The sequence below is a fragment of the Arachis hypogaea genome, chromosome 1 (assembly GCF_003086295.3).
Source record: "Arachis hypogaea cultivar Tifrunner chromosome 1, arahy.Tifrunner.gnm2.J5K5, whole genome shotgun sequence".
Taxonomy (NCBI): Eukaryota; Viridiplantae; Streptophyta; class Magnoliopsida; order Fabales; family Fabaceae; genus Arachis; species Arachis hypogaea.
The window spans coordinates 35,902,439-35,974,527 of record NC_092036.1 but is presented as its reverse complement, the minus strand read 5'-3'; the positions used below and the strand labels follow the sequence as shown (position 1 = coordinate 35,974,527).

The following is a 72,089-nucleotide window of genomic DNA, read 5'->3' as shown; positions in this document are numbered from 1 at the left end:
GTAGTTGTGCGTACGCACAAGTCATGATTCAGCATGTGTGCGGACGCACACATCTGTGCGTCCGCACATGTCCCTGCACGTGACCTCATTAATTGGAAACCAATGAGGGCGATTTTTGGGCCCCCAAAACCTAATTCAACTCATTTCTGAAGCTATTTCAAGCCATATTGAAGAGAAATGAAGGGGGGAGCACTTAGGTTTAGGTTTTTACATGTTTTTGTTAGTTTTCTAGAGAGAGAAGCTCCCTTCTCTCTAGAACCTAGGGCTTTTAGTTTAATTGCTTTGTAATTTCTTGTTTTAATTCTTGTTTTAATCTAGTTTTTTCTATCTTTCCTTATTCTGTTGTCTTAATTTCTTTGCTTTATCTTGTCATTTTCTCCATTTTTGCCACTTTTATGTATTTGCACTCTTGATACCTTAATTTACATTTAATGCAATTTTATGTTTCATGCCTCTTTTATTGCTTTATTGAGTTGCCATCTTTGTTTTTCTTACTTGGTGGTTGTAGCATTTATTATTCCTTGTCATTTACCATGCTTTCTTTTCATACCCACCAAGTGTTTGATAAAATGCTTAGTTGGATTTTTACATAGTTTTTCTCACTCTTGGTTGAGAAATTGAGTGGTTTGGGTGAACTTGAGTGGTGGATGTCCATTCCACATTGTGCGAGGGTTGTTAATTAACTTGGTTTCCACTAACGCTAGCCTTTCACTAAGTTAAGTAGTGAGTTAGCTAGGATTTGTGGATTGAGGTTAATTATGCTCTTTTGACTTATTCTCGATGTAGGGTTGACTAATTGGGATTAATCCACACACAATTATCATGTTTGTGATCCACAAATAGGATATGAATCTCTAATTACCTAATTCTCACCAAGAGCTCTTTTTGGCATTTAAATTCTATTTGCATTGCTTTTACTTGCATGTTAAGTTACTTTCTTGTTATTTACTTTTCTTGCCATTACTAAACTCTAATTCCTTAGACCTTTTTAGTCTCCTCTAAAATTCATCAACCGTCAATTCCTTGGTCAATTAATTCCAATTAGAGGATGAAGTTTAATTCTAGTTATTATGCCACAAAAATCTTAATTATCCAAATATAAGAGGATTATATGTTACGTATCCCGTTAAGTCCAGATAATTAGAATTTAGGAGAAATTATTTTCAAGTTGTTGTTCAAGTAAAGAGCTTTTCCAAGTTATACCAGAACTCAATTAAAAAGAGGGTCATACTTCCGTTCTACCCAATTTTATAAAATAAAGAACGAAAACAATTCTTGAAATATAAATCAGTACATAAATTAAAATAGAAAAAATAAGGAACAGAATCAATTCATACAATAGACAGAGCTCCTAACCTTAACAGTGGAGGTTTAGTTGCTCATGGAAAAGAGTGAAAACTAGGATTCTGGTAAACTGTGAATTTTTGGGATGAGATGGAATCCCCCCAGAAGAGAAGTCTCTTTTCCCTTTTATATCTAATCCTAATAAATTTAAATTATACTTTTTTTAAAACTAAATAATATATTTTTTTATTTTTAAATAAAAATAAAGTTTAAATTAGAATTAATTAAAGTAATCCGCGCCTCTTCAATTGATGAATAGGGATCACTTGCTTCGTAGGGAGGCACACCTAACTTGGCATCAAGCCACGCCTTACTTGAGGTATGCAGTGATTGGAGCTACAAGGCTTTTTTTTTCTACGCCCTACTTGAGTGAAGAAAAATCAATGTGGCGTGCTTTTGTTGTGGCATGTGCCCAACTCAAGCTTTAGGGCGCCTTACTTTGAGTCACGCTCATTGTTGCGTGTTGTTGATGCTGTCTTGCACCTAACTTGAGAAATCTCAAGTTAGGCGCAGCCTTGGCCAAATTGGAGGGAGAGAAGTGTGAACTATTATATATCTTTGGAAAGCTCTAGAAGTTAGCTTTCCAACGCCACTAGAATCATGTCCATTGGACCTCTATAGCTCGAGTTATTCAGGTTTGAGTGCAGAGAGGTCAGGGTTGACAGCATCATTCGCCTTCTTCTCTTTTTCTGCGAAAACTCCATCAAATCCAGCCAAATGCTACCTAAAATAAATAGAATTGCACACGACTCAAAGTAACATCTATAGTGGCTAAAAGATAATTAATTCTTGATTAAACTCAATAAATTAAATACAAATTCACTAGGAAAAGATAGGGAAGATGCTCACGCATCAACTATCTCTAGATTATTCTTGCTTGCTAATGAGTCCTTTGTGGCCTTGATTGAGTGTCAATTGTGGGATTTGCTTGCATGATGTTGGAGTGGACTTGGATAAAGGTTTTGGACCAAATTTTGGAAGCACTAGGGAGTGGCGTGTTTGCAGAAGCATTATTCCTTAATGTGGCATGTTACACACCACTTTTTGACTATTGACTATTGACTATTATATATCGTTGAAAAGTTCTAGAGGTTATTATAGAGTTAGTGTCCACTATTGACTATTATATATCGTTGAAAAGTTCTAGAGGTTATCTTTCTAATGTCACTAGAATTACCTCATTTAGAGCTATGTAGCTCATGTTATCCTTGTTAGAATAGAAAAACGTCAGGGTTGCAAATTCTCTTTGAACTTCACTTAGACTTGTTTTCAACTTTTGCTTCCTAGGAGGCTTCTTCCTCTTGTATGCCACCTTCCTTGCTTCTCGAAAGACTTCTTTGATTTTCCATCTCCTCCTTTGTTCTTATCTAACATCTTTCAATAATTTTCTACACTTACCAAAGCACAAAGCCACTCTAAGAGGTATTGATTAATGCATCAAAATTCTTAATTAAATACAAGAAAATTACTAACTTTGTTCAAAGAAAGAAACTTCAAGAAACATTGATTAAAAGAATGAAAATCTTAATAAAAACAAGAGATTACTACCTTTATTCAAAGAAATAATAACTAAAAATAACTAAAGATGCTCATGCATCACACTCTTGTCACTAGACCCAGACAGAAACTCCAAGACACTCCCATGCCAAGTTAGGTGCCACCTAGATACCCATAAATCATGCGAGAAACTCCATAGGGAAGACGAAAAGACTCCCACCTATTTTCTGCAAAAATTGTTGGTGAGATCATCCTACTGACATGGATGCCTATGATAACAACTCAAACCTAGAACACCACCTAGATTCTTATTAAAACAGAATGGTCCTAGAAGGAGTTTTAAATGCCCTATGTTGCAAAATTTTTTCTTTGCCATTAAAGAAATCTACCCTAACTTGGTTCAAATTTCTCCCACCCAAATGCATCTTTACATTCTGAGAGATGTTCAAACATTTTTTGAATAACTTTACCACCCAAAGAAGCCTATCGAAAACTTAGCTCAACCAGTACTTGACTGTCCAAAAGATGAAAGAATCATTAAAGGACTTCCTAGATCGCTTCATTACTAAATGCACCTGAAATCAAGATATTCAATGTCAGGTAGCACTCATGACTTTAGTTAAGGTTGCAAGAACCGAATCGGTCAATAAACTAGTAAGGTCACTGGTTCAATAATTTACTGGTTCGACCGGAGTTCAATTTAAATTCAACCGGTTTAATTAAATATTATATAAAATTATCAAAAAATCTATATATAACTTTAAATACATAAATTTTATAATTTCTAACTTAATAAAATTTAAAATTTTACAATTTTACATAATAATTTATCCATAATTTAATATTAGAAATTCACAATTTCATAATTTTAAATGTTGTTCTTTAAATAATATATTATTATGATTATGACCATTAGAGAATAATACATATTACTATAAAATGTATATTAGTATATTAAAAATTTTAAGATATAATAAAATTAAAGATGAAAAGTTTATTAATAGTATTCAGATCAAGTTAAATTGAAAACCAAATGGCTTAATTTTTACTAAATTTATTGATGACTTTAAAACAACTAAACGAGGCAGAGAATTTTCACTCAAATTGCTAAAAATTAAAGATCTTGTAGACAACATTGTCAAGTCAAGGCTAATTATTCAATGTCAACTCTCTTAATATGCAATTCAATTATCCTTTTTGGGGTTGCTAATATACAATTCAATTGAATAATACATTGATAAAATCTCTTATGGTGAAAAAAAGCATATCTGGAAGAAAATCTACTGCATGAAGGAAGCTATGCGTGGGTCAGCACGATATGGAAGACCACCGCATGCTCTTAAATCTCGACACTTGGCATCTGCCTGAAATCACCCTTAGAATGCAACAAGCCTCTTATAACTAACCAAACCCTAATTAGGTTCAACAAATTCAATTCTTTCAAAAATAAAAACTCAGAATATAGACAACTCAACCTCCAAATCCAGAAAATCCAAAAATAAAAAAAGTAAGTGAAACAATCTAAACTATATTCAGAATCATATTAAGCAACAACCCAACTCAGAACACAATCCTAACTCAGAATCCAGTACAAAAAATTAACTCAGAAGCCAGAATCTTAAAAATCGAAACTAAAAAAGCAACGGCTTACTAGAGACACGGTGAGGGAGAAATGGCGGTGACAGTGAGCTTAAAAGAGGATCAGTTTGCAATGGCGAGGCCTCGAGCAGAGATTCCACGACAAGTAGAGATTCACGGAGGAGAGGACGCGCTTGAAGAGGATTTATCAACCGTTCGTGATGTAAAGGAGAAGAGGATCGAGGACGACAACGACAACAAACCCGCTGTCACACAGACGGGCTTCACGACGAGCACAGAAACGGTGAGGAGGAGAAGAGTGGCGGTGACTGGGGGTGACGGTAGTTGGTGGGGCTTCGTGACGAGCACAGAGACGGTAAGGAATAGAAGAGTGGCAGTGGCTGGGGGCTGACAGTGGCGTCGGTGTTTGCTCTGATAGGGTTAGTTGGGTGAAATTAGGAATTCATTTTGGTGAATGTGAGAGTGAGAGAGAAGAGAGAGGGGTAGGGTCTAGGGTGTTATGTTGTTTGGGGGTGGGTTTTATTTTATTTTTTTTCTTCATCAAAACGTAATGTTTTCATGCTGAAGGGGAGAACTGGATCTTTAAAAAATCTGATCAATTCATCCTATTCATTGGTTAACTGTCAATTTGACTGATTTTTTAACTAATTTTTTGCTAAACGGTTTTAAGAGTCAATCGGATTGACCAAATAATCAGTTCTCGATTAATCTAGTTAAACTGGCCAATCCAGTCTGATTTTTAGGACCTTAACTTTAGTAAAAGGGTTATGAGAGGACATTCCTTTCTTGAGGAGCCTCAGTGAAAGAGCCTCCTACTCCATAAGTGAACTACAAGAGTGAGCTTATGACTACCTATATCGAGAGAAAGGATAGAGAGAACTAAAAATGGACTTGGATCGCCAAAATTATACTTAAAAATATTCTTCAATGGTCAATTGATGAATTCGCAACCATGTCGAAGGGACAATCAAAACACCTCTTATACACCGCTGAACGTGTCATTGACCTAACTTTATAGTGAAATTCGTCAAGTTGAACAAATTCTAACTCGTCTTGCAAGATTTTGCTGCAGGTAACATAGGGCCAAATAAAATGACATCAAGGACTGTATAAACACCTGAGATTAGGTCAAACAGTGGTAGAAAAACAAAAGTTTTGAGAGTATATATGAAAAACTCAGAAAATAAGGTGACACAGAGTGCAACATAAGACAAAAACAAATTGATCCGGATGACCTTTTCTCCAAAGAAAAAGAGGAGTCGAAGGTGCAAATTAATCGAAGAAGGAGCCTATCATCCTCGACCAACTCCCTTTAAATTAAGGGGACGATCCTCAACCAAGGAAAGGAGGAGCACAACCACCCCTTTCTCAATCAGATTGAGATCCCCCGGACGATGGGTATGTGAAATGGCATTCCAATAAAGGCAAGAACAAGTGCTTTGAGTGAAAGGCATATTCACATTCCATCTTGATTATATTCTATGACATCAGATAATTTTTATCGACATGTATGTTAGAGCAACTGCATTGTTAACTTCTGTTTCAATTTTATTTTGAATCTTACAAAATGTTATATCAGTATTTATAAAATCCTACGTTATAAATAGTAATTTAAATTAAATATAAAATTTGTCACTTTAATATTTATTTTTAATTCAATTTAAATTTTATATTATTTATAATTATTCTATTAATATAATTATATAAATAATAAAATTTTATTAATTTTTTATTAAGATAATATCATTTTTTAAAATAAAATTAATATTAATTTATTTGTCAATTTTAATATAAATTTTAATTCTAAATTATTTTTTAATAAATATAAAAAATGATACTCTAAAATATTTAATTTGAGTTACCCTTATCTCAAAATGCCTTTGTTGATTGGTTGGCTATCATCAAAAACCTTTCTTGTTAATGAAGTTCAAGTAATTAAGGATATTTAATTCGAATGATGGCACCATCATATGGCTTACAATAAAAAATAATAATTAACACAGTATATAAGTGATTAATTATATCATGCAACATCTAACTAATATGTATTCAAGAAACGTGTCATATACTTTCGTGTACGGATTTTACCAATTATTCATCGCTGAGTGATTATGACTCGTGATATCTATTTTCCGCATTTTTTGCTTCTTCCAATTCTTTGACGTGCAAAACCTACTCACTTCCCTTTCTTAATTTATTATTATTATTATTATTATTATTATTATTATTATTATTATTATTATTATTATTATTATAAAATCAAATATATTTAGCGTACGCTTTTAAAGCGTGCCGAAAAGTACTAAAAAGAGTACCGACAGCTTTTTACCACACTTTTTGAGCTATCGACACGCTTTTGAAAGGGTCACATCCGCCAGCGTGCCGGTTGCTCTATCGCCACGCTTTTGTAGATTCATCGGCACGCTTTTTCCATTGACACACTTTCATCTTTTGCCACGCTTAAAAAGTGTGGCCATAGATCTTAACCTATCGACAAGCTTTAAAAGCGTACCGTAAAGTGAAAGATATGGCTATGCTTTTAAAGCGTGCCAATAGTAAAGATATGGTGTCGCTTTTGAAGCGTGCCCATAGTCGAAGAAACATGGCCCTATTGCCATGCTTTTAAAGCGTGGGTACATCCCTATCAAATTAAAAAAAAAAAAATCTGACATGTGCTTTTACACGTACTCTAATAACACTCCAAAAACAAGAAAAAACATTAACAAAAATATGTAAATATTATTTAAAAAAATAAATTAATGAAAATTAGTATTACATTAATAAAATTCAAACCAAATTAGCTATATCGATCTCTTATAACCCAAGTAGTTATAAAGTACTAGTTCCATTGGGAAAAAAAATATCAATCTCTCCCTCTTCATTGTAGCTTCATGTTGCTTCATCTCATGACTTAACTGGATTCTGCGAGCCTTTACTCTTGCTTGAACTCGACCATAGCCAAGGTTGCTTGAACTCGACCTAGCCAAGGCAGTGAAGGCACGTAACACGCTTCCATTTTTTCCCTCACAAGTTTATGGACATTAGACACACTGCATTGAACCAACATACAAATGTGTTAACATTTGAAGACACTTATTTGGGAATGAAACTATGTAGATTATACAGAAATCAAGAAAATTTTGAACTTGAAGAAAACATACTTGCCAAAAACTGTTGGTCCAACACCAAATACCATAAGCAAAGTTAAAGCAGCTTTGTATGTTGGTATCTTTGAAATACAGTAAAAATCAAACAACTAATTATTAAGAAAGAACCTATTCAATAAAAATACAAGATTCTACCATCTTTCAATAATCAACACTGCCCCAAATTTATCTAATGCAATCTTTCATAATCCTATATAATCTTCTGTAATCACCCATCCATGTAATTATCCTAATCTTTGCAATATAAAGTTCATGTCCATGTGGGATTTTACCACCCAGAATTCAGTCCCACACATAGCAACAGTTTCAAAATTATAATACAAATGCTACTAAAGTACTAGTTCCATTTGCTTGAATGCGCTTATTTGCCTCTTCCAGTATTTTATTTACAGATTCAACTGACTCCATACGAACCTAAAAGGAAATCATAGAAGAATGTCATGAAACATCATTCCTTTCAGTTATAATAAATAGTTAAAACAAGCCAGCAATATCAAATTATTTGAAAGATATTGTCAATCAAACTTTCCACTCAGGACTTTCCAAGCTCTTCAAGAGAGTAGGAGTAATCTTTCCACTAATGTCTTCACGAGGCAAGCTATCCAAACCACCAGCAGCAACTAAGGAAGATGAGTCTGATGTTTTGACTGATCTCTTGGGAGCTGTAGATGCTCCCTGAAGTAAATAAATGAAAAAATAAAAAAATCGGACAATTGGAAAGTTAAGAAACAAAAAAGATTTAACAGAAAATACATCATGAACAACATACCTCATGGATTCTTTTCATACTCAGTATCAAGAGCCCTGAGCAATGCAGGCTTAACATCAGTAGGGAACCTTTTAATATCTGCACAGGGAAAACTTTAGAACCTTGTAACAAATAAATAATGAGGGAAGGACATTCAAAAGTTAATGTAGTAACCTGGACCAACAAATTTATGCAGAACACCCAAAAGCTTAGTTGAAGCATTTCTAGTGGCAGCTGCACTTGACTACAGCCCAGTTTCTTTCAGAAAATCAATTAACTCCTGCAAAACAGGATTGCATAAGAACATACAAACTATAACCAAGACTCGAAGAGTATCCGTAAGACAATAATACAAATTTCAAAGAAAAATCAATAAGCCACTTGGTACTAATACATGGCATGGACATAATACAATATTGCTGCAAAGATATAGCAATATTTACAAACTCGAAGAAGTAATAAAGCTAAGTATAATATATATTTAAAGAATGATGACCTACAGTGCCCTTAAAGTTGCTCGATTTTCTAGCAAGAATAAATCATTCATGGTCAAAAATCTAGGGAGGACAAGTAAGAAGATAAGGATATTGAAGAATAAGTGTGAGAAACTGAAGACAATCTCATGAATATATAAGCCTTGCTGATGATCCATAGAATTTTGCTGATGATGATCATGTAAGCCCTGCTTCAAGCAAAATGGCTCGATCATCTTCCTAAATGCTTTCTTTCCCTAACTAATCAAGATTAGTGTCTGAATTTTTGCAATCCTCAAAGACAAATTACTAAGAATCAGGTAATTTTCTAAGAGATTTTTTTATGCTTTTCATATCTCAAAATCTTAGGAGAGGTTAAAACCATCAAATAGAAGTCAGTAAAAAAGAGTATTATATCTAGTTTAATTGGAGAACGTGCAGGTTCAATTTTTGTGTGTTTATTTGTGAATTATTATTCTCTCTGAAGAAGAACAAGTTAAAAAATGGAATACATAAGATAATTAAGGAGTAGAATCTAATAGCTACCTGCAAGTGACTCTTGACATGAACCATGCTTAGGCCTCTGACATTCCTTAGCTGAAGCACCAATTTAGGTGTTGCTCCTGCAGCAATTCAATATAGCTAGCAACTATAACATACAATTATAGTATATGTTAATTAATTAGGGCAAAAGCTAATTGGTTCCTTGACTTACTTTCTTGACCTCCAAGCCTCTGAACAGCATGGACAAAGGAGAGATGAAGATTAGGAGTCCAACAAAGCCTTGGCATCTTTGATCTCACATATTGTCTCACACCACTCCCTCTCTTCCTTTCTCTTGATGTTGTGCTGTTGCTACTTGGGTTTGTTGAATTCCCTTCTTCTTCATTGTTATCCTCCTCCTCCTCCTCCTTTGCTTCATTATTATTCTTTTCTTCCAATTCCTCATCATCACTCATAGCCACTCATTCATTCAAGTCAAATGAATTTTCCTCACCCTCATTATCATTACTACTCTTGCCGCCACTTCCTTCATTATTCTCTTGATGAATCTCAAATCCCTCTGACATATTTATTTATTTTAGCAGACGCGATGCTCAGTATAAATGCTACAATAATTTCTTGAATTCTTCCTTGACAAATTACCTCTGAAAACCAAAACAAGGATGCAAACATTTAAATATACACACAACTAATAACAAATAATTAAACAAGAACATACAGGCTGTAGTAGTGACCACTCTCTATCTATATATATAGTAGTAATTAATTACTAGCTATCCTTTAAAACCTATATTCACTTAAGCAATTAGCCGAGGCTATGGTAAACTAATTTATATAGTGGAAAACATTGATTTTAATTTAATATCATTGTATGTATGTTACGGTAGTAGTAGGTCAAAAGTAGTTTAGAGTAATACTGATGAATAAAGAAATTAAGCTGCTTACTTCTCTATCTGATCTTTAATATACCTTAGCTTGAAGAGTGCTGTGAAAAAATACAAGAATAAGTTATTCAAAAATGTCTGCCTAAACAAAGTTCAAAAGAAGAAAAAGAACAATCAGAACCCATAGGAAGCTTATCTTCTTCCACTATATAACATGATGGAAGAAAAAATACAATCAAATATCTCATAGTTTTTTAGTCATAGAAATGTAAGGGATAAAGCTGACCTTCCCAAGGTGATTATACAAAGACGAAAGATCAGGGAAAAGAGATGGAACTCCTGGAGAGAATACAAAAGAAAGAAATCACAATCAACTTCAAAAAACCTAAACGAGGCATAATTTGAAGCTGAAAAGCAACTTGAATACCTTAGTTAGGAGAGGCCTAATGTAATTATCTGCTGATGCTCTAAATTTGTCACCTTGCAAAAAATCTAGAGGTATTCTCTGCCAAACGAGATTCAGCAAAGAATGAACTCAAAGAATGAGCACCACATATCAGTAGCTGGGCACTACCACAGCTGCAACAGAACAGAACTAAATGTCAAGAAGTTTAGAAAAAAAACCCTAAACCAAATATCATATTATAACAAAAAATAGAAATTTGAAAAAATAAAAAAATGAAGAACCAAGAAAATCAAATTCAAAATCAAATAATCAGATTAAGGAAAAATTTGACCAAATAATTTATCATGGCACTGTGATGCGCGAGAAAATGCTGGTTAAGAAATATTAAAAAAAGTTGCGTTGTGAGTACAGTCTTAACCGAGGAATTCTCGCTGTCAATTTAGAAGATGTTACAATTTAAGAATCAAATACTGGGAGTAGAATTCCCAGATCGTTTTCCAAAGAGTTGACAAAAGAGTGTAACTTATTGGTCAGGAATTGTTTGAGAAAATTTAGAGTTGCGAAACAGAAAAAATAAATGATTATCAATTGAAGCAATAAAAATTAACAATTGGTTTTTATAGATTTGAAATAAAAAGCCTTGAATAGGAGAAGATTAATTGGAATTTCTATTCTTGTTGATTTTTCCAAGTATAATAGCAAGAGGTTGTTGCTTCTACTTAGTTATCTTTTACCTAATAAAGGAAAGTCAAGTAACTAAACCAACTCTGATTCACAAGTCCTAATTCCCTCCTAGGGAAGGATTAGAGTTAGTGAATAGAGAATCAGCCAACAACTTCCAATCACAAATTAATAATTGAGTATTCTAATTCAAGGGTTTTCTATTAATCAACTCCAAAGTCAAGTTGGGAGTCTACTTCATTGACATAGATGCCATTTTCGCAAACATGTAAAGGGAGTAGAAAGAAGACATGGTAATTAAAATTAGTTTAGTGAAAGCAATTTTTGAGCTAATAAATTAATTGGAGATAATCAAACAAACAATGAAATTAAATGTAAAAATAATCTTTGCATTAATAAATCTCAAAATCAAAGATATCCATATATAACTCTAAACAAACTGAATAGAAAAACACAAGAGTAAGAAAATAAGAAAGCAAACTATAATGATAAAAACTTCAATCGAAGGTAGTAACTCTCTCAAGATCTAATCCAAAAGTGTAAAACTAAAACTCTCCGAACGTGAAGAACCCTAGAGGAAGTAGTAATATTTTTTTTCTCTAGAATTCAAAACTTAACTAAAACTAAAGCAAAAGTGAATGTCCCTTGAGTCTAAGCTTAGCCCCTGCCTCTAGTTTGTGTTTCTGGACTTGAAACTGGGTCCAAAAGCAGCCCAAAATCTCCCTCTGCGATTTTCGGTTAGTGCAGCACGTGATGCATTGTCACGCGTACGCGTCGCTGAGAAATTTTCTATTCACGCATGCACGTCGCTCCACGCGTGCACGTCATTGAATTTTCCTCTGGTTACGCGTACGAGTCACTCCACGCGTGCGCGTCAATGCTCGCTTATGAAATCCTTAATTCCTTGTGTTCTTTCCTTTTTTGCATGCTCCTTTCCCATCCTCTAAGCCATTCTTGCCCTATAAATCCTGAAAATACTTAACACACAGATCACGGCAATGAATGGTAATAAGAGAGGATTAAAAATAGCAAATTTAAAGCCAAAGAGACATGTTTTCAATCATAGCATCAAATTAGGAAGGAAAATGTAAAACCATGCATTTTATATGTGTAAGTGTATGAAAGATTGACAAAATCCACTCAATTTAGCACAAGATAAACCAGGAAATAGTGATTTATCAATCTCCCCACATTTAACCATTAGCATGTCCTTATGCTAAACTCAAGGAGACTGGTGCACGAAATTGTGATCTCAATGGCGCCAACAACTTGGTAAGCACAATTGTAATATCAACTCTTTTTCACAACTTCGCACAACTAACCAACAAGTACACTGGGTCGTCCAAGTAATAAACCTTACGTGAGTAAGGGTCGATCCCACGGAGATTGTCGGCTTGAAGCAAGCTATGGTCATCTTGTAAATCTCAGTCAGGCAGATTCAAATGGTTATGGAGTTTTGATAATTAAAATATAAATAAAACATAAAATAAAGATAGAACTTGGTAAGTGTATGGAGATGCGTTATTCCTTCTGAATCTCTGCTTTCCTACTGCCTTCATCCAATCCTTCATACTCCTTTCCATGGCAAGCTGTATGTTGGGTGTCACTGTTGTCAATGGCTACTTCCCATCCTCTCAGTGAAAATGGTCCTCTACGGTTTCTGTACGGCTAATTAACTATCGGATTTCTCGTCTCGGATGAAAAATACCATGCACAGATATCGTATGGCTAATCAGCTGTTGGTTCTCAATCGTGTAGGAATAGGATTTACTATCCTTTTGTGTCTGTCACCACGCCCTACAGTCGCGAGTTTGAAGCTCGTCACAGTCATCCCTTCCCAGATCCTACTCGGAATACCACAGACAAGGTTTAGAATTTCCGGATATCAAGAATGCTGCCAATGGATTCTAGCCTATTACCACAAAGATTCTAATCTCAGATTCAGATGCCCCATTGATAGAGGGGAGTCGATGTGAATCATTGATTAGAAACCCAAGAGATATACATTCAAGCTTGTTTTCATGTAGAACGGAAGTGGTTGTCAACCACGCATTCATAAGTGAGAATGGTGATGAGTGTCACATAATCATCACATTCATCATGTTCTTGTGTGCGAATAAATTTCTTAGAATAAGAATAAGCATGAATTGAATAGAAGAACAATAGTACTTTGCATTAATACTCGAGAAACAGCAGAGCTCCACACCTTAATCTATGGTGTGTAGAAACTCCACCATTGAAAATACATAAGTGATGATGGTCCAGGCATGGCCGAATGGCTAGCCTCCCCAAGTAGCATATGAATTTGAAAAATGGGGAAAAAGACCCCTAGTACAATAGTAAAAGTTCTAATTATACTAAACTAGTTATTAGGGTTACAAAATTAAGTAAATGATGCAGAAATCCACTTTCGGGCCCACTTGGTATGTGCTTGTGCTTAGCATTGAAGCTTCCACGTGTAGAGGTCTTCCTTGGAGTTAAACGCCAGTTTGTAACTTGTTTCTAGCGTTTGACTCTAGCTTGCAACTTGTTTATGGCGTTTAACACTAGAATAGGGTAGAAAGCTGGCGTTGAACATCAGTTTGCATAGTCTAAACCCGGGCAAAGTATAGACTAGTATATTTTGCTGGAAAGCCCTGAATGTCTACTTTCCAACACAATTGAGAGTGCATCATTTGGACTTCTGTAGCTCCAAAAAATCCATTTTGAGTGCAGAGAGGTCAGAATCCAACAGCATCAGTAGTCCTTTGTCAGCCTCTGGATCAGATATTTGCTCAGGTCCCTCAATTTCAGCCATAAAATACCTGAAATCATAGAAAAACACACAAACTCATAGTAAAGTCCAGAAATGTGAATTTTGCTTAAAAACTAATAAAAATATACTAAAAAGTAGCTAGATCCTACTAAAAATTATCTAAAAACAATGCCAAAAACTGTATAAATTATCCGCTCATCACAACACCAAACTTAAATTGTTGCTTGTTGGTGCACGAAATTGTGATCATCAACAAATGGCGCCAAAAACTTGGTAGCGCTCTCAACATGAATCACACTTTGTTACAACTTCGCACAACTAACCAGCAAGTGCATTGGGTCATCCAAGTAATACCTTACGTGAGTAAGGGTCGATCCCACGGAGATTGTTGGTATGAAGCAAGCTATGGTCATCTTGTAAATCTCAGTTAGGCATATTATAATGGTTATAAATGGTTTTCGAAAATAATAATAAATAAAGCATAAAATAAAGATAGAGATACTTATGTAAATCATTGGTGGGAATTTCAGATAAGTGTATGGAGAGGCGGTGTTCCGTCTGAATCTCTGCTTTCCTACTGCTTTTATCCAATCCTTCTTACACCTTTCCATCGCAAGCTGTATGTAGGAAATCACCGTTGTCAATGGCTACTTCCCATCTTCTCAGTGAAAATGGTCCAAATGCTCTTGTCACAGCACGGCTAATCATCTGTCGGTTCTCGATCATGTCGGAATAGAATCCATTGATTCTTTTGCGTCTGTCACTACGCCCAACAATCGTGAGTTTGAAGCTCGTCACAGTTATTCAATCTCTGAATCCTACTCGGAATACCACAGACAAGGTTTAGACTTTCTAGATTCTCAAGAATGGCCGCCAAAGGGTTCTAGCTTATACCACGAAGATTCTGATTAAGGAATCCAAGAGATACTCACTCGTTCTAAGGTAGAACGGGAGTGGTTGTCAGTCACGTGTTCATAAGTGAGAATGATGATGAGTGTCACGAATCATCACATCCATCAGGTCGAAGTGCAACGAATATCTTAGAACAAGAATAAGCTGAATTGAATAGAAATAGTAGTAATTGCATTAAAACTCGAGGTACAGCAGAGCTCCACACCCTTAATCTATGGTGTGTAGAAACTCCACCGTTGAAAATACATAAGTGATGGTCCAGGCATGGCCGAATGGCCAGCCCCCATAAACGTGATCAAAGGATCATAAGGTAATCCCAAAATAATCCAAAGATGATCTAAGGATATTCCAAAGATATCTAATACAATAGTAAAATGTCCTATTTATACTAGACTAGTTATTAGGGTTTACAAAAATAAGTCTAAATGCAGAAATCTACTTCTGAGGCCCACTTTGGTGTGTGCTTGTGCTGAGATTGAGCTTTACACGTGCAGAGGCTTCTCTTGGAGTTAAACGCCAAGTTGTAACGTCTGTTTGGCGTTTAACTCTGGTTTGTGACGTGTTTCTAGCGTTTTACTCTAGAATGCAACATGGAACTGGCGTTGAACACCAGTTTGCATCGTCTAATCTCAAATAAAGTATGGACTTATATATATTGATGGAAAGCTCTGGATGTCTACTTTTCAACGCCATTGAGAGAGCGCCATTTCGAGTTTTGTAGCTCCAGAAAATCCATTTCAAGTGCAGGGAGGTCAGAATCCAATAGCATTAGCAGTCCTTTTTCAGCCTAAATCAGATTTTTGCTCAGGTCCCTCAATTTCAGCCAGAAAATACCTGAAATCACAGAAAAACACACAAACTCATAGTAAAGTCCAGAAATGTGAATTTTGCATAAAAAAATAATAAAAACATCCCTAAAAGTAGCTAGATCCTACTAAAAACTACCTAAAAACAATGCCAAAAGCGTATAAATTATCCGCTCATCACAACACCAAACTTAAATTGTTGCTTGTCCCCAAGCAACTGGAAATCAAATAGGATAAAAAGAAGAGAATATACTATAAATCTCAAAATATCAATGAATATTAGTTCTAATTAAATGAGCGAGACTTGTAGCTTTTTGCTTCTGAACAGTTTTGGCATTTCACTTTATCCCTTGAAGTTTAGAATGATTGGCATCTATAGAAATTCAGAGTTCATATAGTGTTATTGATTCTCCTAGTTAAGTATGTTGATTCTTGAACACAGCTACTTTTATGAGTTTTGGCCGTGGCCCTAAGCACTTTGTTTTCCAGTATTACCACCGGATACATAAATGCTACAGACACATGACTGGGTGAACCTTTTCAGATTGTGACTCAGCTTTGCTAAAGTCCCCAGCTATAAGTGTCCAGAGCTCTTAAGCACACTCTTTTTGCTTTGGATCACGACTTTAACCACCCAGTCTCAAGCTTTTCACTTGAACCTGCATGCCACAAGCACATGGTTAAGGATAGCATGATTTAGCCGCTTAGGCCTGAATTTTATTTCCTTGAGCCCTCCTATCCATTGATGCTCAAAACCTTGGATCCTTTTTACCCTTGCCTTTTGGTTTTAAGGGCTATTGGCTTTTTCTGCTTGCTTTTTCTTTTTCTTTCTTTAAAATTTTTTTTCGCCACTTTTTTTTCACAAGCTTTGTTCTTCACTGCTTTTTCTTGCTTTAAGAATAAATTTTTTGATTTTTCAGATCATCAACAACATTTCTCTTTTTCATCATTCTTTCAAGAGCCAACAATTTTAACATTCATAAACAACAAGATAAAAAATATGCACTGTTCAAGCATTCATTCAGAAAATAAAAAGTATTGTCACCACATCAATATAATTAAACCAATTTCAAGGATAAATTCGAAACTCATGTACTTCTTGTTCTTTTGTATTAAAAACATTTTTTCATTTAAGAAAGGTGAAGGATTCATGGAATTATTCATAGCCTTAAGACATAGACACTAGACACTAATGATCATAAAGTAGAGACACAAATATAGACAAACATTTAGCATAAAAACCGAAAAACAGAGAAATAAGAACAAGGAATGAGTCCACCTTAGTGATGGTGGCATCTTCTTCTTGAAGGACCAATGATGTCCTTGAGCTCTTATATGTCTCTTCCTCGCCTTTGTTGCTCCTCCCTCATTGCTCTTTGATCTTCTCTAATCTCATGGAGAATGATGGAGTGCTCTTGGTGTTCTACCCTTAATTGGTTCATATCATGACTCAATCCTTCTAGAGAAGTGTTGAGTTGTTCCCAATAGTTGTTTGGAGGAAAGTGCATCCCTTGAGGCATCTCAGGGATTTTTTGATGATGAGTTTCCTCATGCGTCTCTTGAGATCCATGAATAGGCTCTCTTGTTTGCTCCATCCTCTTCTTAGTGATGGGCTTGTCCTCTTCAATGAGGATGTCTCCTTCTATGACAACTCCAGCTAAGTAGCATAGATAGAAAATAAGATGAGGAAAAGCTAGCCTTGCTATAGTGGAGGACTTTTCGGCTACTTTGTAGAATTCAAGAGAGATGACTTCATAAACTTCTACTTCCTCTCCAATCATGATGCTGTGGATCATGATGGTCCGATCCACAGTAACTTCGGATCAGTTGCTAGTGGGAATGATGGAACGTTGGATGAATTCCAACCATCCTCTAGCCACAGGCTTAAGGTCCAGTCTTCTTAATTGAACCAGCTTGCCTTTTGAGTCTCTTTTCCATTGAGCTCCTTCCACACATATGTCCATAAGGACTTGGTCCAACCTTTGGTCAAAGTTGACCCTTCTAGTGTAGGGGCATGCATCTTCTTGTATCATAGGCAAGTTGAACGCCAGCCTTACATTTTTCGGACTGAAATCTAAGTATTTTTCCCAAACCATTGTAAGATAATTCTTTGGAATCGGGTTCATACTTTGATCATGGTTCCTAGTGATCCATGCATTGGCATAGAACTCTTGAACCATTAAGATTTTGACTTGTTGAATGGGGTTGGTCAGAACTTCCCAACATCTTCTTTGGATCTCATGTCGGATCTCCGGATACTCATTTTTCTTGAGCATGAAGGGGACCTCAGGGATCACCTTCTTTTTGGCCACGACTTCATAGAAGTGATCTTGATGGACCTTTGAGATGAATCTCTCCATCTCCCATGACTTGGAGGTGGAAGCTTTTGTCTTCCCTTTCCTCTTTCTAGAGGTTTCTCCAGCCTTAGGTGCCATAGATGGTTATGGAAAAACAAAAAAAGCTATGCTTTTACCACACTAAACTTAGAATGTTGCTCACCCTCGAGCAAAGAAAAGAAAGAATAGAAGAAGAAGAAGAAGATATGGAGGAGAGGGAGAAATTTGTGGGTTCGGTCAAGGGGGAGAAGAGAGGGTTGTGTTGTGTGAAAATGAAGAAGGATAGAGGGGTTTATATAGTGGAGAGAGAGGGTAGTAGGTTCGGTCATTAGGGAGGGTTTGGGTGGGAAAGGGATTTTGAATTTGAAGGTAGGTGGGGTTTATGGGGAAGAGTGGATGGATGTGAGTGGTGAAGAGTTGATGGGGAAGAGAGATTGAGGTGATTGGTGAAGGGTGTTTGGGGAAGAGTGTCATTGGATTGTGTGAAGAAGAGAGAAGGTAAGTTGAGGTAGGTGGGAATCATGTGGGGTCCACAGATCCTGAGGTGATCCTGTGGGGTCCACAGATCCTGATGTGTCAAGGATTTATCATTCCTGCACCAATTAGGCGTGTAAAATGCCCTCTGCATGTAATCCTGGCGTTGAACGCCAGCTCTATGCTTGTTTTAGGCGTTCAACGCCAGTCTGCCACATGTTTCTGGCGTTAAACGCCAGTTCCATGCTTGTTTCTGGCGTTTAACGCCAGCTCTCCTCAGGGTGTAATCCTAGCGTTCAAACGCCAGTAAGTTCTTCCTCCAGGGTGTACTGTTTCTTCTGCTATTTTTGATTCTGTTTTTAATTTTAGTATTTGTTTTGTGACTCCACATGATCATGATCCTAATAAGACATAAAAGAACAATTAAAATATAGATAAATAAAAATTAGGTTGCCTCCCAATAAGCGCTTTTTTAATGTCAATAGCTTGATAGTAAGCTCTCATGGAGCCTCACAAATCATCAGAGCATTGTTGGAAACACCTATGGAAACACCTATAATCCTTCATGGAGAAATCATCCAAATCTCTCATGGAAGGATCAACAGAGACCTCAACAAGGTTTCAACAACAATAATGGTGGAAGAAACAGGTTTAGCAATGGCAAGCCTTTTTCATCATCTTCTCAGCAACAGACAGAGAATTCTAAGCAGAGCCACTCTGACTTAGCAACCATGGTCTTTGATCTAATCCAAACCACTCAAAGTTTCATGACTGAAACAAGGTCATCCATTAGAAACTTGGAGGCACAAGTGGGTCAGCTAAGTAAGAAAGTTACTGAACTCCCTCCTAGTACTCTTCCAAGCAATACAGAAGAGAATCCAAAAGGAGAGCGTAAGGCCATCAACATGGCCGAAATTGGAGAGGAGGAAGAGGCAGTGATCGCCACTGAGGAAGACCTCAATGGACATCCACTGGCCTCCAATGAGTTCCCTAATGAGGAACCATGGGAATCTGAGGCTCACATTGAGACTATAGAGATTCCATTGGATTTACTTCTGCCATTCATGAGCTCTGATGAGTATTCTTCCTCTGAAGAGGACGAAGCTGTCACTGAAGAGCAAGTTGCTAAGTACCTTAGAGCAATCATGAAGCTAAATGACAAGTTATTTGGTAATGAGACTTGGGAGGATGAACCCCCTTTGCTCACCAAAGAACTGGATGACTTGACTAGGCAGGGATTACCTTAAAAGAGACAGGACCCTGGAAAGTTCTCAGTACCTTGTACATTAGGCACCATGACCTTCGAGAAGGCTCTGTGTGACCTAGGGTCAAGCATAAACCTCATGCCTCTCTCTGTAATGGAGAAGCTAGGGATCTTTGAGGTACAAGCTGCAAGAATCTCACTAGAGATGGCAGACAATTCAAGAAAACAAGCTTATGGACTTGTAGAGGATGTTCTGGTAAAAATTGAAGACCATTACATCCCTGCTGATTTCATAGTCCTAGAGACTGGGAAGTGCATGGATGAATCCATCATCCTTGGCATACCCTTCCTAGCCACAGCAAAGGCTGTGATTGATGTTGACAGAAGAGAATTGATCATTCAAGTGAATGAAGAATCCCTTGTGTTTAAGGCTCAAGGATATCCCTCTGTAACCATGGAGAGGAAGCATGAAGAATTTCTCTCAAAACAGAGTCAAACAGAGCCCCCACAGTCAAACTCTAAGTTTGGTGTTGGGAGGTTCCAACATTGCTCTGAGTATCTGTGAGGCTCCATGAGAGCCCACTGTCAAGCTACTGACATTAAAGAAGCGCTTGTTGGGAGGCAACCCAATGTTATATTTATCTATTTTCCTTTTGTTATTTTATGTTTTCTGTAGGTTGATGATCATGTGAAGTCACAAAATCAATTGAAAAAAAGCAAAAATAGAATGAAAAACAGAAAGAGAAAATAGCACACCCTGGAGGAAAACTTGCTGGCGTTTAAACGCCAGGGAAGACAGCAAAATGGGCGTTTAACGCTCAGTCTGGTACCATTCTGGGTGTTTAACGCCAGAAAGGGGCACCAGACTGGCGTTTAACGCCAGGAATAGGCAAGAAGTTGGCGTTAAATGCCAGAAAGGGGCAGCAGCCCGGCGTTTAACGCCAGGATTGGCAGAAAGGGCGTTTTTGCACGCCACTTGGTCTAGGGATGAGCTATCCTTGACACCTCAGGATCTGTGGACCCCACAGGATCCCCACCTACCCTACCACCCTCTCTCTTCTTCACCTATTCACCAATCACCTCAATACCTCTTTCCCAAAAACCCCTTACCTATCAAATCCCACCATTCTCTTCACCACTCACATCCATCCTTCATAAAACCCCACTACCTCACCATTCAAATTCAAACCACTTTCCCTCCCAAACCCACCCATAATGGCCGAACCCTACCCCTCTCTCCACCCCTATATAAATCCCTCTTCACCCCCTCATTTTTACACAACCTAAACACTACTTCTCCCCCTTAGCCGAACCACAAAGCCCCCTCCATCTCCTCCATCTTCTTCTTCTTCTACTCCTTTCTTTCCTCTTTTGCTCGAGGATGAGCAAACCTTCTAAGTTTGGTGTGGTAAAAGCGTTGCTTTTTGTTTTTCCATAGCCATTTATGGCACCTAAGGCCGGAGAAACTTCTAGAAAGAGGAAAGGGAAGGCAAAAGCTTCCACCTCCGAGTCATGGGAGATGGAGAGATTCATCTCAAGGGTGCACCAAGACCACTTCTATAAAGTTGTGGCCATGAAGAAGGTGATCCCCGAGATCCCTTTCAAACTCAAAAAGAGTGAATATCCGGAGATCCGACATGAGATCCAAAGAAGAGGTTGGGAAGTTCTTACCAACCCCATTCAACAAGTCAGAATCTTAATGGTTCAAGAGTTCTATGCCAATGCATGGATCACCAAGAACCATGATCAAAGTGTGAACCCGGACCCAAAGAATTGGCTTACAATGGTTCGGGGGAAATGCTTAGATTTTAGTCTGGAAAATGTAAGGTTGGCATTCAACTTGCCCATGATGCAAGGAGATGAACACCCCTACACTAGAAGGGTCAACTTTGATCAAAGGTTGGATCAAGTCCTCATAGACATTTGTGAAGAGGGCGCTCAATGGAAGAGAGATTCAAGAGGGAAGCTGGTTCAACTGAGAAGGCATGACCTCAAGCCCGTGGCTAGGGGATGGTTGGAGTTTATCCAACGCTCAATCATTCCCACTAGCAACCGGTCCGAAGTTACTATAGACCGGGCTATCATGATTCATAGCATCATGATTGGAGAGGAAGTAGAAGTTCATGAGGTTATATCCCAAGAAATTTATAAGGTGGTGGACAAGTCCTCTACCTTGGCAAGGTTAGCCTTCCCTCATATCATTTGTCACCTCTGTAATTCAGTTGGAATTAACATAGAGGGAGACATCCTCATTGATGAGGACAAGCCCATCACTAAGAAGAGGATGGAGCAAACAAGAGATCCCACTCATGGACATGAGGAAATTCCTCATCATGAAATCCCTGAGATGCCTCAAGGGATGCACTTTTCTCCACAAAACTATTGGGAGCAAATCAATACCTCCCTAGGAGAATTGAGTTCCAACATGGGACAACTAAGGGTGGAGCACCAAGAACATTCCATCCTCTTCCATGAAATTAGAGAAGATCAAAGAATCATGAGAGAGGAGCAACAAAGGCAAGGAAGAGACGTTGAGGAGCTCAAGCACTCCATAAGATCTTCAAGAGGAAGAACAAGCCGCCATCATTAAGGTGGACCCGTTCTTTAACTTCCTTGTTCTTTATTTTCCTGTTTTTCAAAAAAATATGCTTTATGTTTATCTATGTTTGTGTCTTATGATCATTAGTGTCTTAGTGTCTATGCCTTAAAGTTATGAATGTCCTATGAATCCATCACCTTTCTTAAATGAAAAATGTTCTTAATTGAAAAAGAGAAGAATTGCATGAAATTCGAGTTTTATAACAGATTAATTATTTTGATGTGGTGGCAATACTTTTGACTTCTGAATGTATGCTTGAACAATTCATATGTCTTTTGAATTTGTTGTTCATGAATGTTAAAATTGTTGGCTCTTGAAAGAATGATGAAAAAGGAGACATGTTATTGAGGATCTGAAAAATCATCAAATTGATTCTTGAAGCAAGAAAAAGCAGTGAATTCAAAAAAAAAAAAAAATAGAGAGAGCAAGCAGAAAAAGCCAATAGCCCTTTAACACCAAAAGGCAAGGGTAAAAATAAAAAGGATCCAAGGCTTTGAGCATTAGTGGATAGGAGGGCCCACATGAATAATATCCTGGCCTAAGCAGCTAAACTAAGCTGTCCCTAACCATGTGCTTGTGACGTGAAGGTGTCAAGTGAAAACTTGAGACTGAGCGGTTAAAGTCGTGAGCCGAAGCAAAAAGAGTGTGCTTAAGAACCCTGGACACCTCTAATTGGGGACTCTAGCAAAGCTGAGTCACAATCTGAAAAGGTTCACCAAGTTATGTGTCTGTGGCATGGATGTATCCGGTAGTACACTACAAAAAAAAAGGGGTTAAAATGGCGGTTTTTTAAGGTAATTACGGCGGTTACAACTGCCATTATTACCGAAAATGGGGCTTCCAAGAAACGCCGGAATTCTGGGCACCATTCTGGTTATTACGGCGGTTTTTTGAAAACCGCCGTAATAACCAGTGGATAATACGGCAGTTTTCTGGCGGTTAAAATGGCGGTTAATTTAACCGCCATTTTAACCAGATAAAACGGCGGTTTTGTTGTTGTTTAAAATGGCGGTTACAAACCGCCGTTTTTACCAGGATTTAATGGCACCCTTTTCGTTTAAAATGGCATTTCTAACCGCCGTTTTTACCTGGGTTTAATGGCATCCTTTTCGTTTAAAATGGCATTTCCAACCGCCGTTTTTACCAGGGTTTAATGGCATCATTTTCGTTTAAAATGGCGTTTCTAACCACCGTTTTTACCAGGATTTAATGGCATCCTTTTCATTTAAAATGGCATTTCTAACCGCCATTTTTACCAAGGTTTAATTACTTTTTAACTGCCGTTTTTACCAGGATATAATGACACCATTTTTGTTTAAAATGACGTTTTTAGCCGTCATTTTTACCTAATTGCAATTTTACACTTTTTAAAATGAGATTGGAACTACGTATTTAAAGTGACATTTTTAGAACTCAAACTTTAAAATCTCATAATCACCAAAAAGCATAACCTTAAATCAAACATCATAACAAGATTTTTAATTCATACAGTCTCCGAAAATAAAAAATCATAATCCAAAAATAAAATATCAAAGATAACATTTTTCAATAATTTCAAAAATAATACTCAATACATAAAATCTTTATCATACAAGATCATGCTTCTTTGTTGCTCGCTCCAGAAAACCTACTTCCTAACTCTCTTGGTGATGGAATGTCACTCTCTTGATCCAATCCCTACAACAAAAATATAATTATGAGCATAATAAAAAAAGATATAAAACTGAATCTGAAAACATGAAGGAATAACCTAAGTTTGTAAAAAAGAAAAATCTCTTTTCACAATCATTTGTTTATGAATTTCTGCATTACCGATGGATATCCATTAACCTCAAAACCAAAGCTTTTTTTTCAACTTTTTATTTTCCCTGCTCAAATTGTCAAAGAAAGAAGTAAGGCAATGGATAATGGTAATGACAGAGAAAATAAAAGGAGATGTAAGATGGAGGAAGCTAAAGCTATGGTTATGTGAGAAAAGGGTGTGGTAGTGGGGTGTTGAGTATATAGAGTGATTCCCTTTGAAGGAGAGAAATTAAACCACATACCTTTACTATGATAATGCATCCAAATTTTGAACTGTAGAGGCCACAACAACAAATGCAGCAAGGACATTGTCAGTTAGGAGAACCAGGTGGCAAAAATTAGGATCGATGAGGCGATTTATCACATTAAACTATCGAAAGCAAACACATTAAATGTACCATGGCTTTGGTCTTGAAAGCAAAAGTCTTAAGGTCTTATTTTTAGGTAAACTCTTTCACAAGTTCATTGAATGACTCAGCTCCTATATCATCATTACTCTCATTTTCCTCCATTAGTGCTCTGGTAAGCTCATCTCTTAGTTTCTTCGTGCATATGCATAAACACAGTTAGAGAAACAGAAGAGGGGCTGGGGGATATAAATTAAATGTGGAGAACATCTTGTCTCATATAATTTCTTTCAGTGACTATAATCTTAGTACTTTGTCACTGAAGCATCATACATTTAGTTAAAAAAATTTTGCATTATACATTTGATTAATTCTATTAATAAGAACAAAATACTAAGAAAAAATGAATTCAAATACTCAAATCAAAGAATTTATCAATAAAAATGAGATTAAATCTTCAAACAAGTTGAATTCAAATAATCAAATAAATTGGTTTGTTCTAACTTCTTAACCACTTACATGAGACAGAAAGTTGAAAAACCAAGTACCTAACTCAAACACATTGATAATACTCAAACATATTGATAAATTTTTAACATTAACAATTTTATTACAGCAAAAGATGCATTCATACCACTAGTATAAGAAAAAGGTTCAACAACAGCATGCTGAGAACCAAATTATTCCGTTGGGTTTATTGATAACAGCAGAAGATGCAGTGTCACCCCCCATAAGGCCATAACACAAGCAAAAGTAAGAGATCCTGCAAGAAATTTCAATCTCAGTACATGGAACCAGTGTTTGAGAATAAGTCCACTTTCAATACAAGGAAGAAATTTACCTGTTCATCCTCTAGCCATATATAGTGAGTTTTTTATCAGATAGATTCTGATGACCAAACTATTCAAGAACTTGGAGTAGGGTTCTCTGTAGGAGGAGATGAATAATACTGAAACTATGAAGCCACAAAAGCCTGTGAAGAACCCTATCCCCATGCTCATGTATAATGCCTCCAAGAATATTGAATTGTCATCACTCACTTGTGCTACAGGCCTCTGATCTTCTGTGGTTTCTTCTTGACATTTCTTGTTAAGAGGTTCTCCATAAAGATTGGGATTTCCTTCATAAGTTACAGGATCGAAACTCTCCAGTTGCGTTCCAATTGGAATTTTGCCATCAAGATCATTGTTTGACAAGTCTAACATAGCAAGACGATCAATTTTGGAGAGACTTGAAGGGATTTTGCCCGACAAATGATTTCTTGACAAATCAAGAAACTCTAGTGATTGTAAGTTCCCAGTGTTAGAGATGATTTCCCCATTGAGACTGTTCCTTGATAAGTTCAATAAAACCAATCCAAATAACAACTCAATTTCCTTTGGTATTTTACCTGTGAGATGATTACTTGAGAAGTCAATTCCTGTTAGAAGCATATCTGCATTTTTGAAGCTACGATATGCGCCTTTCCATGTTAAAAAAGGTCAAAATTATAGTGTTCTCCTGCATAAATATATATGTTTAATCAACGCAGATCAAGTGGTTTAATTGAGTAATAACCCAAGAGTTCAATAACATAGAAAGGCATTGAACATTTTAATCAAAGAAGAAAAAAAAGTGAAAGAAATGTGACTTACTTTTAAGTAGAGTGTAATCACATAGGAGTTACTGTCAGCAACTGCTTCCCATACATATTACTTATCAGATCAATGGTAGAAACAACAATCTAATTGCCATTCACATGAATATGAAACCCATTAAAAATAAGAAAAATAACAAATCAAGAGCATGCAACTAAGAAGTCACACACACTACCTTCTCGGCAACAAGAAAAGCAAAGTAGAATCCACCATCAAATTGACCAATCAAACCATTATCGTCTCCCAAATCAGAACAAGAAACATTGCAAGCAAAATAAAGAGAAAAGTAAGCAACCTATTTTGACTACTATGCTGAGATTTAAACCAATTTAATTAAATTTTTTCATCCAATCTAAAGCGAGCCTAAGACAATTGATCAGAATGAATTTTTTTCAACAGAACAAAGGAAAAAAGGGAGAAAAACCTACCTCGCGAGTCTGCGAGCGGTGGAGAAGCTTGCAGCACAGTAGCTCGATGAACGAGATTGCCGCGTAGGAGAACGTTGTTGGAGGAAATTGTCGCTGGAGAAGACGTCGCCGGAGGAGATGTCACTAGAGGAGATGTCGCTAGAGGAGATGTCACATGAGGAGATGTCGCGTGAGGAGACCGTTGCTGGAGGAGACGTCGCCGGAGGAGGTCATCGTTGGAGGGGATTATCGCCAGAGGAGATTGTGAACAGAGGAGATCGCGAGTGGCAGAGATTCAACCGTTCTCTCACAGTGGCCATCGTCTCGCATCGAACGTGTAATGAAAGTTAAGTTAGGGTTGGGCTTTTTTATACAATGTGGTAATGGCGTTTTAAAACCGCCAGAATCCACAAAAACCACTCTTAGGTATAAATTAATTATGGCACCACAAAATCATGTCATAATATCCGAATATTATGGCAGTTTTGTACAACCGCCGTAATATTATTGCCATTTTATGCCTCTTTTTTTGTAGTGGTAATACTGGAAAACAGAGTGCTTTGGGCCACGACCAAGACTCATGAAGTAGCTGTGTTCAAAAATCAACATACTTAACTAGGAGAATTGGTGCACGAAATTGTGATCTCTTCTTTTCACAACTCAAATAATCCCCGGTGATGAATCCAAAAACTTGGTGTTCAATACCATGGCATAAACACAACTTCACACAACTAACCAGCAAGTGTACTGGGTCGTCCAAGTAATAAACCTTACGCGAGTAAGGGTCGATCCCACAGAGATTGTTGGTATGAGGCAAGCTATGGTCACCTTGTAATTCTTAGTCAGGCAAACTCAAATGGTTATGAATGATGAATAAAACATAAAGATAAAGATAGAGATACTTATGTAATTCATTGGTGGGAATTTCAGATAAGCTTATGAAGATGCTTGGTCCCTTCCGTCTCTCTGCTTTCCTACTGTCTTCATCCAATTCTTCTTACTCCTTTCCATCGCAAGCTGTATGTAGGGTTTCACCGTTGTCAGTGGCTACCTCCCATCCTCTCAGTGAAAATGTTCAACGCACCCTGTCACGGCACGGCTATTCAGCTGTCGGTTCTCGATCATGTCGGAATAGAATCCAGTGATTCTTTTGCGTCTGTCACTAACACCCCACAATCGCGAGTTTGAAGCTCGTCACAGTCATTCAATCATTGAATCCTACTCAGAATACCACAGACAAGGTATAGACCTTCCGGATTCTCTTGAATGCCGCCATCAATTCTAGCTTATACCACGAAGATTCTGGTTAAAGAATCCAAGAGATATCCACCCAATCTAAGGTAGAACGGAGGTGGTTGTCAAGCACACGTTCATAGGTGAGAATGATGATGAGTGTCATGGATCATCACATTCATCAAGTTGAAGAACAAGTGATATCTTGGAATAAGAACAAGCGGAATTGAATAGAAGAACAATAGTAATTGCATTAATACTCGAGGTACAGCAGAGCTCCACACCTTAATCTATGGTGTGTAGAAACTCCACCGTTGAAAATACATAAGAACAAGGTCTAGGCATGGCCGTGAGGCCAGCCCCCAAAACGTGATCAAAGATCCAAAGATCCAAGAATACAAAGATCTAAAGATACCAAGATGAAAATACAATAGTAAAAGGTCCTACTTATAGAGAACTAGTAGCCTAGGGTTTACAGAGATGAGTAAATGACATAAAAATCCACTTCCGGGCCCACTTGGTGTGTGCTTGGGCTGAGCATTGAATCATTTTCGTGTAGAGACTCTTCTTGGAGTTAAACGCCAGCTTTTATGCCAGTTTGGGCGTTTAACTCCCATCCTTGTGCCAGTTCCGGCGTTTAACGCTGGGAATTCTGATGGTGACTTTGAACGCCGGTTTGGGCTATCAAATCTCGAGCAAAGTATGGACTATCATATATTGATAGAAAGCCCAGGATGTCTACTTTCCAACGCCATTAAGAGCGCGCCAATTGGGCTTCTGTAGCTCCAGAAAATCCACTTCGAGTGCAGGGAGGTCAGAATCCAACAGCATCTGCAGTCCTTTTCACCCTCTGAATCAGATTTTTGCTCAGGTCCCTCAATTTTAGCCAGAAAATACCTGAAATCACAGAAAAACACACAAACTCATAGTAAAGTCCAGAAAAGTGAATTTTAACTAAAAACTAATAAAAATATACTAAAAACTAACTAGAACATACTAAAAACATACTAAAAACAATGCCAAAAAGCGTACAAATTATCCGCTCATCACAACACCAAACTTAAATTGTTGCTTGTCCCCAAGCAACTGAAAATCAAATAAGATAAAAAAAAGAGAATATAAAATGAATTCCAAAAACATCTATGAAGATCAGTATTAATTAGATGAGCGGGACTTTTAGCTTTTTGCCTCTGAACAGTTTTGGCATCTCACTCTATCCTTTGAAATTCAGAATGATTGGCTTCTTTAGGAACTCAGAATCCAGATAGTGTCATTGATTCTCCTAGTTAAGTATGATGATTCTTGAACACAGCTACTTATTGAGTCTTGGCCGTGGCCCAAAGCACTCTGTCTTCCAGTATTACCACCGGATACATACATGCCACAGACACATAATTGGGTGAACCTTTTTAGATTGTGACTCAGCTTTGCTAGAGTCCCCAATTAGAGGTGTCCAGGGTTCTTAAGCACACTCTTTTTGCCTTGGATCACAACTTTATTTCTTTCTCTCTTTTTTTTTTCTTTTTTTTTCGTTTTCTTTTCTCCCTTTTTTCGTTTTTTTCCTTCTTTTTTTTGTATTCACTGCTTTTTCTTGCTTCAAGAATCATTTTTATGATTTTTCAGATCCTCAGTAACATGTCTCCTTTTTCATCATTCTTTCAAGAGCCAACATTCATGAACCACAAATTCAAAAGACATATGCACTGTTTAAACATACATTCAGAAAACAAAAGTTTTGCCACCACATCAAAATAATTAAACTGTTATAAAATTCAAAATTCATGCAATTCTTCTCTTTTTCAATTAAGAACATTTTTTTTATTTAAGAGAGGTGATGGATTCATAGGACATTCATAACTTTAAGGCATAGACACTAAGACACTAATGATCACAAGACACAAACATAGATAAACATAAGCATAATTTTCGAAAAAAAGAAAATAAAGAACAAGGAAATTAAAGAACGGGTCCACCTTAGTGATGGCGGCTTGTTCTTCCTCTTGAAGATCCTATGGAGTGCTTGAGCTCCTCAATGTCTCTTCCTTGTCTTTGTTGCTCCTCTCTCATGATTCTTTGATCTTCTCTAATTTCATGGAGGAGGATGGAATGTTCTTGGTGCTCCACCCTTAGTTGTCCCATATTGGAACTCAATTCTCCTAGGGAGGTGTTCAGTTGCTCCCAATAGTTTTGTGGAGGAAAGTGCATCCCTTGAGGCATCTCAGGGACTTGATGATGAGAGGGGTCTCTTGTTTGCTCCACCCTCTTCTTAGTAATGGGCTTGTCCTCATCAATGGGGATGTCTCCCTCTATGTCAACTCCAACTGAATAACAGAGGTGACAAATGAGACGAGGAAAGGCTAACCTTGCCAAGGTAGAGGACTTGTCCGCCACCTTATAAAGTTCTTGGGATATAACCTCATGAACTTCTATTTCTTCTCCAATCATGATGCTATGAATCATGATAGCCCGGTCTATAGTAACTTCAGACCGGTTGCTAGTGGGAATGATTGAGCGTTGGATAAACTCCAACCATCCCCTAGCCACAGGCTTGAGGTCGTGCCTTATCAGTTGAACCGGCTTCCCTCTTGAATCTCTCGTCCATTGGGCGCCCTCTTCACAAATGACTGTGAGGACTTGGTCCAACCTTTGATCAAAGTTGACCCTTCTAGTGTAGGGATGTTCATCTCCTTGCATCATGGGCAAGTTGAATGCCAACCTTACATTTTCCGGACTAAAACCCAAGTATTTCCCCCGAACCATAGTAAGCCAATTCTTTGGGTCCGGGTTCACACTTTGATCATGGTTCTTGGTGATCCATGCATTGGCATAGAACTCTTGAACCATTAAGATTCCGACTTGTTGAATGGGGTTGGTAAGAACTTCCCAACCTCTTCTTAGGATCTCATGTCGGATCTCCGGATATTCACTCTTTTTGAGTTTGAAAGGGACCTTGGGGATCACCTTCTTCAAGGCCACAACTTCATAGAAGTGGTCTTGATGCACCTTTGAGATGAATCTCTCCATCTCCCATGACTCGGAGGTGGAAGCTTTTGCATTCCCTTTCCTCTTTCTAGAGGTTTCTCCGGCCTTGGATGCCATAAATGGTTATGGAAAAACAAAAAGCAATGCTTTTACCACACCAAACTTAAAAAGTTTGCTCGTCCTCGAGCAAAAGAAAAAAGAAGAGAGTAGAAGAAGAAGAAATGAAGGAGATGGAAATGGCTTTGTGTTCGGCCAAAGGGGGAGAAGTAGTGTTTAGGTTGTGTGAAAATGAAGGAGTGAAGATGGGTTTATATAGGGGGTGGGGGAGGGTTAGGTTTCGGTTATGGGAGGGTGGGTTTGGGAGGGAAAGTATTTTGAATTTGAATGGTGAGGTAGGTGGGGTTTTTTGAAGGATGGATGTGAGTGGTGAAGAGAAAGATGGGATTTGATAGGTGGAGGGTTTTTTGGGGAAGAGGTGTTGAGGTGATTGGTGAATGGGTGAAGAAGAGAGAGAGTGGTGGGGTAGGTGGGGATCCTGTGGGGTCCACAGATCCTGAGGTGTCAAGGAAAAGTCATCCATGCACCAAGTGGCGAGCAAAATTGCTCTTCATGCCAATTCTGGCGTTAAACGCCGGGCTGGTGCCCATTTCTGGCGTTTAACGCCAACGTCTTGCACTTTACTGGCATTTAACGCCAGTCTGGTGCCCCTTTCTGGCGTTAAACGCCCAAAATGGTGCCAGACTGGGCGTTAAACGCCCATCTACTAGCCTTACTGGCGTTTAAACGCCAGCAAGATCTTCCTCCATGGTGTGCTATTTTTCTTTCTATTTTTCATTCTGTTTTTACTTTTTCAATTGATTTTGTGACTTCTCATGATCATCAACCTACAGAAAACATAAAATAACAAGGGAAATAGATAAAATATAACATTGGGTTGCCTCCCAACAAGCGCTTCTTTAATGTCAGTAGCTTGACAGTGGGCTCTCATGGAGCCTCAGAGATGCTCAGAGCAATGTTGGAACCTCCCAACACCAAACTTAGAGTTTGAATGTGAGGGTTCAACACCAAACTTAGAATTTGGTTGCGGCCTCCCAACACCAAACTTAGAGTTTGACTGTGGGGGCTCTGTTTGACTCTGTTTTGAGAGAAGCTCTTCATGCTTCCTCTCCATGGTGACAAAGGGATATCCTTGAGTCTTAAACACAAAGGATTCTTCATTCACCTGAATGATCAATTCTCCTCTATCAACATCAATCACAGCCTTTGCTGTGGCTAGGAAGGGTCTGCCAAGGATGATGGATTCATCCATGCACTTCCCAGTCTCTAGGACTATGAAATCAGCAGGGATGTAATGGTCTTCAACTTTTACCAGAACATCCTCTACAAGTCCATAAGCTTGTTTTCTTGAATTGTCTGCCATCTCTAGTGAGATTTTTGCAGCTTGCACCTCAAAGATCCCTAGCCTCTCCATTACAGAGAGAGGCATGAGGTTTACACTTGACCCTAAGTCACACAAGGCCTTCTTGAAGGTCATGGTGCCTATGGCACAAGGTATTAAGAACTTCCCAGGATCTTGTCTCTTTTGAGGTAATTTCTGCCTAGACAAGTCATCCAGTTCTTTGGTGAGCAAAGGGGGTTCATCCTCCCAAGTCTCATTACCAAATAACCTGTCATTTAGCTTCATGATTGCTCCAAGGTATTTAGCAACTTGCTCTTCAGTGACATACTCATCCTCTTCAGAGAAAGAATACTCATCAGAGCTCATGAATGGCAGAAGTAAATCCAATGGGATCTCTATGGTCTTAGTGGGAGCCTCAGATTCCCATGGTTCCTCATTAGGGAACTCATTGGAGGCCAGTGGACGTCCATTGAGGTCTTCCTCAGTGGCGTTCACTGCCTCTCCCTCCTCTCCAAATTCGGCCATGTTGATGGCCTTGCACTTTCCTTTTGGATTTTCTTCTGTATTGCTTGGAAGAGTACTAGGAGGGAGTTCAGTAATTTTCTTGCTCAGCTGACCCACTTGTGCCTCCAAATTTCTAATGGAGGACCTTGTTTCAGTCATGAAACTTTGAGTGGTTTTGATTAGATCAGAGACCATGGTTGCTAAGTCAGAGTGGTTCTGCTTAGAATTCTCTGTCTGTTGCTGAGAAGATGATGGAAAAGGCTTGCTATTGCTAAACCTGTTTCTTCCACCATTATTATTGTTGAAACCTTGTTGAGGTCTCTGTTGATCCTTCCATGAGAAATTTGGATGATTTCTCCATGAAGGATTATAGGTGTTTCCATAGGGTTCTCCCATGTAATTCACCTCTTCCATTGAAGGGTTCTCAGGATCATAAGCTTCTTCTTCAGATGAAGCTTCCTTAGTACTGCCTGGTGCATTTTGCATTCCAGACAGACTTTGAGAAATCAAATTGACTTGCTGAGTCAATATCTTATTCTGAGCCAATATGGCATTCAGAGTATCAATCTCAAGAACTCCTTTCTTTTGATTAGTCCCATTGTTCACAGGATTCTTTTCAGAAGTGTACATGAATTGGTTATTTGCAACCATTTCAATTAGTTCTTGAGCTTCTGTAGGCGTCTTCTTCAGATGAAGAGATCCTCCAGCAGAGCTATCCAAAGACATCTTGGACAGTTCAGACAGACCATCATAGAAAATACCTATGATGCTCCATTCAGAAAGCATATCAGAGGGACACTTTCTGATTAATTGTTTGTATCTTTCCCAAGCTTCATAGAGGGATTCTCCTTCCTTCTGTCTGAAGGTTTGGACTTCCACTCTAAGCTTACTCAATTTTTGAGGTGGAAAGAACTTTGCCAAGAAGGCATTGACTAGCTTTTCCCAAGAGTTCAGGCTTTCTTTGGGTTGTGAGTCCAACCATATTCTAGCTCTGTCTCTTACAGCAAATGGGAATAGCATAAGTCTGTAGACCTCAGGGTCAACCCCATTAGTCTTGACAGTGTCACAGATTTGCAAGAATTCAGCTAAAAACTGATGAGGATCTTCCAATGGAAGTCCATGGAACTTGCAATTCTGTTGCATTAGAGAAACTAATTGAGGCTTAAGCTCAAAGTTGTTTGCTCCAATGGCAGGGATAGAGATGCTTCTCCCATAGAAGTCGGGAGTAGGTGCAGTAAAGTCACCCAGCACCTTCCTTGCATTGTTGGCATTGTTGTTGTTTTCGGTTGCCATAGGTTCTTCTTCTTTGAAGATTTCTGTTAGGTCCTCTACAGAGAATTGTGCCTTAGCTTCTCTTAGCTTTCGCTTCAAGGTCCTTTCAGGTTCAGGATCAGCCTCAACAAGAATGCTTTTGTCTTTGCTCCTGCTTATATGAAAGAGAAGAGAACAAGAAAATATGGAATCCTCTATGTCACAATATAGAGATTCCTTGAGGTGTCAGAGGAAAAGAAAAATAGAAGGAAGAGGTAGAAAATTCGAACTTATCAAGAAAGATGGAGTTCGAATTGTGCATTAAGGAATAGTGTTAGTCCATAGATAGAAGGATGTGAGAAGAGGGGAAGAAATTTTCGAAAATAATTTAAAAATATTTTAAAAACATTTTGAAAAACTTCAATTGATTTTCGAAAACCAAGATTGAGAAAGAAGTAAAGTGATTTTTGAAAAAGATTTTGAAATTAGAAATTAAAAAGATTTGATTGAAAACTATTTTGAAAAAGATGTGGTTAAGAAGATATGATTGGTTTTAAAAAGATGTGATTGAGAAGATAAGATTTGAAAAACATTTTAAAAAGATTTGATTTTAAAAATTAATACTTGGCTAACAAGAAAAGATATGATTCAAACATTAAACCTTTCTCAACAGAAAAGGCAACATACTTGAAATGTTGAATCAAATCATTAATTGATAGCAAGTTTTTTTGAAAATGGAAAGAAATTGATTTTGAAAAAGATTTGATTGAAAAGATATGATTTGAAAAAGATTTGATTTTGAAAAGATTTTGAAAACTAAAAAAAATTTGATTTGAAAACAAAATCTTCCTTCTTGTGCCATCCTGGCGTTAAACTCCCAGAATGGTGCACATTCTGGCGTTTAACGCCTAAACCACTACCCTTTTGGGCGTTAAACGCCCAGCCAGGCACCCTGGCTGGCGTTTAAACGCCAGTTTGCCTTCCTCACTGGGCATTTTGAACGCCCAGCTTTTTCTGTGTAATTCCTCTGCAATATGTTCTGAATCTTCAATTCTCTGTATTATTGACTTGAAAAGACACAAATTAAAAATATTTTTGGATTTTTAATAATAAGGAATAATCAAAATGCAACTAAAATCAAATAATAATGCATGCAAGACACCAAACTTAGCAGTTTGTATACTACTGACACTAACAAAATGAGAATGCATATGAGACACATAAACACTCAAGTCAAGAGAATTTAAAAATCAGAGCAATGAAATCATCAAGAACAACTTGAGGATTAATGAAGACACATGCATGAATGCAAGAAGAACAGAAACATGCAATTGACACCAAACTTAACATGAGACTCTAGACTCAACAAGAAATATATTTTTGGATTTTTTTTGGTTTTTTCGAAAATTAAGTGGAAAAGAAAATAAAGGTATCAAAATTCTTAATGAGAATTCCAGGAATCATGCAATGTTAGTCTAAAGCTTTAGTCTAAAGAAATTAGACATGGCTGAATAAGCTTCAGCAGGACATTGCATTCAAGGGCTAAATTGATGAAAATCAATCAGCTTTGGTGATGATAAGAATATCACCTTGAAACACTAGAATTCATTCTTAAGAACTCTGAAGAAAAATACCTAATCTAAGCAACAAGATGAACCGTCAGTTGTCCAAACTCAACAATCCCCGGCAACGGCGCCAAAAACTTGGTGCACGAAATTGTGATCTCTTCTTTTCACAACTCAAATAATCCCCGGTGATGAATCCAAAAACTTGGTGTTCAATACCATGGCATAAACACAACTTCGCACAACTAACCAGCAAGTGTACTGGGTTGTCCAAGTAATAAACCTTACGCGAGTAAGGGTCGATCCCACAGAGATTGTTGGTATGAAGCAAGCTATGGTCACCTTGTAATTCTTAGTCAGCCAAACTCAAATGGTTATGAATGATGAATAAAACATAAAGATAAAGATAGAGATACTTATGTAATTCATTGGTGGGAATTTCAGATAAGCTTATGAAGATGCTTGGTCCCTTCCGTCTCTCTGCTTTCCTACTGTCTTCATCCAATCCTTCTTACTCCTTTCCATGGCAAGCTGTATGTAGGGTTTCACCGTTGTCAGTGGCTACCTCCCATCCTCTCAGTGAAAATGTTCAACGCACCCTGTCACGGCACGGCTATTCAGCTGTCGGTTCTCGATCATGTCGGAATAGAATCCAGTGATTCTTTTGCGTCTGTCACTAACGCCCCACAATCGCGAGTTTGAAGCTCGTCACAGTCATTCAATCATTGAATCCTACTCAGAATACCACAGACAAGGTTTAGACCTTCCGGATTCTCTTGAATGCCGCCATCAATTCTAGCTTATACCACGAAGATTCCGGTTAAAGAATCCAAGAGATATCCACCCAATCTAAGGTAGAACGGAGGTGGTTGTCAGGCACACGTTCATAGGTGAGAATGATGATGAGTGTCACGGATCATCACATTCATCAAGTTGAAGAACAAGTGATATCTTGGAACAAGAACAAGCGGAATTGAATAGAAGAACAATAGTAATTGCATTAATACTCGAGGTACAGCAGAGCTCCACACCTTAATCTATGGTGTGTAGAAACTCCACCGTTGAAAATACATAAGAACAAGGTCTAGGCATGGCCGTGAGGCCAGCCCCCAAAACGTGATCAAAGATCCAAAGATCCAAGAATACAAAGATCTAAAGATACCAAGATGAAAATACAATAGTAAAAGGTCCTACTTATAGAGAACTAGTAGCCTAGGGTTTACAGAGATGAGTAAATGACATAAAAATCCACTTCCGGGCCCACTTGGTGTGTGCTTGGGCTGAGCATTGAATCATTTTCGTGTAGAGACTCTTCTTGGAGTTAAACGCCAGCTTTTATGCCAGTTTGGGCGTTTAACTCCCATCCTTGTACCAGTTCCGGCGTTTAACGCTGGGAATTTTGATGGTGACTTTGAACGCCGGTTTGGGCTATCAAATCTCGAGCAAAGTATGGACTATCATATATTGCTGGAAAGCGTAGGATGTCTACTTTCCAACGCCATTGAGAGCGCGCCAATTGGACTTCTGTAGCTCCAGAAAATCCACTTCGAGTGCAGGGAGGTCAGAATCCAACAGCATCTGCAGTCCTTTTCACCCTCTGAATCAGATTTTTGCTCAGGTCCCTCAATTTCAGCCAGAAAATACTTGAAATCACAGAAAAACACACAAACTCGTAGTAAAGTCTAGAAAAGTGAATTTTAACTAAAAACTAATAAAAATATACTAAAAACTAACTAGAACATACTAAAAACATACTAAGAACAATGCCAAAAAGCATACAAATTATCCCCTCATCAAGAATCAATAACACTATCTGGATTCTGAGTTCCTATAGAAGCCAATCATTCTGAACTTCAAAGGATAAAGTGAGAGGCCAAAACTGTTCAGAGGCAAAAAGCTAAAAGCCCCGCTCATCTAATTAAAACTGATCTTCATAGATGTTTTTGAAATTCATTGTATATTCTCTTCTTTTTATCCTATTTGATTTTCAGTTGCTTGGGAACAAGCAACAATTTAAGTTTGGTGTTGTGATGAGCGGATAATTTATACGCTTTTTGGCATTGTTTTTAGTATGTTTTAGTTAGTTTTTATTATATTTTTATTAGTTTTTATTTAAAATTCACTTTTCTGGACTTTACTATGAGTTTGTGTATTTTTCTGTGATTTCAGGTATTTTCTGGCTGAAATTGAGGGACCTGAGAAAAAATCTGATTCAGAGGCTGAAAAGGACTGTAGATGCTGTTGGATTCTGACCTCCCTGTACTCGAAGTGGATTTTCCGGAGCTACAGAAGCCCATTTGGCGCGATCTTAATTGCGTTGGAAAGTAGACATCCTGGGCTTTCCAGCAATATATAGTAGTCCATACTTTACTTGAGATTTGATGGCCCAAACTGGCGTTCCAAATCAGCTCAAGACTGCCCGGCGTTAAACGCCGGAACTGGCACAGAAGTGGGAGTTAAACGCCCAAACTGGCACAAAAGCTGGCGTTTAAATCCAAGAAAAGTCTCTACACATGAAAGCTTCAATGCTCAGCCCAAGCACACACCAAGTGGGCCCGAAAGTGGATTTTTCTGTCATTTACTCATTTTTGTAAACCCTAAGCTACTAGTTCTCTATAAACAGGACCTTTTGCTATTGTATTAGTCATCTTTGGATCAATTTAGATCTTAGGATCATCTTTGGATCAATTTAGATCTTAGGATCATCTTTGGACATCTAGTTCTTAGATCATGGGGGCTGGCCTCTCGGCCATGCCTAGATCTTGGTTCTTCTGGTTCCCTCTCTGGGGCCGAAGCCAATGATCACCATTATCACTTATGTATTTTCAACGGTGGAGTTTCTACACACCATAGATTAAGGTGTGGAGCTCTGTTGTACCTCGAGTATTAACGCAATTACTATAGTTCTTCTATTCAATTCAGCTTATTCTTTCTAAGATATCACTTGTTCCTCAACTTGATGAATGTGATGATCCGTGACACTCATCATCATTCTCACCTATGAACGTGTGCCGGACAACCACCTCTGTTCTACCTTAGATTGAGTGGATATCTCTTGGATTCCTTAATCAGAATCTTCGTGGTATAAGCTAGAATCCATTGGCGGCCATTCTTGAGAATCCGGAAGGTCTAAACCTTGTCTGTGGTATTCTGAGTAGGATTCAGGTATTGAATGACTGTGACGAGCTTCAAACTCACGATTGTGGGGTGTTAGTGACAGACGCAAAAGAATCACTGGATTCTGTTCCGACATGATCGAGAACCGACAGATGAATAGTCGTGCTGTGACAGAGCGCGTTGAACATTTTCACTGAGAGGACGGGACTGTAGCCATTGACAACAGTGATGCCCAACATACAGCTTGCCATGGAAAGGAGTAAGAAGGATTGGATGAAGACAGTAGGAAAGCAGAGAGACAGAAGGGACAAAGCATCTCCATATGCTTATCTGAAATTCTCACCAATGAATTACATAAGTATCTCTATCTTTATTTTATGTTTTATTTATCTTTTAATCATTAATCCTCCATAACCATTTGAATCTGCCTGACTGAGATTTACAAGATGACCATAGCTTGCTTCATACCAACAATCTCCGTGGGATCGACCCTTACTCGCATAAGGTTTATTACTTGGACGACCCAGTGCACTTGCTGGTTAGTTGTGCGAAGTTGTGATAAAGAGTTGAGATTGCAATTGAGCGTACCATGTTGATGGTGCCATTGATGATCACAATTTCGTGCACCAGACCTCCCAACACCAAACTTAGAGTTTGAATGTGGGGGTTCAACACCAAACTTAGAGTTTGGTTGTGGCCTCCCAACACCAAACTTAGAGTCTGATTGTGGGGGCTTTGTTTGACTCTGTTTTGAGATAAGCTTATCGTGCCTCTTTTTCATGTTCACAGAGGGATACCCTTGGGCCTTAAACACAAGGTAGTCCCCATTCAATTGAAGGACTAATTCTCCTCTGTTAACATCAATCACAGCTCCTACTGTGGCTAGGAAGGGTCTTCCAAGGATGATGCGTTCATCCTCTTCCTTCCTAGTGTCTAATATTATGAAATCAGTAGGGATTAAAGGCTTTTAACCTTTACAAACACGTCCTCTACCAATCCATAAGCTTGTCTTATTGACTTATCTACCATCTGTAATGAGAATGTGGCAGCTTGTACCTCAAATATTCCCAGTTTCTCCATTACAGAACGTGGCATAAGATTTATACCTGACCCCAGGTCACACAGAGCCTTCTCAAAGGTCATGGTGCCCATGGTACAGGGTATTAAGAATTTACCAGGATCTTGTTTCTTTTGAGGTAAAGTTTGCTGAACCCATATATCTAGTTCACTAATGAGTAAGGGAGGTGCATCTTCCTAAGTCTCATTACCAAATAACTTGGCATTCAACTTCATGATAGCTCCTAGATATTGAGCAACTTGCTCTCCAGTTACATCTTCATCCTCTTCAGAGGAAGAATAGTTCTCAGAGCTCATGAATGGTAGAATGAGGTTTAATGGAATCTCTATGGTCTCTATATGAGCCTTAGATTCCTTTATGTCCTCAATAGGGAACTCCTTCTTGTCTGGGAGACGTCCCATGAGGTCTTCCTCATTGGGATTCACGTCCTCCCCTTCCTCTCTAGATTCGGCCATTTTAACTATGTCAATGGTCTTGCACTCTCTTTTTGGATTCTCTTCAGTATTGCTTGGGAGAGTACTAGGAGGAGTTTCAGTGATTTTCTTACTCAGCTGGCCCATTTGTGCTTCCAAATTTCTGATGGATGACCTTGTTTCACTCATGAAACTTAAAGTGGCCTTAGACAGATCAGAGACTATGTTTGCTAAGCTAGAGGAGCTCTGCTCAAAATTCTCTGTCTGTTGCTGAGAAGATGATGGAAAAGGCTTGCTATTGCTAAACCTATTTCTTCCACCATTATTAAAGCCTTGTTGAGGCTTTTGTTGATCCTTCCATGAAAAATTCGGATGATTTCTCCATGAGGAATTATAGGTGTTTCCATAAGGTTCACCCATGTAATTTACCTCTGCCATTGCAGGATTCTCAGGATCATAAGCTTCTTCTTCAGAAGATGCCTCTTTAGTACTGTTGGATGCATTTTGCCATCCATTCAGACTTTGAGAAATCATGTTGACTTGTTGAGTCAACATTTTGTTCTGAGCCAATATGGTATTCAGAGCATCAATTTCAAGAACTCCCTTCCTCTGTGGCGTCCCATTACTCACAGGATTCCTCTCAGAGGTGTACATGAATTGGTTATTTGCAACCATGTCAATGAGTTCTTGAGCTTCTGCAGGCGTTTTCTTTAGGTGAATGGATCCACCTGTAGAATGGTCCAGTGACATCTTAGAGAACTCAGATAGACCATAATAGGGTATATCCAAAATGGTCCACTCTGAAAGCATGTCAGAAGGACACCTTTTGGTCATCTGCTTGTATCTTTCCCAAGCTTCATAGAGGGATTCACCATCTTTTTGTTTGAAGGTCTGAACATCCACTCTAAGCTTGCTCAGCTTTTGAGGAGGAAAGAACTTAGCCAAGAAGGCCGTGACCAGCTTATCCCAAGAGTCCAGGCTATCTTTAGGTTGAGAGTCCAATCATGTTCTAGCCCTGTCTCTTATAGCAAAAGGGAAAAGCATGAGCCTGTAGACTTCAGGATCTACTCCATTAGTCTTAACAGTCTCACAGATCTGCAAAAATTCAGTTAAAAACTAATAAGGATCTTTTGATGGAAGTCCATGGAATTTGCAATTCTGTTGCGTTAGAGCAACTAGTTAAGGTTTCAGCTCAAAATTGTTTGCTCCAATGGCAGGGATTGAGATGCTTCTTCCATCAAATTTGGAAGTAGGTGTAGTATAATCACCAAGCATCCTCCTTGCATTATTATTTTCGACTGCCATCTCCTCTTCCTTTTTGAAAATTTCTGTAAGGTTGTCTCTGGATTGTTGTAATTTAGCTTCTCTTAGTTTCCTCTTCAGAGTCCTTTCAGGTTCAGGATCTGCTTCAACAAGAATATTCTTGTCCTTGCTCCTGCTCATATGAAAAAGAAGGGAACAGAAAATAATAATAGGGAACCTCTTTACCACAGTAAAAAGATTCTTTTATGTTAGTAGAAGAAGAAAAGAATAGAAGAAGTGAAAAGGTAAGAATCCAAACACAAGGGGGAAGAGTGGGTTCGAATTCTTGAGTGGAAGAGAAGTGTTGGTAGATAAATAAATAGAAGGAGATAAGAGAGACAGCATTTTCGAAATTAATTTTGAAAAAGGGTTAGTGATTTTTGAAAATTAGGAGAAGAAATAAAATTAAAATTAAAATTTGAAACAATTAGTTAATTAAAAAGAATTTTTGAAAAAGGGGGAGGAGTTTTCAAAAATTAGAAAGATAAAATTAGTTAGGTGATTTTGAAAAAGCTAAGAAACAAACAAAAAGTCAATTAGTTAGTTATAAAAGATTTGAAAATCAATTTTTAAAAGATAGGAAGTTAGAAAAGATTTTTGAAATCAATTTTGAAAAAATATATGATTTAAAAAGATATGATTTGAAAAAGATATTTTAAAAAGATATGATTGAAAAAGATATTTTGAAAAAGATTTGATTTTTTTAAAAATTAAAATTGATTACTTGACTAACAAGAAACTAAAAGATATGATTCTAGAATTTAAAGATTGAACCTTTCTTAAAAAGAAAGTAACAAACTTCAAATTTTTTGAATCAATCACATTAATTGTTAGTAAAGTTTTCGAAACTTTGAAATAAAGATAAAAAAGATTTTGAAAAATAATTTTAAATTTTCAAAAATCATAAAAGAGAAATGAAAAAGATTTGATTTTTGAAAAAGATTTTGAAAAGATAGGATTTTTAAAATTAAAAATTTGACTTGACTTATAAGAAATAGCTAAGTTTTATTTTTTGACTAAGTCAACTCAAATTTTCGAAATTTATGAGAAAAAGAAGGAGAAGATATTTTTTTGATTTTTGAATTTTTAATGATGAGAGAGAAGAACAAAAATATGACCCAAAACATGAAAATTTTGGATCAAAAGACATGATGCATGCAAGAACACTATGAATGTCAATGATGAACACCAAGAACACTTTGAAGATCAAGATGAACATCAAGACTTATTTTTGAAAATTTTCAAGAAAAGAAAAACATGCAAGACACAAAACTTAGAAATTTTTAATGCTTAGACACTATGAATGCAAAAATACATATGAAAAATAACAAAAAACCCAAAACAAGAAAATTTAAAGATCAAACAAGAAGACTTGTCAAGAATAGCTTGAAGATCATGAAGAACACATGCATGAATTTTCGAAAAAATGCATAAATTTTAAAAACATGCAATTGACACCAAACTTAAAAATTGACACTAGACTCAAACAAGAAACACAAAATATTTTTGATTTTTATGATTTTATTAATTTTTTGTTTTTTTTGTATTTTTCAAAATTAATCTTTACAAAAACGAAAAAGAGAAAAAAATTTTTTTGAAAGATTTTTGAAAATTTTTTGAAAAGAAAATTACCTAATCTGAGCAACAAGATGAACCGTTAGTTGTCCAAACTCGAACAATCCCCGGCAACGGCTCCAAAAACTTGGTGCACGAAATTGTGATCATCAACAATGGCGCCAAAAACTTCGCACAATTAACCAGCAAGTGCACTAGGTCATCCAAGTAATACCTTACGTGAGTAAGGGTCGATCCCACGGAGATTGTTGGTATGAAGCAAGCTATGGTCATCTTGTAAATCTCAGTTAGGCAGATTATAATGGTTATAAATGGTTTCGAAAATAATAATAAATAAAGTATAAAATAAAGATAGAGATACTTATGTAAATCATTGGTGGGAATTTCAGATAAGTGTATGGAGATGCTGTGTTCCTTCTGAATCTCTGCTTTCCTATTGCTTTCATCCAATCCTTCTTACTCCTTTCCATGGCAATCTGTATGTAGGGCATCACCGTTGTCAATGGCTACTTCCCATCCTCTCAGTGAAAATGGTCCAAATGCTCTTGTCAGAGCACAGCTAATCATCTGTCAGTTCTCGATCATGTCGGAATAGAATCCATTGAGTCTTTTATGTCTGTCACTACACCGAACAATCGCGAGTTTGAAACTCGTCACAGTCATTCAATCCCTGAATCCTACTCGGAATACCACAGACAAGATTTAGACTTTCCGGATTCTCAAGAATGGCCGCCAAAGGGTTCTAGCTTATACCACAAAGATTCCAATGAAGGAATCCAAGAGATACTTGCTCGTTCTATGGTAGAACGGAAGTGGTTGTCAGTCACGTGTTCATAAGTGAGAATGATGATAAGTGTCACGAATCATCACATCCATCAGGTTGAAGTGCAATGAATATGTTAGAAGAAGAATAAGCTGAATTGAATAGAAATAGTAGTAATTGCATTAAAACTCGAGGTACAGCAGAGCTCCACACCCTTAATCTTTGGTGTGTAGAAACTCCACCGTTGAAAATACATAAGTGATGGTCCAGGCATGGCCAAATGGCCAGCCCCCGTAAACGTGATCAAAGGATCATAAGGTAATCCCAAAATAATCCAAAGATGATCTAAGGATATTCCAAAGATATCTAATACAATAGTAAAATGTCCTATTTATACTAGACTAGTTACTAGGGTTTACAGAAATAAGTCTAAATGCAGAAATCCACTTCCGGGGCCCACTTTGGTGTGTGCTTGGGTTGAGCTTGAGCTTTACATGTGCAGAGGCTTCTCTTGGAGTTAAACGCCAAGTTGTAACGTCTGTTTGGCGTTTAAATCTGGTTTGTGACGTGTTTCTGGCGTTTTACTCCAGAATGCAGCATGGAACTGGCGTTGAACGCCAGTTTTCATCATTTAATCTCGAATAAAGTATAAACTATTATATATTTTTGGAAAGCTCTGGATGTCTACTTTCCAACGCCGTTGAGAGCGCGCCATTTGGAGTTCTATAGCTCCAGAAAATTCATTTCGAGTACAGGGAGGTCAGAATCCAACAGCATCAGTAGTCCTTTTTCAGCCTAAATCAGATTTTTGCTCAAGTCCCTCAAATTTCAGCCAGAAAATACCTGAAATCACAGAAAAATACACAAACTCATAGTAAAGTCCAGAAATGTGAATTTTTCATAAAAACTAATAAAAATATCTCTAAAAGTAGCTAGATCCTACTAAAAACTACCTAAAAACAATGCCAAAAAGCGTATAAATTATCCGCTCATCACTTGTCCCCAAGCAACTGAAAATCAAATAGGAATAAAAGAAGAGAACATACAATGAATCTCACAATATCAATGAAACTTAGTCCCAATTAGATGAGCGGGGCTAGTAGCTTTTTGCTTTTGAACAATTTTGGCATCTCACTTTATCCTTTGAAATTCAGAATGATTGGCATCTATAGGAACTCAAAATTTTAGATAGTGTTATTGATTCTCCTAGTTCAGTATGTTGATTCTTGAACACAACTACTTTATGAGTCTTGGCCGTGGCCCTAAGCACTTTGTTTTCCAGTATTACCACTGGATACATAAATGCCACAGACACATAACTGGGTGAACCTTTTCAGATTGTAACTCAGCTTTGCTAAAGTCCCCAGTTAGAGGTGTCCAGAGTTCTTAAGCACACTCTTTTTGCTTTGGATCATGACTTTAACCACTCAGTCTCAAGCTTTTCACTTGGACCTTCATGACAAAAGCACATGGTTAGGGACAGCTTGATTTAACCGCTTAGGCCTGAATTTTATTTTCCTAGGGCCCTCCTATCCATTAATGCTCAAAGCCTTGGATCCTTTTTACCCTTGTCTTTTGGTTTAAAGGGCTATTGCCTTTTTCTGCTTGCTTTTTCTTTTTCTTTCTTTTTTTTTCTGTAAGCTTTCTTATTCACTGCTTTTTCTTGCTTCAAGAATCAATCTCATGATTTTTCAGATTATCAATAACATTTTTCTTTGTTCATCATTCTTTTAAGAGCCAACAATTTTAACATTCATAAACTTCACTATAAAAAATATGCATTGTTCAAGCATTCATTCAGAAAACAAAAAGTATTGCCACCACATCAAAATAATTAAACTAATTTCAAGATAAAATTTGAAATCCAAGTACTTCTTGTTCTTTTGTAATTAAGCACATTTTTCATTTAAGAGAGGTGGAGGATTCATGGAATTATTCATAGCTTTAAGGCATAGACACTAGACACTAATGATCATGTAATAAAGACACAAACATAGATAGCATATATGGCATAAAAATCGAAAAATAGAAAAAAATAAGAACAAGGAAATTAAAGAACGGGTCCACCTTAGTGATGGCGGCTAGTTATTCCTCTTGAAGATCCTATGGAGTGCTTGAGCTCTTCAATGTCTCTTCCTTGCCTTTGTTGCTCCATCCTTAGTGTTTTTGGTGCTCCTATCCTTAGTTGCTCCCAATAGTTATGTAGAGGAAAATGTATCCCTTGAGACATCTCAGGGATTTCTTGATGAGGGAATTCTTCATGCTCTTGTTGAGGTCCATGAGTGGGCTCTCCTGTTGTGCAGTCAAATGCTCTACTACTGAGCTACGAACCCTTGAGATGAATCTCTCCATCTCCTATGACTCGAAGGTGGAAGCTTTTGTCTTCCCTTTCCTCTTTCTAGAGGTTTCTCCAGCCTTAGGTGTCATAAATGGTTATGGAAAAATAAAAAGCAATGCTTTTACCACACCAAACTTAAAGGGTTTGCTCGTCCTCGAGCAAAACAAGAAAGAAAGAAGGGGAAGAAGAAGAAAATGGAGAAGATGGAGGGTTTATATAGGAGTGGGGGGAAGAGGTAGGTTCGTGTAGTTGGGGTTGGGTTTGGGAGGGAAAAGTGTTATGAAAAGGTGTGAGAGAGAGAGAATGAGTTGAGGTTGGTGGGGATCCTGTGGGGTCCACAGATCCTGAGGGGTCAAGAATTTGTCATCCCTGCTCCAATTAGGCGTGTAAACGCCCTTAGTGTGCAATCCTAGCGTTTAACACCAGACTGCTGCTTATTTCTGGCGTTAAACGCCAGCTTTTATTCCTTTTCTGGCGTTAAACGCCAGGCTACAACCTGTTTCTGGTGTTTAACGCCAGCTTATTTCTTCTTTCTGGCGTTTAACGTCAGTCTAGTGCTTCTTTATGGCGTTTAATGCCCAGAATGGTGCTAGACTGGGCGTTAAACGCCCATTCTGCTACCCTTACTGGCGTTTAAATGCCAGTAAGTTTCTTCTCCAGGGTGTGCTATTTTTAATGCTGTTATTTTTCTTTGATTTTTGCAGTTGTTTTTGTGACTCCACATGATCATCAACCTAAAAAAAGAAAATAACATAGATAAATAAATTTGGGTTGCCTCCCAATAAGCGCTTCTTTAATGTCAATAGCTTGACAGTGAGCTCTCATGGAGCTTCACAGATGTTCAGAGCATTGTTGGGGCCTCCCAACACCAAACTTAGAGTTTGAATGTGGGGGTTTAACACCAAACTTAGAGTTTGGTTGTGGCCTCCCAATACCAAAGTTAGAGTTTTACTGTGGGGGCTTTGTTTGACTCTGCATTGAGAGAAGCTTTCCTTACTTCCTCTCCATGGTTACAGAGGGAGATCCTTGAGTTTTAAACACAAGGTAGTCCTTATTCAATTGAAGGATCAACTCTCCTCTGTCAACATCAATTACAACTTTTGATGTGACTAGGAAAGGTCTGCCAAGGATGATGGATTCATCCTCATCCTTCCCAGTGTCTAGGATTATGAAATCAGCAGGGATGTAAAGGCCTTTGACCTTTACTAGCACGTCCTCTACCTGTCCATAAGCCTTTTTCATGGATTTGTCTGCCATCTCTAATGAGAATTTGGCAGCCTGTACCTCAAGGATTCCCAATTTCTTCATTACAGAGAGTGGCATTAAGTTTATGCCTGACCCCAGGTCACATAGAGCCTTCTCAAAGGTCATGGTGCCTATGGTATAGGGAATTAAGAATTTACCAAGATCCTATTTTTTTTGAGGTAATGTCTGCCTAACCAAGTCATTTAGTTTATTGGTGAGCAAGGGGGGGGGGTTCATCCACCCAAGTCTCATTACCAAATAACTTGCCATTTAGCTTCATGATTGCTCCAAGGTACTTAGCAACTTGCTCTTCAGTAATATCTTCATCCTTTTCAGAGGAGGAATAGTCATCAGAGCTCATGAATGGCAGAAGTAAGATCAATGGAATCTCTATGGTCTCTAGATGAGCCTTAGATTCCTTAGGTTCCTAAATTGGGAACTCCTTTTTGTCCAAAGGATGTCCCATGAGGTCTTCCTCACTGGGATTCACGTCCTCCTCCTCTCTAGGTTCGGCCACACCAAGTAAGGTTATGGCCTTGCACTCTCTTTTTGGATTCTCTTCTGTATTATTCGGGAGAGTACTAGGAGGAGTTTCAGTGATTCTTTTACTCAGTTGGCCCACTTGCGCCTCCAAATTTCTAATGGAGGACCTTGTTTCATTCATGAAACTTAGAGTGGCCTTAAATAGATTAGAGGCTATGTTTGCTAAGCTAGAGGGGCTCTGCTCAGAATTCTCTGTCTGATACTGAGAGGATGATGGAAAAGGCTTGCTATTGCTAAACCTGTTTCTTCCACCATTATTAAAGCCTTGTTGGGGCTTTTGTTGATCCTTCTATGATAAATTTGGATGATTTTTTCATGAGAGATTATAGGTGTTTCCATAGGCTTCACCCATGTAATTCACCTCTGCTATTGCAGGGTTCTCAGGATCATAAGCTTCTTTTTCAGAAGATGCTTCTTTAGTACTATTGGATGCATTTCGTAATCCATTTAGACTTTGAGAAATCATATTGACTTGTTGAGTCAACATTTTAATTTGAGCCAATATGGCATTCAGAGCATCAATTTCAAGAACTCCCTTCCTCTGAGGCATCCCATTACTCACAGGATTACTTTCAGAAGTGTATATGAACTGGTTATTTGCAACCATGTCAATGAGTTCCTGAGCTTCTGCAGGCATTTTCTTTTGGTGAATAGATCCACCTACAGAATGGTCCAATGACATCTTAGACAATTCAGACAGACCATCATCGAATATATCCAGGATGGTCCATTTTGAAAGCATGTCAGAAGGACACTTTTTGGTCAGTTGCTTGTATCTTTCCCAAGCTTCATAGAGGGATTCACCTTCTTTCTTCCTGAAGGTTTGAACATCCACTCTAAGCTTGCTCAGCTTTTGAGGAGGAAAGAACTTGGCTAAGAAAGTCGTGACCAGCTTATCCCAAGAGTTCAGGCTATCTCTAGGTTGAGAGTCCAACCATGTTCTAGCTCTGTCTCTTATAGCAAAAGGGAAAAGCATAAGCTTATAGACCTCGGGATCAACTCCATTGGTCTTAACAGTATCACAGATCTGCAAGAATTCAGTTAAGAATTGAAAATGATCTTCTGATGGAAGTCCATGAAACTTGCAATTCTGTTGCATCAGAGAAACTAATTGAGGCTTTAGATCAAAATTGTTTACACCAATGGCAGGGATTGAGATGCTTCTTCCATGGAAGTTAGAATTTGGTGCAGTGAAGTCACCAAGCATCTTCCTTGCATTAGTGTTGGGTTCGGCCATGTCTCCTTCTTTTTCGAGATTCTCTGTAAGGTTTTCTCTGGATTGTTGTTCTTTAGCTTCTCTTAGCTTCTCTCAGAGTCATTTCAGGTTCAGGATCTGCTTCAACAAGAATGTCCTTGTCCTTGCTCCTGTTCATATGAAAAAGAAAAGAACAGAAAAGAAGAGGAATCCTCTATGTCACAGTATAGAGATTCCTTTATGTGAGTAGAAGAAGAAAAGAATAGATGAAGGAGAAGAGAAAAATTCGAACACAGAGAGGAAGAGAGGGTTCGAATTTTAAGATGAAGAGAAGTGTTAGTAAATGAATAAATAAATAGAAAGAGATGAGAGAGAGGAGAAAATTCGAATATTAACTAAAAGAGAAGAAAAATATTTTTGTTTTTATTTTAATTATTAGTTGAAATTCGAAAATTAAGAAAAGGAATAAAATAAAAATTAAAATTTGAAAGAATTAGTTAATTAAAAAGAATTTTGAAAAATGGTGAGGAATTTTCGAAAATTAGAGAGAGAAAAGTAGTTAGGTGGTTTTGAAAAAGATAAGAAATAGCAAAACAAACAAAAAAGTCAATTAGTTAGTTGAAAAAGATTTGAGAATTGGTGCACGAAATTGTGATCTCTAATAATGGTATTCAACTTGGTGAGCACGTTTATAACTCAGCACTTTCTTCACAACCTCGCACAACTAACCAGCAAGTGCACTGGGTCATCCAAGTAATAAACCTTACGTGAGTAAGGGTCGATCCCACGGAGATTGTTGGTATGAAGCAAGCTATGGTCATCTTGTAAATCTCAGTCAGGCGGATAATAAATGGTTATGGAGTTTTCGAATAATAATAATAAATAAACAGAAAATAAAGATAGAAATACTTATGTAGATCATCGATGGGAATTTCAGATAGGCGTATGAAGATGCTGTGCTCCTTCTAAATTTCTGCTTTTCTACTGCCTTCATCCAATCCTTCTTACTCCTTTCCATGGCAAGCTGTATGTAGGGCATCACCGTTGTCAATGGCTACATCCCATCCTCTCAGTGATAAAGGTCCAAATGCTCTGTCATGGCACGGCTAATCATCTGTCGATTCTCGATCATGTCGGAATAGAATCCCTGGATTCTTTTGCGTTTGTAATCACGCCCAACAATCGCGAGTTTGAAGCTCGTCATAGTCATTCAATCCCGGAATCCTACTCGGAATACCACAGACAAGGTTTATACTTTTCGGATTCTCATGAATGCCGCCATCAATTCTAGCTTATACCATGAATACTCTGATCTCACGGAATGGAAGGCTCGGTTGTCAGGCGAGGGCAACCATGCGTCGTGCATCAGGAATCCAAGAGATACACACTCTAGCTTTCGCTTGTAGAACAGAAGTGGTTATCAGGCACACGTTCATAGAGACGGATGATGATGAGTGTCACGGATCATCACATCTATCAGATTGAAGTACGAATAGTATCTTAGAACAGAAACAAGATTGAATTTGAATAAAAGATAGTAGTAATTGCATTAAAACTCGAGGTACAACAGAGCTCCACACCTTTAATCTATGGTATGTAGAAACTCCACCATTGAAAATACATAAGTGATGAAGGTTCAGGCCTGGCCGAATAGTCAACCTCCAAAACGTGATCACAGGATCAAAAATACAATCCAGGATGTCTAATACAATAATAAAATGTCCTATTTATACTAGACTAGCTACTAGGGTTTACAGAAGTAAGTAATTGATGCAGAAATCCACTTCCGCGGCCCACTTAGTGTGTGCTTGGGCTGAGCTCAAGCTTTACACGTGCAGAGGCTTCTTTTGGAGTTGAACATCAAGTTGTAACGTGTTTTTGCGTTCAACTCTGGTTCATGACGTGTTTCTGGCGTTTGACTCCAGAATGCAACATGGAACTGGGGTTGAGTGCCAGTTTACGTCATCTAATCACGAATACAGTATGAACTATTATATATTGCTGGAAAGCTCTGGATGTCTATTTTCCAACGCCATTGAGATCCCGCCATTTGAAGTTCTGTAGATCCAGAAAATCCATTTCGAGTGCAGGGAGGTCAGAATCTAACAGCATCAGCAGTCCTTTGTCAGCCTTCTATCAGAGTTTTGCTCAGGTCCCTCAATTTCAGCCAGAAATTATCTAAAATCACAGAAAAGCACACAAACTCATAGTAAAGTCCAGAAATATAAATTTAGCATAAAAACTAATGAAAGCATCCCTAAAAATAGCTAGATTATACTAAAAACTATCTAAAAACAATGCCAAAAAGCGTATAAATTATCCGCTCATCAAAAATCAATTTTGAAAAGATAAGAAGTTAGAAAAGATTTTGAAATTGATTTTAAAAAAGATATTATATGAAAAAGATATGTTTAAAAAGATATGATTGAAAACATATGATAAAAAAATATATGATTGAAATTTATTTTGAAAAATATTTGAAAAAGAAATTTAGAAAGATTTGATTTTGAAAATTAAAGTTAATGACTTGACTAACAAGAAACTAAAAGATATGATTCTAGAATTTAAAGGTTGAACCTTTCTTAAGAAGAAAGTAACAAACTTGAAATTTTTGAATCAATCACATTAATTGTTAGTAAAGTTTTTGAAAATTTGAAATGAAATTAAGAAAATGATTTTGAAAAACAATTTTTAGAATTTTCGAAAATATTAAGAAAAAAAATGAAAAAGATTTGATTTTTAAAAAAGATTTGAAAAGATAAGATTTTTAAAAATGAAATCTTGACTTGACTAACAAGAAACAACTTATTTTAAAAATTTTTGACTAAGTCAACCCAAATATTTCTAAAATTATGAGTAAAATAAGGAAAAGATATTTTTTTATTTTTTTGAATTTAATGAGGAAAGAGAAAAACCACAAAATGACTCAACACATAAAACTTTTGGATTAAAACAAATGATGCATCCAAGAACACTATGAATGTCAAGATGAACACCAAGAACACTTTGAAGAACATGAGGAATATCAAAAACTTATTTTTGAAAAATTTTTAAGGAAAGAAACACATGCAAGACACCAAACTTAGAAATTTTTCATATTTAGACACTATGAATTCAAAAATGCATATGAAAAATAACAAAAGACATAAAACAAGAAAATATAAAGATCAAACAAGGAGACTTACCAAGAACAACTTGAAGATCATGCATAACACATGCATGAATTTTTTTTGAAAAATTTTTTGAAAATTAAAAAGATGTAATTGACCCCAAACTTAAAACTTGACTCTAAATTCAAGAAGAAAAAACAAAATATTTTTGATTTTATGATTTTATTAAATTTTTTTTTTTGGATTTTTCGGAAATTATTTTTAGAAAAACGAAAAAGAGAAAAAAAGTTTTTGAAAGATTTTTGAAAACTTTTTGAAAATAAAATAAAGGTTGAAACAAAAAGAAAATTACCTAATCTGAGCAACAAGATGAACCGTCAGTTGTCCAAACTCGAACAATCCCCGGAAACGGTGCCAAAAACTTGGTGCACAAAATTGTGATCTCAATGGTGCCAACAACTTGGTACGCACAATTGTAATCTCAACTCTTTTTCACAACTTCGCACAACTAACCAGCAAGTGCACTGGGTCGTCCAAGTAATAAACCTTACGTGAGTAAGGGTCGATCCTACGGAGATTGTCGGCTTGAAGCAAGCTATGGTCATCTTGTAAATCTCAGTCAGGTGGATTCAAATGGTTATGGAGTTTTGATAATTAAAATATAAATAAAACATAAAATAAAGATAGAAATACTTATGTAATTCATTGGTGGGAGTTTCAGATAAGCGTTTGGAGATGCGTTATTCCTTTTGAATCTCTGCTTTCCTACTACCTTCATCCAATCATTCATACTCCTTTCCATTGAAGCTGTATGTTGGGTGTCACCGTTGTCAATGGCTACTTCCTGTCCTCTCAGTGAAAATTATCCTCTACGATTTCTGTACGGCTAATTAACTGTCAGATTTCTCGTCTCGGATGAAAAATACCATGCACAGATATCGTATGGCTAATCAGCTGTTGGTTCTCGATCGTGTAGGAATAGGATTTACTATCCTTTTGCATCTATCACCACACCCTACAGTCGCGAGTTTGAAACTCGTCACAGTCATCCTTTCCCAGATCCTACTCGGAATACCACAAACAAGGTTTAGACTTTACGGGTCTCAAGAATGCTGCCAATGGATTCTAGCCTATACCATGAAGCTTCTAATCTCGGATTTAGATGCCCCATTGTCAGAGGGGAGTCGATGTGAATCATTGATTAGAAACCCAAGAGATATACATTCAAGCTTTTTTTCATGTAGAACAGAAGTGGTTGTCAATCACGCGTTCATAAGTGAGAATGGTGATGAGTGTCACATAATCATCACATTCATCATGTTCTTGCATCCGAATGAATATCTTAGAATAAGAATAAGCATGAATTGAATAGAAGAACAATAGTACTTTGCATTAATACTCGAGGAACAGCAGAGCTCCACACCTTAATTATGGTGTGTAGAAACTCCACTGTTGAAAATACATAAGTGATGAAGGTCCAGGCATGGCCAAATGGCCAGCCTCCTTAAATAGGATATGAATTAAAAAAATGGGGGAAAAAGACCCCTAGTACAATAGTAAAAAGTTCTATTTATACTAAACTAGTTACTAGGATTACAGAATTAGGTAAATGATGCAGAAATCCACTTCCGGGCCCACTTGGTGTGTGCTTGGGCTGAGCATTGAAGCTTTCACGTGTAGAGGTCTTCCTTGGAGTTAAACGCCAGTTTGTAACTTTTTTCTGGCGTTTGACTCTAGCTTGCAACTTGTTTCTGGCGTTTAACGCCAGAATAGGGCAAAAAGCTGGCGTTGAACGCCAGTTTGCGTCATTTAAACTTAGGCAAAGTATGGATTATTATATATTTATGGAAAGCCCTAGATGTCTACTTTCTAATGCATTTGAGAGCGTGCCATTTGGACATATGTAGCTCCAAAAAATCCATTTCGAGTGCAGGGAGGTCAGAATCCAACAGCATTGGCAGTCCTTTGTCAGCCTCTGAATAAGATATTTGCTCAGGTCCCTCAATTTCAGCCAGAAAATACCTGAAATCACAGAAAAACACAAAAACTCATAGTAAAGTCCAGAAATGTGAATTTTTTCTTAAAAACTAATAAAAATATACCAAAAATTAGCTAGATCTTACTAAAACCTATCTAAAAACAATGCCAAAAAGCGTATAAATTATCCGCTCATCAGAGACCAAAAGAATGAATGGGGGGAAAATAAGACTCATGCAATGCAACCTATGTATGTGAATGCAACTATATGCTAAGACGTTTCTACCTACTTGGTTAAAAGTAAATAAGTTCTCCAAGACAAACATAAATCAGATTTCACTAATTCAAATCACACAATAAGAGACAGATAAACTTGTAAAAAAAGAGCTCATGAAAGCCGAGAACACAGAATCAAGTGTTGAACCCTCACTAGCAGTGTATATGCACTCTAATTGCTCACGTGTCTAGGGTTAATCCACTCTAATCTCCTCTAGTCATGTTTTCTAAAACTTTGTTCTTCATCTAACCAATCAACAAATATTTAGTGTACAAATGCAAATATCATGAGGGCTTTTCAAGGCTGTAATGGGACTAAGGTAAGGATATATATATATATATATATATATATATATATATATATATGTGTGTGTGTGTGTGTGTGTGTGTGTGTGTGTGTGTGTGTGTGTGTGTGTGTGTGTGTGTGTGTGTGTGTGTGTGTGTGGCCAAGTGAGATATAATTTGAATCTTTGACTAACCTAAGTTCTCACCTAACACACACACACACACACTCATGTATCGATTTTAATTCCATCACATATTCATTGATCTTCTCATTGAACTTAACATTAGGGTAATTTTATCCCCTATTCATTTATTTCTTCTTCTGTTTTTTTGTAAGCATAATGTATCAATGCATATTGTTTCTCTAATTTCACATGAGTAGCATCCAAATTCCCAATATTTGTTAGTAAGAATACGTCACATTCTCATCAATCCAAGTTCCCACATTTTTCCACACTTAGTTGACACACACTATCTTAAGCTAACCAAAGATTCAAATCGGATAATTAATTATTTTTCTGCTTAAGGCTAGTGATGTAGTAATATAAAGAACAAATGGGGGTTAAAAAGGCTCAAAGTGGCAAACAAATGTAAATGAAATGGTAGGCTATCTGGGATAAGTGAGCTATAATCAAACGATGGCCTCAATCACATATATGTATGAATATATACTAAATAATGGACATATAGAATGGGACAAAGCAAAGATTGCAATTATAGAGAAGAAGACACACAAGAATAAAATCATGGTTAAATAATGTAACCATATAGTTAAGCTCAAAATCACACAAGTTGTGTGTTCTTAGCTCTAAACCATGTTCCAATTTAAAATCTTCAACAAATTTAACAAAAGAATTTAATTCAAATTAGTGAAATGCTATAAAATAGGGTGTTTAAGAGAAACTTATTACTTCAACCAAGCAGAACATACATGCAAGCAATTATTATCATGCAATCTATCCTATTTAACAAAAGCAAAATAACATATTGGTGTTAAGAGAAAGAGATTACCTCTGGAAGTCAGGTACTAACCTCCCCACACTTAAAGGTTGGCACGGTCCTCCGTGCCATTAGTAAGGAGCAAGGTGGGGCTGAGAGTGTCACCTCCACTAGTCGGGTTGTCATGGCTCTCCGTGCTGCTAGGTGAGGGGGAGTCCGGGGTGTCCTTCTCTTTTGGAGGTGGGTGAGTACCAGCAATGAGCTCCTTCAGATAAGTGTATCGGCGCTTGTTACGGCGCTCTATTTGCTCTATCCTCCGGTCTTACCGGCCTAACCTTTGAAGGATCTGAAAAAACATCTGAGTAGTGGATGGAGTAGGAGGTGGGGGTGATGGTGGGGCGGAAGTAGAAGAGGTGTCAAAAGACGGGCCTGCATGCCGGCTCGTAGAAGGTACTGGGGGTTTGATATACTTCCCATTCAGGACATATTGATCAACCCTTGGGATTATGGCCTTGGTATCCCCAGCCCTATAGGAGACCCTTGCCGCAGAGACTAGATCCGAAACCAATACGGCAAAGGGTAGGTTGCCCGCAATCTGCACGTTTCCCTGCATTTAGTTAGTTTGCATTGAATAAATGTTGATACCCTTTGCTTCTTTCTTGATTTTAGCATGAGGACATGCTTAGTTTAAGTGCCGTTGTCGGGGATTGCAATGGTGCTATGTTATTGGCTATTGTATATATTGTGAATAGCTTGATTTTTGGTTTGTTTGTTAGTTTTTGCTAGTTGTAGGATTTTGTTCTCTTTGTTTTTTGTTAGCTTTTGTTTTTATTTTCTCTTTCACTATGAATTCTCACGACTTTGGCTATGAGTGTGGTTCAAACTATGTTGTAGAAGATGGAAATTACAATGACAACATGCATCAAGGATTTGGAAATCAAAGATGGGAGGAGCCCCAAGCTTATGGACAACCTTCTTGGCAACAACCTCCTCCGACTTCTTATGGGTACAATTCAAATCTTGATGCATACCAATCTAATGTATGTGATGACTCTCATTGTGGTTGTCAACCACAATCATCATATGCATATGAACCCCCTCCTCAATATAGCCCTTTACCATACTCACAAGCCTCATACCACCATTCACCTCTGTATGATCCTAACCCATATCCACCATACCAACCACCATATGAACCATTTCTAGAGCCACTACCATTCTAATACCAATACTCCCATGAACCACAAAGTCCATACACACCACCTCAAGAATTTCACCAATATGAACCACCTTCCAACTACAATACCCTTCCCTCAAATAATGAACCCTCTCTTCCACCACCGCCTCCCGATGAAGCCCTCATGCTAGAACTAAGAAATCTTGAATCTCGTATCTTAAGGCGACATGAGGAAGATGAAAAGAAGTTTGAGGAGTTAAGAGCGAAAATGGTTATCATATTAGCAACTCAAGAGTTCCTAAGTTACCTTCCCAAGCCAAGAGCATAGAATTCTACTCTAACGCCCAACCGAGCATTTTGTCAAACACTTGGAAGGCATAAAAGGAAATCATAATAAATGGTAAGAATTAGTAAAATCTAACAACTATGAATTGCAAGGAAGGTAAAATTCACAACTCACATCATCAATAAAAAGAACATTAAACATTAAATCTCATCAAAGAAAATCCAAATTCAACATGAGTGCATGAGCATAAGAAAGACATGAAAGTAAAATTAATATCACAAACTAAGAGAATTATAGTGTAGAAACAAGAAATTATAGAGGAAACAAGATGAAAACATAAAATTGGACCTAGATCTAAGATGCAAAATAGCCTAAGAACCCTAATTCTAGAGAGTAGAGGGAGCTTCTTTCCCTAGAAACTAAACTACATGATGCTAACACTTCAAACAATTGCTCCCCCCTTTGCTTGGGCTTCAATTCTGCATGAAATACACTCAGAAACAGGTTGGAATTGGGCTTGGGCTGCTCAGAAATCGCCCCCAGTGTTTTACCTTTAAGTGAGTCACATGCGAGTATCGGCGTGTGCGCGCCATGTACACGTGCGCGTCGATTGGCTATTTCTTCATCCGCGCGGATGTGTCCTGTGCACATGCACATCTCTCTATGAAATCACTTTTGCGCGTGCGCGCCTTGTACGCGTGCGCGCCCATTGATGCATTCCCAATTCTTGTTTCCTCATGCATTCTCCACTCTGCATGCTTTTCTCCTTATTTCTTCCATCCAATACTTGCCTTATGAACCTGAAATCACTTAACAAACATATCAAGGCATCGAATGGAATTAAAATGAGTTAAAACTAGCTATTTTAAGGCCTAAAAAGCATGTTTTTACACTTAAGCACAATTCAAGGGAGAATTGTAAAACCATGCTATTTAATTGAATAAAAGTGGAAAAAGGTGATAAAATTCCCCAAATTAAGCACAAAATAAACCACGAAATCGGGGTTCATTAGTCCCATGGCTTGTCGAATGTGTCTTGGTAAGTTAACGGGTTGCTCTATAAGAATGCACCAGATGAGAACAGCCATGTCCGTAGTGAAGGTGGACTCATAAGTGGTCGAAAAGACACAGTGGGACATAATCTGTGCCCAGACGCGAGCCTCCAAGGTAAGAGCTGGAGCTGAGATGCTTTTTGGTCGAGTATGATGTTGCCCATAAATCCATGTGCTGCCAGGTTGTGCTATGACTCCAAGGACGCTATTCCAGCCAAACTGGTATGTCTGGCGCTTGAGAGAGGCCTCTTGATAGGCGTCCAATCCCTCTGGGCTAGGTTGAAGATCCAATACTCTCTGTATGGCACCTTCAGAGATAGGGACTTGCTTTTGACGAACATAAATAAACTGTAGGGTAGGCGAGTGGAAGTTGGAGTAGAATTCGACTACCCAAGATAGATTGGCCTCCCGTGGCTGCCTCCTTAGGAATCTGCACTGTCTCCTTTCAATGCGGGGCTCCATAAAATCAAAAAAGTGGGTGGGAATGATGAGTAGATGCTCATTATTGTAGTTTCTCTCAGCCAGGATGGGGAACATCTGCACACAGTAACAGTTAGTGAACCGTGCAGAGTCCCTTGCAGGAAATGCCTTTGTTGCTTCATCAACTTTGATTGTCTGCTTCACCCGCTTTGTGGGTGGCTTAACGCTTGTTGTGGGTTGCGCTTTAGCCGGGGCTCTTTTAGTGCCTCACCTTGCCGGTGTCTTGTTAGTTTCCTTCTCTTTTCCTTTCTTAGTACCCATCCTAAGGAAGAAAGGAAGAGGAGGAATGTTAAATATAGATAGCTAGAAACCGGAAGGAAGAAAGTCCAAGTGATAATAAATGCCAAATAAAAAGATAATGGCTTAAAGACATGGTAGCTACAACATGTAAGTAAGACATCAATTAAGCTCATGAAGGCATATCCTAACTACTAGATGCAAGAGGGTTTAAAGCATGCAAGTAATAGGCATGGGAAGCATAGCTCAAGCATCGAGATTGACAATAATTATCATATGTAAATAAATGATGAGCACTTGAATGTTGACAATTAATGACTAATATATTTAACTTACATGGAATTCAAAGGTTGTGAAAAAGAGGCATTAAAGTAGTAAGAATAGAATAGAAAAGAGATCAAAATGCCATGTTAGCTTTTTCACAAACACTTGGTGTTCAATATGAAAATAAGGATTAAAGCAATTAATGCATGCAAATATGAGACCCAAAATAGAATGTCAATTGTCAAATTACTCCTCATAATATCTACAAGCTAAAATATAGCAAGATAATCACCCAAATAAAGCTCCAACACCAATATAAAAATTCAAAATAAAAGAATGAAAAAGAAGTTATAAATAACTAAGCTAATAGAAAATTAGAAATAAATAAAATAATCAAATGCAATGAATAAAAGAAGGAAGAAATAGTAGGAGAAAGGAAGGATAGGAACCTTAAGAAGAGAGTGAAAATAGGATGTTGAGTGGGGGTGAGAATGAGAGAAGAGGAGTGAGAATGGAAGAGGAAAAGAAAAGAAAATTGTAGTCGCCAGAGTTAGTGGTCTCCGGTGGTGGTGGGAGAAGGGAAGAAGATGGAAGTAAGAAGTAAGAAGTGAGAAAGAATGAAGAAGAAAGAAGGAAGAATTAGGATTGAATGAGAATTAGGATTGGAAGGGGGGAGAAAGTTGAAACTGGCGGCGCGCTGAATAAGTGACGCAATGCTATCGACGCGCACGTGTCATTGATGAGCGGATAATTTATACGCTTTTTGGGGGTAATTTCATGTAGATTTTAGTGTGTTTTAGTTAGTTTTTAGTATATTTTTATTAGTTTTTAGGCAAAATTTATATTTCTGGACTTTACTATGAGTTTGTGTGTTTTTCTGTGATTTTAGGTATTTTCTGGCTGAAATTGAGGGAGCTGAGCAAAAATCTAATTTAGGCTGAAAAGTGAATGCTGATATTGTTAGATTCTGACCTCCCTGCACTCGGAATGGATTTTTTGGAGCTATAGGAGCCCAATTGGTGCGCTCTTAATTGGGTTAAAAAGTAGATATTCAGGGTTTTCCAGCAATATATAATACTCCATACTTTGCGCGAAGATAGACGATGTAAACTGGCGTTTAACGCCAGTTCCATGTTGCAGTTTGGCATTCAGCGCCAGAAACAGGTTGCAAGTTGGAGTTCAACGCCAGAAACAGGTTACAACCTGGCGTTCAACTCTAGAAACAGCCCAGGCATTTGAGAAGCTTAAGTCTCAGCCCCAGCACACACCAAGTGGGCCCCAGAAGTGGATTTCTGCACTGTTCATCTTAGTTTACTCATTTTCTGTAAGCCTAGGCTACTAGTTTAGTATTTAAACAACTTTTAGAGACTTATTTTGTATCTCATGACATTTTTAGATCTGAACTTTGTACTTTTTGACAGCATGAGTCTCTAAACTCCATTGTTGGGGGTGAGGAGCTCTGTAGCGTCTCGATGAATTAATGCAATTATTTATATTTTCCATTCAAACACGCTTGTTCCTATCTAAGATGTTCATTCGCGCTTCAATATGAAGAAGGTGATGATCCATGACACTCATCACCATTCTCAACCCATGAACGTGTGCCTAACAACCACCTCTGTTCTACATTAGATTGAATGAGTATCTCTTAGATTCCTTAATCAGAATCTTCGTGGTATAAGCTAGAATCCATTGGCAGCATTCTTGAGAATCTGGAAGGTCTAAACCTTGTCTGTGGTATTTTGAGTAGGATTCAGGGATTGGATGACTGTGACGAGCTTCAAATTTGCGAGTGTTGGGCGTAGTGACATACGCAAAAGGATCAATGGATCCTATTCCTACATGATCGAAAACCGACAGATGATTAGCCGTGCTGTGATAGAGCATTTGGACCGTTTTCACTGAGAGGATGGGAAGTAGCCATTGACAACGGTGACACCCTACATACAGCTTGCCATGGAAGGAGCCTTGCATGTTTGAAAATGAGAAAGCATTATGTTACAGGAATTCAGAAGACAAAGCATCTCCAAAAGTCCAATATATTCTCCATTACTGCGTAATAAGTATTATTTAATCCGTGCTCCCTTGTTTATTTGCAAGTCAATTGATAACTATAATTGGTATCCTGACTAAGATTAATAAGATAACCATAGCTTGTTTCAAACCAACAATCTCCATGGGATTCGACCCTTACTCACGTAAAGTATTACTTGGACGACCCAGTGCACTTGCTGGTTAGTTGTGCGCATTGCAAAAAGTGTGATTGCAATTACGTGCACCAAGTTTTTGGCGCCGTTGCCGGGGATTGTTTGAGTTTGAACAACTGACGGTGATTCTTGTTACTTAGATTAGGAAAATTTTGTCTTTTTGGTTTAGAGTCACTAGGATTGCATCTTCTATTATTCCTTTTAAAAATTTTTCAAAAATATTATTTTTCTTTAATTGAATTTTTGTTTTTTTATGAGTTTAGTGTCATGTTCTAAGTTTGGTGTCAATTGCATGCTTCTCTTTGTCTCTCTATTTTTCAAATTACGTGTTATTATTTTTCCTTTAAACAAGGAGATAATGAATCCCTTTATGATGCCTGGGAGAGATACAGAGAGATGCTAAGAAAATGCCCATCTGAAATGTTTTTAGAGTGGGTGCAGTTAAACATCTTCTATTATGGGCTTATAGAGAGAGCTCAGATTTCACTAGACCACTCAGCTGGTGGATCTATACACATGAGAAAAACAATTGAAGAAGCTCAAGAGCTCATTGATACAGTTGCCAGAAATCAGCATCTGTACCTAAACAGAGAACCTTCCATGAAAGAAGAGGCTAAAACAGTAACTGCTAAACTCAGTCCTACAGAACAAGTTACTGAATTCAATCAGTAACTGGATTTTCTAACAAAATAGTTAGCCAAATTCAAGGAGATATTGCAAGAAACAAAAATGGCTAATATGAATATGGAAGTGCAGTTGAAGCAAACAGAACATCATTTATAAAAACAAATAACAGAAGAGTGCCAAGCAGTTCAATTAAGAAGTGGGAAAACATTAAATACCTCACTTCAAGGCAGCAGGAAGCCAAGAAATGAACAAACTGCTACCCAGAATCCCTCTGAGGACAATCAGAGCACAGAGAGGAATAATTCTGGCGCTCAAACTCCAGAAAAATGGTGGAAAGCTAGCGTTGAATGCCCAACCCATGCTCAGTCTTGGCGTTCAACGCCAGAAACAGGCAAGAAATTGGCGTTGAACGCCCAAAGAAAGCATAATTCTGGCGTTCAGACGGCAGAAACAGGTAAGGAGTTGGCGTCTAACGCCACTCCAGCCTCCACCCCTGGCATTCAAACGCCAGTGGGAGATCAGACACATACAAGTGCTGATAGCAACCCCTCTAAAAAGGCTTTTCAACCCACATCTGTAGGCAATAAATCTACAGCAATTAAGGTTGAGGAATACAAAGCCAAAATGCCTTATCCTTAGAAACTCCGCCAAGCGAAACTGGATAAGCAATTTGCCCGATTTGCAGACTATCTCAGGACTCTTGAAATAAAGATTCCGTTTGCAGAGGCACTTGAGCAAATACCCTCTTATGCTAAGTTCATGAAAGAGATCTTAAGTCATAAGAAGGATTGGAGGGAAACTGAAAAAGTTTACCTCACTGAAGAATGCAGTGCAGTCATTCTGAAAAACTTACCTGAGAAGCTTAAAGATCCCAGAAGCTTTATGATACCATGCACATTAGAGGGTACTTGTACCAAGCAAGCTTTATGTGATCTTGGGGTAAGTATCAACCTAATACCTACATCTACTATCAGAAAGCTTGGTTTGACTGAAGAAATCAAACCAACCCGGATATGTCTTCAACTTGCTGATGGCTCCATTAAATACCCATCAGGCGTGATTGAGACATGATTGTCAAGGTTGGGCCATTTGTCTTTCCCACTGACTTTATGGTGCTGAAAATGGAGGAGCACAAGAGTGCAACTCTCATTCTTGGAAGACCTTTCCTAGCAACTGGACGAACCCTCATTGACGTCCAAAAAGGGAAAGTGACCCTGAGAGTCAATGAAGACGAGTTTAAGTTGAATGTTGTCAAAGCTATGCAGCATCTAGACACCCCAAATGACTGCATGAACATTGATATTATTGACTCTCTAGTAAAAGAGGTCAATATGACTGAGAGTCTCGAATCAGAGCTAGAGGATATCTTTAAAGATGCTCATACTAATCTGGAAGAATCAGAGAAAATAATAGAACCTCTGAAAATCCCTCAAGAAGAGGAGAAACCTCCCAAACCCAAGCTCAAACCATTACCACCATCCCTGAAATATGCATTTCTGGGAGAAGGTAATACCTTTCCTGTAATCATAAGCTCTACCTTAGGCCACAGGAAGAGGAATCACTAATTCAAGTGCTAAGGACACACAAGACAGCTCTTGGGTGGTCCATCAGTGATCTTAAGGGCATTAGCCTAGCCAGATGCATGCACAAGATCCTATTGGAGGGTGAGGCTAAGCCAGTGGTTCAACCACAAAGGCGGCTGAATCCAGCCATGAAGGAGGTGGTGCAGAAGGAGGTCACTTAATTACTAGAGGCTGGTATTATTTATCATATTTCTGATAACCCCTGGGTAAGCCCTGTCAAAGTCATCTCTAAGAAAGGTGGCATGACAGTGGTTCATAATAAAAAAAATAAACTGGTTCCTACAAGAACAATTACAGGGTGGCGTATGTGTATTGATTATAGAAGGCTCAATACAGCTACCAGAAAGGATAATTTTCCTTTACCCTTCATAGACCAGATGCTAGAAAGACTAGCAGGTCATGAATACTACTGCTCCCTGGATGGATATTCATGTTATAATCAAATTGCAGTAGATCCCCAAGATCAAGAGAAAACAGCATTCACATGTCCATCCGGAGTATTTGCATACAGAAGGATGCCATTTGGTCTGTGCAATGCACCTGCAACCTTTCAAAGGGGCATGCTCTCAATTTTCTTTGATATGGTGGAAAAATTTCTGGAAGTCTTCATGGATGACTTTTCAGTATTTGGAGACTCATTCAGCTCCTGTCTTGGCCATTTAGCACATGTTCTAAAGAGGTGCCAAGAGACTAACCTGGTTTTAAACTGGGAGAAATGTCACTTTATGGTGACTGAAGGAATTGTCCTTGGGCACAAAATTTCGAACATGGGAATAGAAGTGGATCAAGCTAAGATAGAGGTAATTGAAAAATTACCTCCACCTGCCAATGTTAAGGCAATCAGAAGCTTTCTGGGGCATGCAAGATTCTATAGGAGGTTTATAAAAGATTTTTCAAAAATTGCCAAACCTCTGAGTAATCTGCTAGCTGCTGACACGCCGTTTATCTTTGATAAGGAGTGTCTGCAGGCGTTCGAGACTCTGAAAGCTAAGCTGGTCACAACACCAGTCATCTCTGCACCAGACTGAACATTACCATTTGAACTAATGTGTGATGCTAGTGACCATGTCATTGGTGCAGTGTTGGGACAAAGGCATGACAAGCTTCTGCACGTCATTTACTATGCCAGTCGTGTTTTAAATGACACACAGAAGAACTACACAACCACAGAAAAAGAGTTACTTGCAGTGGTTTATGCCATTGACAAGTTTAGATCTTATTTAGTAGGATCAAAAGTGATTCTGTACACTGACTATGCTGCTTTTAAATATCTACTCACAAAGCATGATTCAAAACCCAGACTCATCAGATGGGTGTTGCTTGCAAGAGTTTGATATAGAAATAAGAGACAAAAAAGGGACAGAGAACCAAGTAGCAGATCACCTGTCCCGAATAGAACCAATAGAAGGGGCGTCCCTCCCTCTTACTGAGATCTTTGAAAACTTTCTGGATGAGCAACTCTTTGCTATCCAGGAAGTGCCATGGTTTGCAGACATTGCAAACTACAAGGCAATGAGATTCATAACCAAAGAGTACAGTAGGCAGCAATCAAAGAAATTGATTACTGATGCAAAGTACTATCTTTGGGATGAACCATATCTCTTCAAGAGATGTGCAGATGGAGTAATCCATAGATGTGTGCCTAAAGAAGAAGCACAGAAGATCCTCTGGTACTGCCATGGATCATAGTATGGAGGACATTTTGGAAGTGAGCGAATAGCCACAAGAGTCCTCCAATGTGGCTTTTACTAGCCTACTCTCCATAAAGACTCCTGAGTGTATGTACTTAATTGTGACAGTTGCCAAAGATCTGGCAATCTGCCTCACAGTTATGCCATGCCTCAACAAGGGATCTTAGAGATTGAGTTGTTTGTTGTATGGGGTATTGACTTCATGGGGCCTTTCCAACCATCATACTCAAACACTTATATTCTGGTGGCAGTGGATTACGTATCCAAATGGGTTGAAGCTATTGCAACACCCACTAATGATACTAAGACAGTGCTAAAATTCCTCCAAAAACACATCTTCAGCAGATTTGGTATCCTTAGAGTACTAATCAGTGATGGGGGCACTCATTTCTGCAATAAACAGCTTTACTCTGCTTTGGTTCGGTATGGAGTTAGCCACAGGGTGGCCACTCCATATCATCCACAGACAAATGGGCAAGCTGAAGTCTCTAATAGAGAACTTAAAAGAATCCTGAAACGGACTGTGATTAACCGTAGAAGGGATTGGGCAAGAAGCTTGGATGATGCTCTGTGGGCATACAGAACAGCATTCAAGACTCCTATAGGAACTTCTCCATACCAGCTTGTGTATGGAAAAGCCTGTCACTTGCCAGTGGAACTAGAACATAAGGCCTATTGGGCAACCAGATTCCTAAACCTTGATGCCAAGTTAGCTAGAGAAAAACGATTGCTCCAATTAAATGAGCTAGAGGAATTCAGACTCAATGCTTTCGATAATACAAAAATTTACAAAGAGAAAGCAAAAAGATGGCATGATAAGAAGTTGTCATCCAGAGTCTTTAAGCCAGGGCAGAAAGTTCTGCTGTTTAATTCTAGGCTCAGATTATTCCCCGGAAAATTGAAATCCTAGTGGAGAGGTCCATATGTGATTACAAGTGTGTCACCATATGGATACGTGGAGCTTCAGGATAATGATTCTAACAAAAAGTTCATTGTTAATGGACAGAGAGTTAAACATTATCTTGAAAGCAATTTTGAGCAAGAATGCTCAAAACTGAGACTTGATTAAAGCTCAGTAATAGTCCAGCTAAAGACAATAAAGAAGCGCTTGCTGGGAGGCAACCCAGCCATTTACAAAGCTTATTTGTTAATTAATTGATTTTTTCAGGTTTATGTCAATTATCTTCAAGGTAAAATAGCAATTGCTTGAGTTCTCAGAGTTACAAAAGGATTCGCAGGATAAAACAGAAAAAAAGAAGCTCACTGGTGCGAAAAAGCCAGTAAGAACTGTTTTGGGCATTGAACGCCCAAAAGAAGCATCTACTGGGCGTTCAACGCCAGTAAGGATAGCCATCTGGGCATTAAACGCCAGAAAGAAGCATCTTCTGGGCGTTGAACGCTAGATTTACAGCGTCCTGAGCATTCAAAAATACGCCCAGTGACAAAGGAGTTCCTGGCGTTCAACGCCAGCTAGAAGCAACAGCTGGGCGTTGAACGCCCAGGAGAAGCTGCATATGGGTGTTAAACGCCCAAAACATACAGCGTTTGGGCGTTTAACGCCAGGATTATGGGGAGGAGGTAAATTCGTTTTTACTTCACATTTTTTTCTAATTTTCATATCTCAATTCCTGATTTCTTGCATAAACATGTTACAAACTCTCACCCTTCAATTCCAAAAATTTTAATCCTAATTTCTAAAATCCTTTTTTCAAAAAAAATAAAAATAAAATGTATCTTAATTCATAAACACATCCTTTTCAAATCCCACCCAACTTCGTTTCAATTTTTTTTTCAAAACTCAATTATCTTTTCAAATTCATCTCAAATCTTTTTCAAAATAAAAATTCAGATCTATCTTTTTCAAATATCTTTCACAACTTTTTAATTTTAAATTATACCTTTTTCCTATCATATTTATCTTTTACAAAGCATATCTTCTATCTTATCTTTCTTCAAAATTTTCGAAAACCCACCCCCTCCCTTTAAATCCACATTCGGCCTCCCTCATCTCATCCACCATTCGATACTTGCTCTCCTTCTATCCCTCTCCTTTCCTTTCTTTTGCTTGAGGACAAGCAAACCTCTAAGTTTGGTGTGTTTATCCGTGATCACTAAACCATACCCACTAAGATCATGGTTCCTAAAGGAAAATAACCCACTCCAAGAGGCAAGAAAGAGAGTATTCTAAAACCACTTTGGAATCAAGGAAAGTTCTTAACCAAAGAACATTAAGACCATTACTACAAAATAATGGGTCTAAGGTCAGTGATCCCGGAAGTTAAATTCGATCTGAAAGAAGACGAATATCCAGAGATCCAAGAGCAAATTCGAAACAGGAACTGGGAAGTCCTAGCTAATCCTGAAACAAAGGTGGGAAGAAACATGGTTCAGGAATTCTACGCTAATCTATGGCAAACAGACAGGCAGAGAATATCTGGAACTGCCCTCTATGACTATCGGACCTTGGTCAGAGGAAAGATTGTTCACATCCACCCTAACAAAATCAGGGAGATCTTTAAGCTACCTCAGCTGAAAGATGACCCATACTCCTTTAATAGGAGAATAATGAGAACAAATAAGGGTCTGGACAAGATTCTAGAGGACATATGCCTCCCTAGAACCAGGTGGACCACCAACACCAAGGGCGTCCCAAATCAACTCAAGAGAGAAGATCTCAAACCAGTCGCCAGAGGCTGGCTGGACTTCATTGGGCGTTCTATATTGCCCACTAGCAACCGTTCTGAAGTCACCATTAAAAGAGCAGTAATGATCCATTGCATTATGTTGGGAAGAGAAGTGGAAGTTCATCAGCTGATTTCGTGTGAACTTTACATAATTGCAAATAAGAATTCCAAAGATGCCAAGTTGGCTAATCCAAGCTTAATCTCTATGCTATGCAAAGATGCTGGAGTGAAGATGGGAATAACTGAGTATATCTCAGTTGAGCGACCAATCACCAAAATATCAATGGAAAGACAACAAGTGCAGGATGACTCCATTAAGAGGAGAGCACAGGAATTCCTCCCAAAAATCCCTCAAATTGAATATTGGGAGCATCTTGAAGCATCTGTTACCAAATTGCAAGAAGCTATGGACCAAATAAAGGAAGAATAGAATAATAAAAATAGCATGCTTTGCAAACTGCTTGGGGAACAAGAAGAGCAGAGGCGTGACTTGAAGGAACTGAAGCGTCAAAAACTATCTCTTGAAGGACCAAGCACCCCACAGACTAGAGGAACATCCAGTTCTCAAAATAAAGGTTGTTGAGTCCTAATCTTAGCTTTAACTCTGTGATAGTTGTTCTTATAGGAATTTACCTTAGAAGTTATATATGAGTAGTAGTAATTAGTATATCTATTTTAATTTTATTTCCAATTAAGTTATAATTTATTTTTCTCATCATCATCAAACATGAATAAAATAGTAGATTTTTAGAATAAAGAGGCAATTTAATTTTTTCGAGTTCTTAATAAGGAAAATTCTAATTATTTATATGTGGTGGCAATACTTTTTGTTTTCTGAATGAATGCTTGAACAGTGCATATTTTTTATATTGAATTTCATGAATGTTGAAATTGTTGGCTCTTAAAAGAGTGATGAACAAGAAAAATATTATTGATGATCTGGAAAATCATGAAACTGATTCTTGAAGCAAGAAAAAGCAGTGAAAAAAATCATTGGATAAAGAAAAAGAAAAAGCCAATAACCCTTAAAACCAAAAGGCAAGGGTGAAAAGGATCCAAGGCTTTGAGCATCAATGGATAGGAGAACCCAAGGAAGTAAATCTAGGCCTAAGCGGCTAAATCAAGCTGTCCCTAACCATGTGCTTGTGGCTTGCAGGTCCAAGTGAAAAGCTTGAGACTGAGTGGTTAAAGTCGAGATCCAAGGCAAAAGAGTGTGCTTGAGAACTCTGGACACCTCTAATTGGGGACTTGAGCAAACCTAAGTCACAATCTGAAAAGGTTCACCCAGTTATGTATCTGTGGCATTTATGTATCGGTGGTAATATTGGAAAACAAAGTGCTTAGGGCCATGGCCAAGACTCATCAAGTAGCTGTGTTCAAGAATCAACATACTAAACTAGGAGAATCAATAATACTATCTGAATTCTGAGTTCCTATGGATTCCAATCATTCTGACTTTCAAAGGATAAAGTGAGATGCCAAAACTGTTCAGAAGCAAAAAGCTACTAGTCCCGCTCATCTAGTTAGAATCTGAGCTTCACTTGAAACTCTGAGATATTATTGCTTTTTAATTTCTTTTTATCCTATTTTATTTATATAGTTCCTTGAGGACAAGCAACAGTTTAAGTTTGGTATTGTGATGAGCGGATATTTTATACGCTTTTTGGAGGTAATTTCATGTAGATTTTAGTGTGTTTTAGTTAGTTTTTAGTATATTTTTATTAGTTTTTAGGCAAAATTCATATTTCTGGACTTTACTATGATTTTGTGTGTTTTTATGTGATTTCAAGTATTTTCTGGCTGAAATTGAGGGAGCTGAGCAAAAATCTGATTTAGGCTGAAAAAGGATTGCTGATGCTGTTGGATTCTGACCTCCCTGTACTTGGAATGAATTTTTTGGACATACAGGAGTCCAATTGGCGCGCTCTTAATTGGGTTGGAAAGTAGACATCCTGGGCTTTCCAGCAATATATAATAGTCCATACTTTGCGCGAAGGTAGATGACATAAACTGGCGTTTAACGCCAGTTCCATGTTGCAGTCTGGCATTCAGCGCTAGAAACAGGTTGCAAGTTGGAGTTCAACGCCAGAAACAGGTTACAACCTGTTGTTCGACTCCAGAAACAGCCCAGGCACGTGAGAAGCTTAAGTCTCAGCCCCAGCACACACCAAGTGGGCCCCAGAATTGGATTTCTGCACTATTCATCTTAGTTTACTCATTTTCTATAAACCTAGGCTACTAGTTTAGTATTTAAACAACGTTTAGAGACTTATTTTGTATCTCATGATATTTTTAGATCTGAACTTTGTACTTTTTGATGGCATGAGTCTCTAAACTCCATTGTTGGGGGTGAGGAGCTCTGCAGCGTCTTGATGAATTAATGCAATTATTTCTGTTTTCCATTCAAACACGCTTGTTCCTATCTAAGATGTTCATTCGCGCTTCAATATGAAGAAGGTGATGATTCGTGACATTCATCACCATTCTCAACTCATGAACGTGTGCCTGACAACCACCTCCGTTCTACATTAGATTGAATGAGTATCTCTTAGATTCCTTAATCAGAATCTTCGTGGTATAAGCTAGAATCCATTGGCAGCATCCTTGAGAATCCGGAAGGTCTAAACCTTGTCTGTGGTATTCTGAGTAGGATTCAGGAATTGGATGACTGTGACGAGCTTCAAATTCGCGAGTATTGGGCGTAGTGACAGACGCAAAAGGATCAATGGATCCTATACCAACATGATCGAGAACCGGCAGATGATTAGCCGTGCTGTGACAGAGCATTTGGACCATTTTCACTTAGAGGATGGGAAGTAGCCATTGACAACGGTGACACCCTACATACAGCTTGCCATGGAAGGAGCCTTGCGTGTTTGAAAGTGAGAAAGCATTATGTTACAGGAATTCAGAAGACAAAGCATCTCCAAAACCCCAACATATTCTCTATTACTGCATAATAAGTATTATTTAATCCATGCTCTCTTGTTTATTTGCAAGTCAATTGATAACTATAATTGGTATGCTGACTGAGATTAATAAGATAACCATAGCTTGCTTCAAACCAAAAATCTCCGTGGGATTCGACCCTTACTCACGTAAGGGATTACTTGGACGACCCAGTGCACTTGCTGGTTAGTTGTGTGGATTACAAAAAGTGTGATTGCAATTTCGTGCACTAGTCATCCACGCGTACACGTGACCATGGTTGTGCCAGTCGTGCGATTCCAGCCTCGCGCACACACAATGATGTTGAACATAACCGTTGACTAAGAATTTTATCTCAGAATATAATTGGTGTTGTCAGTATAGTTCCAAGCCAACACGTAATGCTTAAATCAAATGTCAAATTCAAAACACAATATAAACTGAGAGTATTTAAACCTCGGGTCGTTCTCCCTAGGAGTTGCAATGAAATGTACAATTATTGGCTTTGAGAGAGCATGGGAAATTGGGAATGCAAGATAAGCAAAGCAATGTAAATAGCAAGAAATTAAATTCAATACAAAGGAGCTCTTGGTGAAAATTGGGAAAATTTAGGATTCGTATCCTAGTTACAGACCACAAACATGGCAATTGTGTAAAATCAATACAAACTAGTCAATCCTCCTTGAGAATTAGTCAAAAGAGCGTGATTGATCTCAATCCATAAGTCCTAGTCAACTCACTAATTACTTAGTGAAAGACTAGCGTCAATGGAAACCAAACCAATTAACTATTCTCACACAATGCGGAATGGACATCGACAACTCAATTCCAGCCAAACACCCAATTTCTCAACCAAGAGTGTGAAAACTAAACATGCAAGCAAGTAAACATCAAAGCAATAAAAGTCAAAGCAAGTAAAGTCAAAGCAAGTAAACTTCAAATGCAAGAAAACCTCTTAGCAAGTAATTGAGAGCTAAGGCTACCTATCCTAGAGATTGACCACAAACATATGATGATTATGAAGAGTTAATCCTACTTAGTTAACCTTACATCGAAGATAAGTCAAGTAGGCATAGTTCATTTGAATCCCTAGGTCCTATGTCAACATTAAGGGGTCACATAGTGTCAAGGGAGACCAAATCAATTAACTAATCTAATGTATCAAACAAGAATGGACATCAATAGCTCAAGGATCACCAAA

General features: G+C 37.9%; 1 protein-coding gene, 1 long non-coding RNA gene and 2 other non-coding genes across 7 annotated transcripts; 2 read left to right on the top strand and 2 right to left on the bottom strand.

The window, feature by feature from the left end:
* Positions 1-7,159: 7,159 nt before the first annotated feature.
* LOC112802183 (putative Myb family transcription factor At1g14600) lies at positions 7,160-10,971 on the bottom strand. 4 transcript variants are annotated; one of them, XM_072197494.1, is made up of 9 exons: positions 10,644-10,971; positions 10,503-10,555; positions 10,278-10,317; positions 9,544-9,976; positions 9,375-9,451; positions 8,530-8,635; positions 8,377-8,454; positions 7,602-8,282; positions 7,160-7,490 (listed from the first exon to the last, which is right to left on the bottom strand). In XM_072197494.1, the coding sequence occupies exons 4-6, from the start codon at positions 9,785-9,787 to the stop codon at positions 8,600-8,602; spliced, it is 357 nt and encodes a 118-aa protein (XP_072053595.1). In that variant the 5' UTR covers positions 9,788-9,976; positions 10,278-10,317; positions 10,503-10,555; positions 10,644-10,971; the 3' UTR covers positions 7,160-7,490; positions 7,602-8,282; positions 8,377-8,454; positions 8,530-8,599. The 4 variants fall into 4 exon arrangements, with proteins under 4 accessions (XP_072053595.1, XP_072053594.1, XP_072053598.1 ...); XM_072197493.1 differs by having other exon boundaries at positions 7,160-8,282; XM_072197497.1 differs by having other exon boundaries at positions 7,160-8,282; positions 10,302-10,317; positions 10,644-10,831.
* A 13,961-nt stretch (positions 10,972-24,932) lies between these two features.
* LOC112776156 (uncharacterized) lies at positions 24,933-26,456 on the bottom strand. Its single transcript, XR_003189922.2, has 3 exons — positions 26,352-26,456; positions 26,174-26,262; positions 24,933-25,929 (listed from the first exon to the last, which is right to left on the bottom strand). It is a non-coding gene; the product is annotated as an uncharacterized lncRNA (long non-coding RNA).
* A 7,025-nt stretch (positions 26,457-33,481) lies between these two features.
* LOC112712351 (small nucleolar RNA R71) lies at positions 33,482-33,589 on the top strand. The gene has a single exon (XR_003157764.1). It is a non-coding gene; the product is annotated as a small nucleolar RNA R71 (small nucleolar RNA).
* Positions 33,590-40,929: 7,340 nt separating this feature from the next.
* LOC112717340 (small nucleolar RNA R71) lies at positions 40,930-41,037 on the top strand. The gene has a single exon (XR_003160622.1). It is a non-coding gene; the product is annotated as a small nucleolar RNA R71 (small nucleolar RNA).
* Positions 41,038-72,089: the final 31,052 nt, after the last annotated feature.

What these genes read in the sequence shown, in the direction of transcription:
- LOC112802183 (XM_072197493.1), bottom strand. Translation starts at nt 9,787, where the DNA reads ATGAGTGATGATGAGGAATTGGAAGAAAAGAATAATAATGAAGCAAAG. An exon ending in GAGGCTTGGAGGTCAAGAAA is followed by an intron (nt 9,452 to 9,543) that starts GTAAGTCAAGGA and finishes GAATTGCTGCAG; the next exon opens with GAGCAACACCTAAATTGGTG. An exon ending in ATGTCAAGAGTCACTTGCAG is followed by an intron (nt 8,636 to 9,374) that starts GTAGCTATTAGA and finishes CCTGTTTTGCAG; the next exon opens with GAGTTAATTGATTTTCTGAA.